Consider the following 72,089-nt stretch of genomic DNA (forward strand, 5'->3'; position numbering starts at 1 on the left):
TATATATAATAGCAAAAACAAGTTAAATAATAGAATAAGCTGACTTTAAACTCTAATCCCAAACGCAACCTTAATCCAAAGCACAACTTCATGCTTTTGGTCAATCAGCCAAAAAAAAAAAAACTTCATGCTTTTGGTGCCTTGGAAAAATATATGTATCCGTATCACTTGGAAAAATATATGTATCTGTGTCACTTTCACTGCAAGTCAATATTCAGTCCCTAGATTAGATTGAAATCTACTTACCCCTATTGTCGTATGACAAGCGTCGGACTAGGTACTTGTTAATTGTCATAGTGTACTTAGGGCTCCCTTATTGTTTGGGTACAAAGGAAAATTTTTATTTTCTATCTCATACAAATACATAACCTTAATGATTATTTTTTGGAAGTTTATTTGTATAATGCGTGACAAAAAGCTAAAACCTTGCTATTTTTAAAAAGTTGAAACATAAATTATTTGAAATAAAGTTTAGAAAAAAAGTATTATGGAACCCACAAATAGTACGTAAAATAAGCAATAAACTAACTTAAAATCAAATGAACCCAAGATTTTTCGGTTTTTAGAGATATAGGTGCAAGAATGTGACTATCCATATGTTTTAAGATTCTCCTGTTTTCGTGAGCACAACTCATGAAGGTTTCATGCAAGTGATCCTTCAAACCCAAACTTGTTGCTAGAGATTTTAAATGAGATATGAGTTGTGTAAATCGAACATCATTTGATTGAAGCCAAATTTCAGTCAAATATTTCAACAAGAGAATCTTCAGCATATGGAGTTTTCATATTTTTATGATATTTAACCATATTCAACTCTAAGTTCTTTAAATATCTATGTGGTGTTTCAACATTTTCTTATTGGATTATCAGATTTTTTTTCGTTAAACCTGATATTTTTCTTTAAGCAATTTGGGATTTACCAGTTTGGCTAATTCCATATTGAATCAAAGCAACTAACCCTGGCATATGCCTTTAATGAACTTTTTTTTTCCCCCAAATTCAGTTTTTCTTGATTTTCTTGTTAAAGAAAATGCTCTAATTAATTAAGTTGAAAGAAAGTATATTTAAGGGGGGAGAGAGAGAGAGAGAGATTCTATTATTAGAGAAAACAGTCGCATATCATTATTTAGATTTTATCTCCTCTTAACTACTATCCACCATGACACTCACAGAACTTTCCCTTGTAGCAATCAGCACTCATAAATTTTCCTTCAAGAATTGCCTTGCAAGCATTCTCACAACCACTCTGATCACATGGATCCATTGAAATGACAAATTCTCTCAGAGCTACATTGGGCCCGATCGCCATGAACATCAAGCCCATAACAAATAGCACCTTAGTCCAGTGCATATGTACTCTACCTTCCATTGAAATCAGAAAGTTCACTTCTTTTTGAAGAAATATGAATGACTTTGTTATGTTCTCCACTAGCTATATTTATAATGTGGTAATGCTTACAGGCCAAAAATGACAAGAAAGAAATTTGATATATTTGGAAGGAAATTTGAGCACAAGATACCTTGAACACAATTCAGTTGGATTTAGTTTTGTCAATAGTTATAGTGACCTCCAAAGCCTAATTCAGTCAATTGATAAATTCTGTTGAACTTGTCTTTTTATAGAAATATGAATGATTTCCAAAGGTGCCTGCTCATTGTATTTATAATGCATTAATTTTGTAAATTACAGGCCAAAAAAGTCAAAGAAAGCAAAATGATAATTTTGGATGGAAATTTGATCACATCAACCTTTTATTTCTTTCTTTTTTTTTCATTTTTTTTTTTTCTTTTTGAGAAGATGAGCATTGAGCTCGTCAACCTTGTGAGTGAGAATGCTATTCAATTGGAATTATTTTTTTAATAATTATAACTAGTTAGCAACACATGCAATATACAAGAACATTTAATAAAATTTGATTTTTTATCTAAAATTTTTTTTTCATAAAAATTCTCCCTCTTTTAGTTTTTGAATATATATAAATTTAATAATTATGATAATAACTAGTAGACATTAAATAAGATTTGTTTTTTTGGTATGTGAAATATTAAATATGAAGTTTGATAATTATGATAGTTATTAAGAAATATTTATTATAATTGTGCTTTTATATGAAACTAATAAATATTTAATTATGATAATTATGTATTTGATATAAATATGTAACTAATAAATATTATGATAGAAATAACTAATTGTGATAATTATGATAGAAATATTTAATTATGATAATTATGGAACTAATAAATATAACTAGTTACCAACCTTCTCTCTCTTTTATTTTGTATATAAATATGTATTTGATAGTTATTAATACACATTAATTATGATTGTTTTTGTATATGAAATAGTAAATATGAAGTTTGATAATTGAGTAATTCTATAATACCCCCAAAAAAATGGGGATACGGTACCTACTAGTAAGAAACTTGCTATATCAGGTTAATTTTTTCTCACATTTGACGGTTTCATTCTCACATTGTGCAGTTCCAACATCACATGTGACAATTCTTTTCTCACATTTGGTGGTTCCCTTACTTTTTTTTTCTCACATTTGACAATTTCATCCTCACATTATGCGGTTCCAACATCACATATAACAGTTCTTTTGTCACATTCGGTGGTTCACTTACTTTTTTCTCATACTTGATGGTTTCATCCTCATATTGTACAGTTCCAACATCACACATGACAGTTTCTTTTGTCACATTGGGTGGTTCCCTTAATTATTTTTTTCTCACATTTGACGATTTCATTCTTACATTGTGCAGTTCTAACATCACATATGACAATTCTTTTGTCACATTGGGTGGTTCCCTTACTTTTTTCTCACACTTGACAGTTCTATCATCACGTTATGCAGTTCCAACATCACATGTGATAGTTCTTTTCTCATATTTGGTGGTTCCCTTACTTTTTTCTAACATTGGACGGTTCCATCCTCACATTATGCAATTCCAACATCACTTGTGACAGTTTTTTTCTCACATTTGGTGGTTCCCTTACTTTTTTTCTCACATTTGATGGTTTCATCCTCACATTATGCGGTTCCAACATCACATGTGACAGCTCTTTTGTTACATTAGGTGGTTCCCTTACTTTTTTCTCATACTTGACTATTTCCTCCTCATTTTGTGCAGTTCCAACATTATATATGATAGTTCTTTTGTCACATTGGGTGGTTCCCTTACTTTTTTCTCACACTTGACGGTTCCATCTTCACATTGTGCAGTTCTAACATCACACGTGACAGTTCTTTTCTCATAATTTGTGGTTCTCTTACTTTTTTCTTATATTTGATGGTTTTATCCTCACATTGTGCAGTTCCAATATCACATGTGATAGTGTTTAGACCCCTTAAAAACACAATTGTATTAACCTAGGTAATCAACCAAGTTGTTACTTAGTTGAAATTCCAAATCTAGGTTATCACAATCAAACAATCATATCATGCAAAGCAGCGGAAAGATAAATAATACAATGATATGATCACCTAGGAAACCAAACTGGTAAAAACCTGAGGAGGATTTAACCTAACTATCCTTAGGGTAAACTTGAATCCACTATGAAAGAATCGAAGTTGTTCAACAGGACTTAGACCACTAACATTCTATTGCAACCCACTAGTAGAAACTTACTGACATGACCACGTGCAAGCTCTGAGACCACGGACTCCTTCTTTCTTGGGTTCTCTAGCAAGTACAAGCACACCTGCTTGTATTTCTTTAAGTTCTTATGGTAGCAACTGAATAATCATCAAGGCTACACCTAATGATCTTTTTGTGCATGTGCTACACTTTCTCGAGCACAAAATCTTACGATATGCACTAAGGTGTTCATGATTGGCTAGTGAACAGTGATGAGATGGTTATTTATTTCTTTCTCAAAAGGTTCAAGTCCGACAGTCAAAAACATGTGACTTCAAGATCAAGACAAAGTGATCAAAACCATAAACATCTTTCCCACACGACATGCACTACAAAACTTCAACTAGTAAAGTGCAATAAGTAAGCTCATCAAAGCTAAACAACGTACAAAAGACATGTTATGTGAAAATAAGTTGCCCAACCTTGTTTTCAAAAACCAATAAAATAGTGCAAAACACAATTTGCTTCCTTTTTTCTTCTTTTTTTTTTTTTTTTTTTTTTGAAAAAGATAAACAAAAACAACGTAGAATGAAATGCATGAATGTTATGCAATGCAAATTCTAGAAACAGAGAAAAAAAAAACCAAAAAACAATGGTCACAAAGAATAGCAATGAAACACAAGGACCATGTCAGAAGGACTCAATTCGATTGAGCCTTTTGCATCCAAAACTTTTTAGACGCACCACGAGCATTGAAGTTCTTATTCATATGAGAATGATTACCAACTCCAGGATTGAAATAAAGGTTTAGAACATTTACCAATTCACCAATGAGTACCATGGGATCCTGTGCTTGAGGCACAGTACTTTTGGTTTGTTTGCTCTCGTAGTAGCTTGCAGCTTATAACAGTTTGGACAAATGTGTCCAGTCTTTCCACAAAAATGACAAACCCATACAGGATTATCATGTGACTTGTCCTTAGAAAGGGTGAGCTGCTTAGATTTAGACTCTTTCAGTTCAACCCTAATCTTTCTAGGAGGTGTAACTTCTAAGGGTTTGACAACCTCACTCATAGGGGGTTCAGAAGAAGATGAAGGAACAAAGATAGTGGAATTGGGTGCAGACACATTGATGCTTTCTACAAAACCTAACCCAGTTTTGTCAGAATGAGACTTTTGAACACTAAGCATATGATTAAGTTTGGAACTAGTAGACCTATTAGATTGTTCTCTAGCAATAGAAAGCTTATGTTCCAAATTCTTAACTTTATCAAGTAAAAGCATGTTCTTAGTCTTCACATTATTCAAAAGTTTAGTAGCATCAATTAGTTTAACAAGCAAGTTTTTCTTATCAAGCTCAAGAGAAGCAATTTTCTTCAAGCCTAATTCAACATTCATAGCATCCTTTGTAGAAATTTTGCAAAGTTTATTGTAGGCTACTTGAAGATTTGTGTCCTCAAAGAGTTCCCCCATTAAAAGGGTTCTCTTTAGCATATACGCTTTCGTTGACTATAACAGTAGCAGTGAAGACAATGAAATTTTCATCCTCGTCATAACCAGACTCATCATTAGAAACTTCACCATCACCAATGGTTACAGCCATAGCTTTACCCTTAGACTTCAAGAAAGTAGGACATTTAGATTTCATGTGACCATACCCTTGACATCCAAAACATTGAGGACCCATAGAATTATTAGAAGATTAACCTACTTTTTCTCTAGGTTTATCAGTGTTGTTAACCTTAGTGGGATCATTTTTCCTAAAGTTTCTAGGTTCAACAGTGTTCTTATCTCTTGCCCTTCTATTGTTGTTTCTAAGGAAATTCCTAAAGTTCTTGGCAATGTAAGCAATCTCTGTAGCAGATAGCTCATCATCAAATCCACCAACATCAACATCATCAACTGACTTGAGAGTCATTGATTTGGATTTGCTAGTCTTAGGTAGGTCCAACTCATAGGATTGAAGAGATCTTACAAGTTCATCAACAGGGATGGAGTCCACATCCTTGCTCTTAGTGATGGCAGTCACCTTGGGTCTAAAATCTTCAGTCAAAGATCTAAGAATCTTCCTAACAATTTTAGGTTGATCATAGATTTTACCCAAGTTATATGCAGAATTAACAATATCATTAAGTTTAGCATAAAATTCATCAAAAGATTCATCAAAAGATTCATCATCAGACATCCTAATGCTTTTAAATTTAGAAGTTAACTGCTACAATTTGTTGATTTCGACAGCCTTTGTGCCTTCATGCACAGTCTAGAGAATATTCCAAGCAGTATGAGCAACCTCAACATTAGAGATTCTCTTAAATTCCTCCATAGAAACAGCGTTAAAGATAGCATTCATAGCTTTGCTATTGAACGCGACTGCTTCTTTTTGAGAATTTTACCACTCACTAACAGGAGTAGTGGGCTTCTCCCATCCGTATTCGGCGGAGTTCCAAACTCTCTCATCAATTGATTTCAGGAATGCTTTCATCCTTACTTTCCAATAAGCATATTTATTCTCATCAAAGTGAGGAGGAATAACAAGAGAATGTCCGTGTTCCATGACAACAGGGGTCAAGGATCAGCTCAATGATCAAAAGATCAACAACTAGAGAGCAACCCGCTTTGATACCACTTGATAGTTTTAGACCCCTTAAAAACACAATTGGATTAACCTAGGTAATTAGCCAAGTTGTTACTTAGTTGAAATTCCAAATCTAGGTTATCACAATCAAATAATCATATCATGCAAAGCAGCGGAAAGATAAATAACACAATGATATGATCACCCAGGAAAACAAACTGGTAAAACCTGGGGATAATTTAACCTAACTATCCTCAAGGTAAACCTAAATACACTATGAAAGAATCGACGTTGTTCAACAGGACTTAGACCACTAACATCCTATTACTACCCACTAGTAGAAACTTACTGACACGACCACGTGTAAACTCCGAAACCACATACTCCTTCTTTCTTGGATTCTCCAACAAGTACAAGCACACCCGCTTGTGTTTCTTTAAGTTCTTATGGCAGCAACTGAATGATCATCAAGCTCTTGAAGAAATCTCCTTTTTGATAATCCAAAACTTGTGTAAAGAAAAGCTCCTCTCAGATCTCACAAGAGATTTACACAAACAGCAATATGAGCAACACTAAAATGTGGCTAAGGTTTGCCTTATATACCTAGGGCAAAAATACAAAACCCTAAACGTTTTAAATAAACTAAGGCTGAGTTGGAATTCTGCAGAAAACGCATTCTGGCCGAATTTCGAGTGATTGAGCCTAAGCTTTGATCGATCTAACCAGGCCGAAATGATTTATTAAATCTGCATTAACTTAAATCCAACTTTACATAAATGAACCAACTTTGAGCAAGTTTAAATACGACTAAACATTGTTTTGATCATAGTTTGCCAATAATACATATTAGAGTTCTAAATACATAAGATCCTAAGTTTTTAGAACCTAACAACATGTAACAGTTTTTTTCTCATATTTGGTGGTTCCCTTACTTTTTTTCTCACATTTGATAGTTTTATCCTCACATTGTGCGGTTCCAATATCACATATGACAGTTCTTTTGTCACATTGGGTAGTTCCCTTACTTTTTTCTCATACTTGACAGTTTCATTCTCACATTGTGCAGTTCCAACATCACATGTTATAGTTCTTTTCTCACATTTGGTGGTTCCCTTAATTTTTTTTCTCACATTTGACGGTTTCATCCTTACATTGTGCAATTCCAACATCACATTTGACAATTCTTTTCTCACATTTGGTGGTTCTCTTTTTTTTTTCTCTCACATTGACGGTTCCATTATCACATTGTGTAGTTCTCCAATATCACATTTGACAGTTCTTTTGTCACATATAGTGGTTCCTTTATTATTTTTTTTCTCAAATTTGATGGTTCCATTATTATATTAAGCAGTACCAACATCGCATCTGTTCTATTTTTGTCACATGTGACAGTATTTTTCTCTCATTTAACGGTTCCATCCTCATATTGTGTAGTTCTAATATTACATGTGACAGTATTTTTCTCTCATTTGACGGTTCCATCCTCATATTGTGCAGTTCCAATATTACATGTGACAGTTTTTTTCTCACATTTGGTGGTTCCCTTACTTTTTTTTCTCACATTTGGTGGTTCCCTTACTTCTTTTTTTTCTCACATTTGACTGTTCCATCCTCACATTGTGTAGTTCTGACATCACATATGAGAGTTCTTTTCTCACATTTGGTGGTTCCCTTACTTTTTTTTTTTTCTTACATTTGACGATTTCATCCTCACATTATGTAATTCCAACATCACATATGACTCTATTTTTGTCACATTCAATGGTATTCTATTTTTTTATTCTCAAATTTGACCGTTCCATTATTACATTGGGCAATACCAACATTACTTATGACCGTACTTTTGTCACATTCGGTGGTACCCTATTTTTCTCCTTACAATTGACAGTTCAATTGTCACAGTAAGCACTACCAATATCACATCTAATCATAATTTTACATTTGGGCTTAACACTAAGGTCACTTTTTTACTTACTAATAACCGCTCATCACAATAGTAATTTTTTTAAAGTTATTAAAAAATTTAGATCTAAAATCGAAAACCAAAAAAAAAAAAAAAAAGCATCCCATGAAATTAGCCCAGCCACAATAATTACTCTTATTCATAAAAATAAAAAATAAAAAAATTCAGCTGGAATTATCTTGGTTTCTTCCACAAATATTTAAATATACACCATTGGTGGCTTCCATCACATTTAGGGGCATACCTCCCTATAAAATAACATAATTGAGGTCATTTTCTTGATGTTTATATTTTTATTATTTATATATGATGGTAAACCAAAAATTAGACTATCTTCAATTCATCCATAGTGTCATCCAAGATCAGAAAGGTCATCCAAGTGCAAGAAGGTCGTCTAGCGTGGAGTCACTTAGATGACCGCCAAACACTTAGAAATTTTCAGAGTAAATCTATATCCAAAAACTTATGATTCGGACCACATTCTACTATTCTAAAGTAGGAGCAAAACTCTTATTCATTGCTCTAACTTCTCACTAAGTTCTTAACTTCTGATGGTAGTTGTAGAAGTTAAGTCTGAACCTTCTAACTTCCATCCACATTGAGGAAGTTACTAAACAAGTAATCACTCCAAAACTCACTATAAAAGGACTCAGCCATATGAAATCAAAGTAAGTTTTTCACCACTTATAGAGTTGGAATTCTTGAGTTCAAGAGTGAAAACTAACTTAAGCATCAGAGGGTTCTTGGCCAGTTCACCCCGGTCACCTTTGATCTTGTGCTTCTTTCTTTTCAGGCCTTCCAAGCAATCTCAATCCCATTGAAGCCCGGAGCATTCAGCCTACTGATTTTCTGTGCATCATTAATATATACTATAAAACCGAAGATGTATAACCTTATGTGCTCTCTAATTGTTCTTATGCAATATCTGCAACTTAATCACAGTTGTATGTTTATTGTGGTGTCTAAGGTTGGAAATAGGATGACTATACAATTAGCAACTTATGCAAAAAATCCAATACAAAGATTGTTGACAATTTTAAAATTTTCAATAAACACTTGAATTGAAACTACAGATCCAGTATGAAATAGTCATCAATCAAGGCTACTACACCAAGTTTTATCACATTCGGTGATTTCCTTATTTTTTTTTATCACATTTGACGGTTCTATCTTCACATTGTGCAGTTCCAAAATCACATGTGACTATACTTTTGTCACATTCAGTGGTTCCATCTTCACATTGTGCAAATTTAACATCACATGTAACTATTCTTTTGTCACATTTGATAGTTCCCTTTTTTTCTCACATTTGACAATTTCATCCTCACATTATGCAGTGCCTACATCATATGTGATTGTACTTTTGTCACATTCGGTGGTTCCTTATTTTTTTTCTCACATTTGACAGTTTTATTGTCACATTGGGTAGTATCAATATCACATGTGACCATACTTTTGTCACATTCAATGGTTCTCTTCTTTTTTACTCACATTTGACAATTCCATGACCACATTAAGTAGAACCAACATTACATATAAGCGTAGCCAACCCAACCTAACCCCATTGAATTACCTAATAATTGATGAATATATATAACAAAAATACCTAAAAGTACGGTCACAATAGTTTCACATGTGACTGTACTTTTGTCACATTTGATAATACCCTAATTTTCTATAATTTGTTTCTCATATTTGACAGTTTTATCATCACATTGGGTAATACCAACATCACATATAATTGTATTTTTGTCGATTCATAACAATTTGGTAATAATTAAAATGTTAACAAGAAATTTTCCCAAAATGGTTATAAACTTGAAAATTAACAAAAATACCTTGGAAATTAAGGATTTCAAAAAATAGTTCTAAAAATATATAAAATTACTAAAATACCCTAATGCTTCAAATATTACCAAAATACCTTCATTAACCTATAAAATGACTAAAATACATTTTTTAACTTTCAAAATTAATATATAAAAAAAACACTGAAAATGAACAAAGTAGTGCTAAAAATACCTAGAATGACTAAACTACTAAATATTTTGAAACTTACCATAATAGCATTCAAACCACTCAATTTAGCCATGTTAGAGTGATATCCTGGATTTTTATTTTATTTTATTTTATAGTAATTGTAAAGATATTTTGGTCATGTTAGAGGTTTTCAAGACCACTCAGTGATTTTTGACATCTCATGGGTATTTTAATCAAACACATCTCAACTTTTTTGATACCTTTATGGTGTTAAATTTTCTCAATGAAAAAAAAAGGTCACCCAAAGCAAACGTTATTTGTTAGAGCATTCGCACTGGCACTGCCATATGCCATATGTTGGCAAATTTTACCATTTTCGCACAAAAACCAAGCTTCATTCGGGCTGCTAATTGTAAATTTTTTTTACAATACTACTACAGTACAAGATGGTACTGTAGCAGTATTGTAAAAAAAATTTACAATTAGCAGCCCGAATGAAGCTTGGTTTTTGTGCGAAAATGGTAAAGTAAGATGGTACTATAGCTAATTGTATGTATGGATAATAATTTTTTAATACCCCAAAATTTCTCTCTCCTCTCTCTCATTATTTCTCTTCTCTTCTCTCTCTTCCTTCTCTCTTTCTCATCTGCTCTCTCCTCTCTTCAGACCCAAACACCCAAACACCATCCTCCTTCCAAATCCAACATCACACATCAATGATCAAACCTAAAGAATAGCAAAACTTGATTCAAAGGAAAAACCACATCACAATGGTTCATTTTTTCTAGTAGGTTGCGATCCGATTTTTTTTTTTTTTTTTTTCCCCTGTTGTGACACTATGATTCTCGCCGATAATGGGTTGATCAACGATGGAGGAAACGTTGATCTAGCGGTGGCGGTAGTGCGATGTGGGTTGGGTCGGTGTCAATGGCAATGGTGGGTCTAGGTCAGTGGTTTTGGGGTGGTCTGTGATGGTGGGTTAATTTGGGTTTGCTTGTTCTAGGTTGATTTGGGTTGTGAGGTGATTTGTAATGGGATCCGGTGGTGTGGGTGTTTGATTTGTGTTGCAGTGGGTTTTGGGTCGTGGTGGTGCAGTGACTGGGTATTGATCTTGCGTGGGTTTGTTTGGTCTAGGTTGATTTGGGTTGTGAGGTGATTTGTAATGGAATCCAGTGGTGTGGGTGTTTGATTTGTGTGGCAGTGGGTTTTGGGTCATGGTGGTGCAGTGACTGGGTATTGATCTTGCGTGGGGCTGTAGTTATGGAGACAACGTTGGTGGAGGCGTGGAGATCAACTTCCAATGGGTTTTGATGGGGTTCTGATGGGTTTTCATGGTGGTGGGATTCTTGTGGCAGAGGTGGTGGTGATGGGTGGTTGAGAGAGGAACAATGAGGAAAACATAAACAGGAGGATGAGAGTGAGATTTGATTATATTATTTTATTGGGTAGTATATATATTATTTTAATGAGTTGAATAGGAAAATAAAAGTTGGGATGTTTGGTGTATTGTAAAATGGTATTATATAATTGATAAAATAGGTTTTTGAGATGGTAAAATAGAATAGGATATGAATTCTGGATGCGAATGCTCTTAGGAAACATTTGATCCTCTAAATGATTCCAAAGAAGCTATATATTTAGACCATACAATGCTGTAATTGTGAACTCTAAAAAAAAAAAAAAAAAAAAAACAATTTATGCCTTAATGTGTTTTCTTGAAGAACTTGAAATTGAAACATAAAACAAATTTAGGCCTCAGAGCATGTTCTTGAAGAACTTGATATCCCAAATATGAAGGGAAAGAGAGTGTAAAATTGAGAAGCAAATAAATTATGCATTCTAATGAAAATAGCTAATGATATTTTTGTTAGGAAATAACAAAATGAAGCAACCAAGCAAAAGCAAAAATACACCAAACTAGCAGCAAGCTATAACTACATTTCAAAATAATTTTAGATTTCAAAGTCTGCCAAAATGCAATGTTACCAATATCTAACAATTACATTCAATATTTCTGCAACTATTTTTTCGTCAAAGGTTCCATCCTCACATTGTAGCGCCATTTTTCCAACAACTAATACCTTATAACAACTAAAAGTAATTTGCTCTTTCACAAGTTGTATATGCTTAACAACCAAGTCCACAAATATCTTGTCGATGGATGGCATCTACCTTGTCCTTGAACGTTTCAACTTTGCCTGATGAATGATTGCACTGTCCATATACATGTGTAGAATATGTATTAGAAATCAATAAACGGTCAAGATTAAAACAATAAAAATATATGACTAAGATTTGAGTGGGTACCATACCCCATACCCACTATCTTAGATTCATCCATCAAGCTATCTTAGATTACATTCCATTCACTTTCAATACTTTGTTGTAGCTTTTTTTATGAAAAGAAACTTATAAAATTCACTATTTGTCTAACTATTTGGTATTTTATGTTATAATCATATCACACTCAAGTGGAATAACATCTAGTGAATGCTGATATATGGTAACATTTAGTGGTAAGGTATTAATATTAGTAGTGATGGCTCATGATGGTCTAGGTCACAATCAACACTTGTAGAATGTATTTTGAAAGCTTTAGGCCTTTTTTCTCCAGTTTAATTGATAGGACATCTCTTTTAAACTTTACAAAGTCTAGGCCATCAAACCTTACAAACAAACCATCAGCCTCTAAATCACAAAGGCCAACCTAAAAGCAAAATAAACCCCTGCACAAAAACAGGGGAGACCCGATACAAACTCAAAGCAGAAAATACCGACAAAAAAAAAAAAAGGTCATTAACCCCGCAAGCTAGCTAAGAACCAACAAGCACCATAGAGGGATAAATTCCCCAATTATAGGCTTATAGTATATTCGAACATATAAAATAGAGAGAGAGTAGTGATGTGCAATCAACAATAATCATTTGAAATAGAAAGTAGTAAATGAAAGCAGATTAACATTGTTCCACATGATCCAGTGCATAAGATGTACTTCTAATGTTTTTGGGATAATTCAGACATTATATTGAAGAGCAAACAAATTACAAACAGAACAACTAGCCCAACACAACCACTTTAGCACACACAGAGTCCTTCAAAGACCACCTAACTAAGATTGCTAACTTTAAAATTTATAAGACAAACAATACAATTCCAAAATATTAAATCCAAACTATAAACACAGATAGCATAGTTGATATGGCCTAATTCTATTTTGAATGTTCCAAGATTTAATAATCTTTAAGCATAACATCTATTCTTATATAACTCGTAGAGCAAAACAAGATCCAAAAAACTAACAAACAATTTGGGGAAACAAAACATATTTTACAACTTGCATGAGTTAGGGTTTTGTCGTTTTGATACTTACCTTCAACTATGTTAAAGCGATTTTGATTTTTTTGAGAAGCCTTCACCACACAGTAAATCTACAGGATGCCAAAAGAAATTCACCCATCACACCACTGAGTAAAGCCATGGGATGCCAAATGAGATTCACCCATCACACACAACACAAGAGAGAGAGAGCAAGAACTCGAGAGAAGCAGAGGAAGAACTGAAGAACAAGAGCGAGAGAGAAAGAACCCGAGAGATGCAGAGACATCTTTTTTTTTTTTTTTTTTTTTTTTCTTCCTGCATATTCACTTTACTTTTATATAGAACATGCTTGACTAGTAACAGGTTTTCATTAAAATTAAATAAACGACTAGGATTGAAACAAATGAAATCAACAGTTGAAAATTTTAAGTGGGTACCGTACCTCCCCTAGTACCAAAGAATGGAGTCCAAATCTTCAGTTCTACTTTTCCCGCTCCACTTTATATTTCATAAATAAAAAAAAGTCATATGTTCATCTAATTAATTAAATACTATCATTATTAACTTATTAATACTATCATTATTAATTAATGGTAGTATTAAATTAATTAGGTGAGCATGTGGCAAGTTTTTATTAGTGGAATATAGATTGGAGCAGGAAAAGTGGGGCAGAAGATTTGGACTCCCATAGAATGACCCTTGATAATTATGATAGTTATTAAAAGATATTTATTATGACTTTGTTTTTATATGAAACTATTAAATTTTTAATTATGGTAGTTATTAATAGGTATTTTATTGTGGTTGTGGTTGTAAATGCCTAATGGAACTATTTTTATTATATTATTTAAATAAAATATGATGTGTCAAAATTTTTATTTTTTTGACAATTTGAGAGAGAGAGAGAGAGATTTGAACCCTCTATCTTCGTTGGAATTACCAATAGGTGCTAGTGCTAGCTGAGATACAAGCCATAGGAGTGGCAATTCGTGTTCAGGTGTCAAGTTATTAATTTATTATTATGTCAACTTATGAGTATTCGATTATATAAGTCAATTTTAACACGACATGTTAATTAAATTAGTCAACCCTATCCATTTATCAGATTTTATCAAAGTGAAAAAAATACAAAATTTACTAATTGTGGGGCCCAAGTAATTTATGGGCCAAGCCCATTTACCCGTGGGGAATCCAAAGGTCCAAGCCGAGGAGGGTTACAGCCCAAACCTGATAATATAAAGCACAAGATAGCCTTGGGATACAGCCGAGGACAGTTCAGTCCTCGGCAGAACCTAAAATCCCACCGGAAGATAGGGCAAAAACAGTATAGGATTAAGCTTGAAAGAAAATCTAAAATATCCAGGGAAAGCTGCCCTTACTGCCATTCAATACTCTGCACCTGACAAAGCAGTATTCTTCGACTTTTACAACCACCCCCAACGATTTTGGGTATGGGCTGATGGGACAAGTATCAGTCTTGGAAAAGTTAAACCTATACGTGGACGAAGGACAGTGAACGCAGGCGAGTATAAAAGGAAAAATGAGCGCCAAGAAAGGGGACTGGGAAAAATAGCCAAAAACCAGAGCCTCCCAGCCCACCTCCAGGAGAAAGACTCCAAGGGTGAAGAAAACTTAGCCATGCATGAAAACCACGAAAAACCCACCGCTTGGGGACCAAGGTCTAGCCTTTCAAACCCACGCTTTACAAATGATATTGTTTGGGCCTTTTTACGTGCGAACCCAGCGCCGCTACGGTTCGTTACGAATCGTGCCCTTACAATTGGCGCCGTCTGTGGGAAAGGGCTTGTGTGTTGGTATAGCGGCAGGTTGAGAGAGTTTCTTCATCATTTCTAACAACTGGTTATAGAGTTTTAGTGTAAAGTTCCGCTAGGGGCTACGTTTCTTGACTAGGGGCTACGCCAGGTAGCGTTAGTCGCATGGATAACGCTAGGGGCTCGGTCGAGGAGCTAACTCCCCTAAAGCCAAGGTCCCACGCAATGAAAAACTAGGTTTTGGATAGAACCAAGGCATTGCATGGTCCTCGGACTCAAGCCTATGGGGAAACCAACTACTTGGATGAGGAAAACTAAGTTTTGGACAGAACCAAGACATTGCATGGTCCTCGGACTCAAGCCTATGGGGAAACCAACTACTTAGATGAGGAAAACTAGGTTTTGGACAGAACCAAGGCATTGCATGGTCCTCGGACTCAAGCCTATGGGGAAACCAACTACTTGGATGAGGAAAACTAGGTTTTGGACAGAACCAAGGCATTGCATGGTCCTCGGACTCAAGCCTGTGGGGAAACCAACTACTTGGATGAGGAAAACTAGGTTTTGGACAGAACCAAGGCATTGCATGGTCCTCGGACTCAAGCCTATGGGGAAACCAACTACTTAGTTGAGGAAAACTAGGTTTTGGATAGAACCAAGGCATTGCATGGTCCTCGGACTCAAGCCTATGGGGAAACCAACTACTTAGATGAGAAAACTGAGTTTTGGACAGAATCAAGGCATTGCATGGTCCTCAGACTCAAGCCTATGGGGAAACCAACTACTTGGATGAGAAAAAGATTGAGTTTTGTAAGGTTGGCTACTTAATAGCAATTCTAAGTTATTCAATCCTCGGCTCAAATGCTGTAAAAGGTCAATGCCAACGGGAGTGTTAAGAAGATGGTGAAGCGCGCCATTATTCAGTAGCCTAGAGGGGCTGTTCATTTTTCGGGTGATACGTCCTCGGATGGTTACTTCCTACACCACATCGAGCATTGAGCGGTCATCTCGGCTAGTTTTGAGGTAAGTATCGTTTTTTACAGGTCGGCATTGTTGTGCCAAACAACTCTATTAAAGTTATGGTGATATCTTTTTCTTAGCAAGCATTTTGGCATTAGGTGTCATTGATTCAAATGCTACATTATTGTGCCAAATAGCACTTGCAAATTCGTAATAGCGCCCTTATCTTTGATGAAGGATTAGGGCCCCAAGTATTGTACTCTAAGGTCGGCGGTATTGTGCCAGGCCGACTCGGTAAGCTCGTCATAATGTCCTTCCTTTTCCCGCCTAATGGGAGTTTCGGCCCTAAGTATTATTCGTTCGATTCAGTATTATTAAGCCGGACTGTTTTTATAAACACAGAGCAAGATCTTTTTATTTAACTGGGACTTTGGTCCTAGATGTCGGTCATGGTTTAAAAATAAAAAGAATTCACACGATTGTATGTCTTTGCATTGCGTTGTTATTTCTAAAAATATAGAGATAGAACATATCAAGTAAAGTGATAACAATTTTATTAATATAAAGATGTATTACAACGTACACAGAGGGGCTTAAACAAGCCTATATAAAAGATAGATTGCCAAAACCATAAAAAAAATAAATAAATAAATAAAAAAAGCAATACATTAAGTAAACAGCCAAATCTCTTTTTAAACTCGTCTCCGAAGTCCTTCCAAACTTTGCCTCAGTAGTGCCCATATCGAGAGAAGGACCTTCTTCAGAAGAAGATGGAGGAGATGAATGAAGAAGATGGAGGAGATGAATGAAAAGAAGGAGGAGAAGAAGAGGGAAGAGATGAAAAGAAAGAAAAATGAGTAAAAGAGGGAGAATGAAAAGTACCAGGATGGATCTGGTAGTGGAAAGAAGAAGAAAGAGAGGCAAAAGGAGGCACCAGTGAACAAAGAGAGGAAGAAGCAAGGACACTTAGTCCCTGCCTCAGTCCTGACTCCTAACACATTGGTGCCATGTTAGGTATGCTCATAAGAGAGCGGTTGGTGCTGATAATGGGTGTTCTCGACTTAATCACGCCGAAAGTTTGACGTGACGAGTCCCTGCTTCGGATTTTGGCTGAAAGGAAGGTGAGACAAATCTTGAGTCTCCGCCATCCTTGCCCTGACCGAGCCATTTCGAGCTTTATTAGAACATGGTGCTTTGGGGAGGGGCATGGTTCCTTCATTACTCGTTGTTATGGTGAACGTATTATGATTTGGTGTATAACTAGTGGGTAAAGTAAACGCTAATGGAGGCTAAGGATTTCAGATCTCAGAAGGATAAAAGGGTCTCTGTACGAAAGCGATAGCCTCCTACTTGTCTTCTTATAGGAAGGGCAAAACGGAAGGTATTAAATTCATCCAGGTTTCCAAAAGAATCTGTAAACGAAGATGTATCCGTTCCACTTCCCCACCTCATCAAACAAACCGTCGAATGTAGATGAGTCTCGTAAATAGAAGTCATTAAAAGCGCGTTTTGGATAACCAAACGGCGAGAACGCGTCGGGAGCAAAATCAAAAGAATGTCTCGTAGATCGGTACATTTCCTGGACAGATGGAAAACCACCAGCATTAATGAAAGGCCGAATTAAATGAGCCATAATAAAGACTCGGCATTACCAAAACCCCCTTTTCCAACCAAGAGGTTGGACAGCAGGGTTTTAAGGGGCTATTGTGGGGCCCAAGTAATTTATGGGCCAGGCCCATTTATCCATGGGGAATCCAAAGGTCCAAGCCGAGGAGGGCTACGGCCCAAGCCCGATAATATAAAGTACAAGATAGCCTTGGGATACAGCCGAGGACAGTTCAGTCCTCGGCAGAACCCAAAATCCTACCGGAAGATAGGGCAAAAACGGTATAGGATTAAGCTTGAAAAAAAATCTAAAATATTCAGGGAAAGCTGCCCTTACTGCCATTCAATACCCTGCACCTGACAGAACAGTATTTTTCGACTTTTACAACCACCCCCAACGACTTTGGGTATGGGCTAATGGGACAAGTATCAGTCTTGGAAAAGTTAAACCTATACGTGGACGAAGGACAGTGAACGCAGGCGAGTATAAAAGGAAAAATGAGCGCCAAGAAAGGGGACTGGGAAAAATAGCCAAAAACCAGAGCCTCCCAGCCCACCTCCAAGAGAAAGACTCCAAGGGTGAAGAAAACTTAGCCATGCATGAACACCACGAAAAACCCACCGCCTGGGGACCAAGGCCTAGCCTTTCAAACCCACGCTCTACAAATGATATTGTTTGGGCCTTTTTACGTGCGAACCCAACGCCGCTACGGTTCGTTACGAATCGTGCCCTTACAGTATTAATTCAATTAATATGAATTGTGAAAAATAAAAAATAAATAAATTTTTAAAATTTAAAATTTAAAACTAATAAAGTAACTGCATCACAAATAATCATTTTAAACTAAAAAATATCTCAATATCATAATTTGTCAAACAAAATAAATCACTAATGTTAGATCCAACAATCAATTTAAGGAAAATAAATAACAATAAAGGTAAAAGTAAATGACAACAGTTATTATGCAGTGGTGGCTCTAATTATACAATCTACTACTAGAGTGTATATATATATATATATGAGTGTATATATATATATATATATATATATATATTTCCCTCTTTTCTTAGTTAGGTAGTATTCTGGAAGTACTTAATAATTTTCCGTTAGTAATTTGGATCGATGTTGTAATTATGCCTTGCCATATATACTCTAATATGTTGTTGATAATATTTAGTTTATGAGTTAAAATAGTATTTTCATTGTTATTAAAACTCTCAATTTTTTAATAATGTCTTTGTGAGCTATTGAGCTTCATGATGTGTAGCTAAGAAAGTCTACATTTCCATAAACACAAACAATGTTTGCGCCCACTGAATAGTTTGATCCACACTAAATTATTTTCTCTCTTCTTGTTATTGACCAAGTAACTTCAATGAGTGCCCATAACTTTATACGACATGACATTTAATGTGGAAAATACATTCATGGCAATTCCCATGTTGATGAAATCCTAAACTCCTAACTGTGTTTTGGAAGAAAAGCAACCATGAAAAAGGAGAGCATGATTATATTTGCTTGTCACTAACTTCACTTTCCTAGTCTCCCCCGGACTTAATAAACAAAGCTTTCTCCGAACCAAGAAGCTTTATGCTCCCTAATATGACTAATAACGACGACCATTCCCAGTCATTGTTCTACACTAACATCACCCCATCGGACTTTGTATCTTGCTGCGAGATAGTGGGCTCCAACAGGACCCCGACTCCCATAAGGATAATACTCTGGGATAATCCTCTTCTCTTCAAGCTCTTTTAACACAGGTGTGAAGAGTGACCAAGCAGCATCCAATTCATCACTCCGGATAAACAACCTTCTTTCCCCTTCGATAGCATCCAGCAGAAGCCTCTCATAAGCATCTGGAATTTCCTTTGAATATCTAGAAATAACATGCAAAGGCATTCGATTTAAATATGAAAGATCACTCATGAAGTACCACCACAGTAAAACACTGATATCAGCTGACTTTTCAAGTTTTGTTAAATCAACAAAAATAATGCAAAAGTCAGATAATGAAATTATTACTTATAGTTCATTATTAACAAAGACTAAAATGATACCTAACACCTAGGTATACACTAAAATAAGGTAGTTTTGAGTTTGACATGTATAAAATAATATAAAAATATGTTTTACCTTGCTGCATAATGAAGATTCAGGTTACTTCGGTCCAATTTCATCCCCAAACCAGGGACCTTGTTATTGATCTTCAAATAAATAGCTTCGTCAGGCTGCACTCGGATAACAAGTTCATTTGTAGCTCGATCAAGATCTGTCCCAATGTTTCGGTTATATAAATTGCCAGGCACATGCCTAAACTGCACTCTTATCTCAGCCCTGCAGAGAAAAAAAAGGAACAAATTTAAATAAAATGATGCACCTCAAGACAAATAAAATATTACTTAGGAAGTTCTTCCTTAATTCTGCATACTTCTTATTATGTAATGCTTTCCCAGCCTTCATTAGAAAAGGCACCCCATCCCATCTTGCATTATCGATGAAGAGGGCAGCTGCTGCAAATGTTGGAGTTAAGCTGTCCTTGGGTACAGTCTTATCATCAGTGTAGGCTGGATAAGTTACACCTCCTTTTGTGTGGCTCTTGTATTGCCCTATGACCATGTTTTCTAGTTCTAATGGCCTCATTGAACGTAAAACTTTGACCTAGCAACCGGAAAACAATTTCTTTCTTAGTAAAAAAAGACATGGAAAAACATCTTAGAAATAGCCAGATTTCAGGGTTTTTTTTTTTTTTTTTTTTTTTGAGGGGGGTGCAGGGGAAACCTTTTCATTTCTGATATCTTCTGCATCCAAAGTAACTGGAGTTTCCATGGCAAATAGGGCTAGTATCTGAAGCAGATGGTTCTGCATAATGTCTCTTATTATTCCATAATTGTCGAAGTACCTACATTCAATGAAGTGAAAACTAAAATAAATCATATGTTCTCACATGAAATTAAATACAAATGTCAATTAGAAATAAAAATACCCTCCACGTCCTTCAGTTCCAAAATCTTCAGAGAATATAAACTGTACATTCCTTATATACTGTCTTGACCATAATGGCTCAAATATTAGGTTAGAGAACCGGAGAACAGATAGGTTTTCTACAAGCTCCTTTCCCAGATAGTGGTCTATCCTGTAAAATAAATTTGTCGATATAATCAGATTATAGTCAATATCTGTGCATAATATGAACCGACTTTTGTTAGAAAAACTTGACCTGAATATTTGATCCTCGTCTAGATACTGTTTAAGACCTTTTGTCAAAGCAGCTGAGGATTCTGAATCCCGACCAAAGGGTTTCTCAACAATGACCCTAGTCCAGCCATTACCAGCTGAGGCTGACAAGCTTGCACATCTTACAGCATCTATGAATACATTTGGAGGTACTGACAAATAGAAGAGGCGATTAGAAACCTTCCCACCCTGCATCATTGTCAAATAAATACATAAATACATGTTCAAGTTGTGGAAAGAGCAGTTAATTTAGTTTCTTTTGGAGACAAAAGCCTCCTTATCCTATCTTGACCTTGAAGAAACAAGACTGCTAGAAAATCCCCAAAATAACGAATGAAAATATTTACTGGAGTGCCATTACTAGAGTCCCTAACCATTAAACAAAGAACACAACAAAAACTGTTACAGGTGCAACTCAGGATATGTTTTTTTTTTTTTTTTTTTTTTTTTTTTTTTTTTTTTTAAATTATAAAATAATAATAAATAAGTTGCACAATCACCCAATGGGTGAGTTGTGCCACAAGTTGTGACACTAGCTTAATAAATAAGTTGCACAAATGAATCATTTCATATCCCCCTGGACACCAATTCCACCAAAAATTATATTGCAATTGATTCCAATGTGCACCAGCAATCACACTCATAGTCATCACATCTATCTCTAACAATCAACCAAATAACGGTAACACCAGCCCAACCATGCAAAAGAGGTGATTTCTCTTATATCTGATCTGTAGAAGGTATACAAATAACAAAGGGAATGCTGCATTGCAACTTGCAAGTACCAGCAAGGCAGAAACTCCAGAAAGACATTAATTCAGCAAGTCCAACATGCACAATATGTTGGTTTTCTTTTAACTACAATGGGATATTAAGTACAGGAATTGTTTTTATGCACATGAGAGCTTAAAAACTCCCATAAACATTTAGGAAGATTGAATGCATATATATAAGTTGGGTATAAGTTACACCTGGTATAATTTTAAGTTATCTTAAACCACTGTGATTTTTTTTTTTTATGCGAATTTTAATAATTGGATTATATTTTCTTCTTATATCTTCTATACTTGCAAAATTTCAAAACGATCAAAGTTCAATAACTATGTTATCTATTATATATTTAAAATTCAAGTTTCTGTACTTTAAAATTATGTAAAAAAAAAAAAAATTTATAGATCGAATAATAAATAACATATGTTGACAAATTTGGCATACTTGTTAGGAACATAGAAAACATGTAATTCAAAGGTGTAACTTGAACCCTATATATATACATAGAAAACATGTAACTAAATTTCATTAGAAAAGCACAAAAAAGGGGCAACTTTGGTACATGGAAAGTAAAAAAGGAAGGGCCAAAAGAGAAATAAAATACAAGAAACATTGTTATGATCTCAGCATACAAGATACACTCCAATTGATAAAAGATAAGAAAGATATGAAAGATAAGCCATAATCAGAAAGCCAGATTTTGTTTTAACTTCCATCTAGCATAAATAAGGAACCACTTGTTGGTAAAATGTGATGTAAAAGAAATTTAGGAAGTTCAATGAAAGAAAGATAAAATGGAGTAGAGAGAAAAAGTGGCAATAGAATGAGAGAGAAACTCTAATTTTAATTTCAAAGTGAATTTTCATGCAATGACTAAGTTGAGTTGACAATGGCCAATCTTGACTATTTATAATTTTATACACCAAGGAGTTGGTAATGTTGACCTAATGTTGACATCATTCAAAATAACAACACCTTAACAAACTATAATTAGCTCGTGTAAAATAATTAATGTGTTGAAATCATAATGAATTGCAACTAATCATCAACAACTAAGCCTTAGTCCTAAAACTTTTAGGGTCGACTATGGGTTCTCAATAGACTAGTCAGGGTAGGCCACATGTATTCATTTTTTCCATTCCATTCTATCTGAAATCATTTACTTCCTTAATTGACATGTCATTTTTTACTAACATTAATGTTACTTTTTCTTCCTCTACCCCTTTTTTCATTCCCTTAACTTTAATCGACTCACTATTTCTTACCAGTACATTAATGGCTCTTCTTTGAAAATAACCAACATATTTTCATCAATAGGGGTCAATCCTATCTTTAATTGAATTTCCTTATTTCAAGTCCTGTCTATTTCCACTTATCCACCTTACCATTTTCATTTAAGCTACAATCATTTTATGAATATATTGTTTCTTAGTAGAGCAACATATGGTACCATAGAGAATATGTAGTCTTATAGCAATCTTATAAAAAATTTCCTTTAACTTAAGGAAAAATCTAAAGCCACAAACTATTTTACAAACTAATGTGGTAAGTGGTTATTGTTAAGTAAAAAAGTGATGTTAGTGGTGGGCCCAAATGAGAACCAGTAAAAATTTGCCACATCAATAGTTTGTAAAAACGTTGTCAAATAGTTTGTGATTGTAGCATTACTCTTAACTATCAATAGTTTGTAAAAATGTCATAAAATTGTTTGTGGTTATAATATTACTCTTAACTTAATAAACATTTTACGATCAAACAATACTCTTGATGTGCTTCTTAGACTTCTCTACTTCATCCACCCTACTCTTATCCTATGATTCACATATTCTTCAATCTCTCCATCGTTATGAATTATTAATCCAAGATATTCTTGACCTCCAAGTCTTACAACCCCTTAATCTTTGTTTCTACTTTTATTGAATCTGCATTCTATGTACTTTGGTTTTAGTCCCACTTAATCAAAAGATTTTAGATTCTAAATTGTCTCGCCAAATTTGTAACCTAGCATTAACTCTATGTCTAATTTCATCCACTAAAACTATATCATCTACCAAAAGCACACACCAAGGGACTTCCTCTAGAACAATTTAGACTCAGGTCATCCATCACTTGATGCAAACCTATACCAATAGGAAACTCACATGTGATGCCTCTACTTGCTCTCACACTAGTTTCAACTTCATCTTAAACTTGATATACTTTAGAGGAACTTCTTTCTTTTCCAAAACTCACCTCATAATCTCTCTAAGGACCCTATCATATGCTTTCTCCATGTCAATAAAAGAAAATGTGCAAAAAAATTAATTACATGTTTAAAAATTAGAACCATAAACTGCACAAGTGTAAAAAGTAAAAACAATGATTCACATGTTTTAAAAAGGACCACGATCAAATTTCTAAAGAGGATTTTAATGTACTCAGACAAGTAATTCAAATCAGAAGGATGGGTAAATCTGAAGGTTCTTTAGCAGGTTGAAGCATTCATGGAAGCTTGATCAAAGCCTCAACTCTAATACCAAAACGATGAAGAAATTTAAAAACTTCAAAGAAAGAGAGAGAAAGTGGCAGCAGAATGGGAGAGAATTCTCAAATCTCAATTATGATTCAAATAAAATTTTCATATGACTAATGGTCCGTTTGGATTGAGAGGAAGGGAGGGGGAGTAGAGTAGATTTGGCCCAAAATTAGCCTATTTTTAGCCAACTCTACTCTACTCCCCTCCACTCCCCCTCCTTTCCCCCTCCATCCAAATGGGCCCTAAGTTGAATTTAGGATGGACAATCTTGGTTATTTATACAACAAAGGATTTGGCTATGCTAAACTCATGTTGACATCATCCCTAATAACAACCCTTAACAAACTATAGCTAGAACATGTGTAGAATCAAAATCAAATGTTTTAAAATCAAAACAAACCATAGCTAGCATGTGTAAAACAATTAATCACATGTTTAAAATCATAACAAACTATAACTAGCATAAGTGTAAAAACAATTAGATATGTTATAAAAGAAGGTCCTTCGCCATGTAAATTATTCAGACATGTCAGCAACCCATGTGGAATAGTCAACCACCACATCATACCCATGTAGATTATTCAGCCATGTCAACATGCCAAGTGGAATAGTCATTTTGAAATGCCTTACATCAGAATTACTATGTAAATTTCTATCACATGCAGCCAACACACAAAGTACCTCATGTTCCTTCAGCTTCTTGTCTAGCTCTGCAAAGTTTTCCTGTGAATCATATTGACCAGAATGGTAGAAACATCTTTCAAGAAATTGCTCCATCTTTTCACCACAGTTCTCCCTGATAATCCAGCAGAAAGAATACATCACAACCTGAACAACTCAAAGCATTCCATAATCAACCAAACACACGCACACACGCGCGTGCACAATGTGTAATATGCAATACTATATAACTAACTTCCACGGTTGAAACTACAGATATGTACACCAAGCTTCAAGTCAAGCAAACGACAGGATTTTTCTTTTTCAAATTTTCACCTCTTATCAATTCTGCAAGTAAGGGTCTGGCTGACCATGGTTCTAAGTTCAGCATCGGTCATCTTACTCCGAGCATAACCATACACAGTAAAGTGCTGCAAAGAAATAACTTCATACTTTAAAAGTATTGAAAATAAACTCATTTTAAGCTGACCCGTCAATAAAGGAATCTTCTTAGTTATGAAAAAAATGCAAAACCTTAGGGAGACAACCCTCATAATAGAGTGCAAAAAGTGCAGGAAATATCTTCTTCTTGGCAAGGTCCCCTGAGGCTCCAACCACAGTAATACTAACTGTAGACTCATTTCCATTGATATCGAATCCGACTGCATCTTTACATTCATCCGTAGATGGAACTGACAACAACCCACCTTTCAATTTCTTGAAAGGGTAATCATTTTCAATTGGGGTTACTGCAGTGGCTACCGCACCTACACGCCCAGTTGCCATTCAAGTGAGACGAACATGTTTATCATATTTAAAAATTGCAGAAACTGAGACAATAAAATTGACAATTCCCCTTCTTGATTACTCAGAAAACTAACATAATTAAGGATATGAATTCATTACCCTGACTTGCTAATACTATCCATGCAATCTATAATCATGTTTAACTGATTGAAGGTCATACTAGAAGCCACAATATCTAAGTCCCAGATTATTAAAGAAAGAAAAAAAACTAAAAATTCAAAATTTTTATTCAATGGTTTTGTGAACAAACACCAACCCATTTGAAAAAAGAACAAAAGGAATCATTCAGATTCTTGAAATGAAGAAAGAAACAAACCGTCTTGCATGCGGGCCACATTTTGGCTCTGGGATAGTACAGATAACTTAGCTGCAAGAAAACGCTTTGGAGCCGAAGAAGATACCGCTACATGACCGAGTTTTGAAGACGATGATGAAGAAGAACAGTACGAAGAATAAGAAGATGATGATGATGATGATTGTGTTAATGGCGAATATGAACGGCAATGAGTTGAATAAAGGGTCGCCATCGCTCTCTCTTTCTCTCTCTCTGTCTGTGTCTTTTCTTTGTCTGAGTTTTGTTGGGTTTGGAGTTAGGAGGAGTCGATGTTTAACTAGTGTGTGTTAAAGGGAAAAGAGGGGGCAACAAGAACAACTTCGGGGACATCGAGGGTTGAAGTTGAAGAAGGCCCCTTGAGATCTCCGAAAGGCTGCTTTGTCCTCCCTAACAATGGAATTAGAGAAAAGCCAAATTGGTATTATTAATTGATTACTTTTATAGTTAGGTCTATAGTTTCTTAAACAATTGTACTAGTGTTTCTTAGACGATAACTCTTTGATAATGACTTTTTTGTGTTTAGGCCGGACTCAATAACTTTGTAAGGATCCAACCTAGTTTTCTTTTTCGTTCTCACGTTTAGGAAAAAGTTTCTTTAATAAGATAAAATCCATCCAAAAAATTAATATGGTTACATATTTTAAAATTTTAATCATTAAATTTTATATTGTTTATGTTTTTAACACACATGTTAAATATTATGTTAATCTAATATTATTTACTATTTGAACTATAAACTTATATTTTTATACATAATTTTAGAATACACAAATTTGAAATTTAAAAATTTTGATTGATTACATAGCTAGTGATATTTAATTTTTCTAAATTATTTGTAAATATGAAAAATATAAGAAAAAAATGTAATTTAATGATGAATTTATCAAAATTCAAATCCAATAAAAAAAATATTGTTGTTAATATTTTTATAAATATTATGGAGTGACTAAGAAATAGACTCATAATATGTCTACTTGAACATTAGTTACAATTAAATTTATTGTTGTTTCTCAAAAAAAAAAAAAAAAAAAAAAAAAAAAAAAAAAAAAAAAAAAAAACAAAAAACCTAAGTTTGTTGTCAAGTTTGAGTAGTTAACATAATTTCTTTTCAGTAAAATTTTCCCAGCTTTGGTATGTGAATAAAAAAAAATCATAGAATTTTTTTTTGAAAAGATTTTGGTCTATTTTTGCTTATTAGTTATCAGTCGTTTTGAACTTTATGGGAGAAGAGAACACCTTTTGAAGTAGAGAATACATTGACCAAACCATAATAAAGTTCTAAACATTGTAAACATCTTTTGGCCGCAATCAGATGTAAGCCTCCAGTCCTCCACGCATCAATAAGTATATATGTACACCATAAATTTTACTTTTTTTTTTTTTTTCACAATTATTAGTAACACGTTGTGACTAGTGTATGAAAAAAGTAATGTCAATAATAGTTCCATATGAAAATAATGTTACATTAATCACAATTTAATACATGAACCAATTATAAAATTTATTGTGTATGTAATATTGCTGCACAATTTCACTGCTAAATCAACGAGTTGGGCTCATATCTTCTTGTATAAGAATGAGTAGGTCGATGGATTTTTATCTCTTTTACTCCATTGGTAGATTGGGTGGGGGAGAGTTGGTTAGCTGGCATAAGTGTACTAATAGTCTAATTCAAAGGAAAAATGCAAGCATCAAGAAGACTGAAATTATATAGAAAAATAATTTCTGCCCAGAGCTTATAACATGAAAAGACAAGAGAAATTGTCATGATAACAATGATATTGACATGTAACGTGTATATAGCACAAGTTGGGTTAAGGTATAACAAACTCAAGTTCTCTTATACAACGACTAAGTACTTCATAATTTTTTTAATACACTACAATATTTTATCATTTTTTTTAGGGTGAATATTTTATCAACTTGAACTAATTAGAACACACAAATTTATTTAAAATTGCTATTTTACTAAGATATTGACCAATGAATACTTTGAATAGGCCATTTGCAAAATAAAATCCAATTTCATTACAAACAGTTCATAATCTGTTACATTTTTTTTTTCAATCACGTATTGATGATGGTTTTTTATTTTTATTTTTTTTAGAGAGTTTCAATCTATGATTACTACTCTTGATGATAACTCTTTATTATTAAACCAAGATACCAATTGGTTTTTTGTGTAGGTAGAAATTGAACCCCAAATCTCTTATTCAACCATCAAAGACTTTACCAGTCAAGTTAACTGAAATTCACCGTTGATAATGGGTTTTAGTATAAGGAAAGTAACAATAATTTGTCAATAGTATGGTCCATAAGATAAGGCTAGCAAAAACAATGTTGGGCCCAAGGAAGAACTTAGAAGGATATGACTTATTAGAAGAACTAGGCCTGGACTAGATTGGGCTGTCAGTTGTGGAAAGACTACTTGACTTCTGTCCCTCACTTAACTGAGTCTATGACCCAACAAACTGTGTCTGGACCCTTTTTCAGACTCGGCCCAATCGTGTAACTAGGCTAATGAATGTCATATCTGCAGACATTACACTCTTCCAAAGAATCCAAACTTTGTCGGCAAATTAAAAAATAAAAAGCAAAAAAAATTCTAAAAGACCTTTCGCAGTTTTGGCTATGCTATACCACAAAAATTGTATACGGCAACTTGTTCAATAATTCAAGAAGTTGTTGGAAAGGAAAACCCAGCCTCCCACCCAAAAAAGGAAAAAAGAAAAGAAAAAGAAGATGTTTTGGTTGCTTAATATACCACTTTTCTCCTTTTTATAGTAATTGGTACTATTTCTATTTCTTTTTTAAATGGTAAGTAATACTTGATATTTTGATAAGTCTCATGTACACCAATCGTCGAAGACTAGCATATTTGCATACGGACATAATGGACTTGCTGGCTTGTTGCTGGCACTCACATTAAACTTTTCTCTTTTGTTTTTAATGCCTTCAAATACGTTAATATTTTTATTATTTTAAAAGATAAGATAAAATTTTAACTTATAGTGTCGGTTCTTAAATGATTTTTTTTTTTTATCATTAAGTTAAAAAATTAATTAACTTATTTTATTTGACAATAAAAGATTACCATTGAATTAATTGAAGTCCACAAATACGTGAATAAAAATTTTAAGAAATAAACAATTCGGGTAAAGAAATAAAGGAATTTGTTACTAATCAAAGTTAGTTAGCTAATTCTTTCTTAAAAAAAATTAAAAAAAAAAGGTTAGTTCGCTAATACGTAGTAGGATGTTAGCCATTAGCCACCATTTCAACTGTGAAAGCCACTTCCTTCTTCTTCTTCTTTTCCGATTCTTCGGTGCTAAGAAAGGAATTTCAGGAACATATATCAAAAGTCAATACAGGCAAGCTGGCCGATCACACTTCCAAGCTGCCGCATCTCAGGGAATATTACTCGTTCCTAACCCACCAACCACACAATTACACAAAGGCCTTACCAAGCTAAGGAAAGAATATACGGCCCACAAAATAGTATCTAAGGAAGGAACCCACTATCAATGAGTAATTTTCCATGTCAGTTCAGATGTCGTTGTTGAGAAAAGTGAAAACCTTTGAGATCGACTTTAGAGTCAGCACGGTTTTGAGTTATTCAATCCCACAATCCGGCAAATTGTGACCGATTTCATGTCACTTTTATCGGCTTCTATAATTTTTTCTTCACCTTCACCGTTAACAATCTGATACTTCAGAATTGTGGCAAAGTTATTGTTAGCATTTGAATTCAGCATTTCTGCTGAATCCCGTGTCTCATGTTTTCCTTTTCCTTTTTTTTTTTTTTTTTTTTTTTGCTTTCACGCATTTAAGGGAGCAAAATTTAATGTTCATAGACAAATTTTATTGTTCAAGCACTGTTCCATCATTGTTCACATACTGTTCATCACTGTAGCAGCACTGTTCATACATTAAAAAATATTAAAAATGGGTCCTACAGCACTATTCACACATTTAAAAGTTATTTTGCTATAGTGTTTTCAGTTTTCAGTTTCAGCAACAATAAGTTCAATCCAAACGGACCCATTATATCACAAAATGGTGTAATCTTAGAATTTTGACTAGGGTTTTAGTAACTAACATTAGTTTGTAATTTTTTATTTTTTTTTTTATAATGTCAAGTTGGCAGTGGATTAAAATCCCGTGCAATATTACTTCTCCTTTCTCTCACAAATATTTTTTACTTCTTCACTCTCATTTTTTTTACATTTATCATTTATTTATTTATTTAAGATTTGAGATTGAAAGTTACTTTTTTTTTTCTTTTTTTTTTAATTGTCAATCTCCACCATTAAAAACAATCGCACATTATAGATATTTTAATCTCAATTTCAATGTGTTAGAGGATATTTTAACTCTTATTCTCAATCCCATACTGTTGGTGGATATTTTAAATGAACTACCATTGTATTTTAATAATTTTAAACTCTCCCAGTAGCCGAAATGATCAATTTATATTTAAGTAAACCTTTATTAGATTATTGGCGAAAACAATGAATCTTAAATTAAAGGCTAAAATATTATTTTGGTCTATTTACTTTACTAAATTTTTTTTCATCCCTAAACTTTAAAAATTTTATTTTTTAGTCCCTAAACTATTAAAAATGTTTCACCTTTTTTCTTTAAATTCAAAAAAGATACATTTTTTTAATCCCTAAACTATTGAAAAAAATGTTCTTTTTTCATCCCTATTTTTACCTTTAAACTATTAAGAAAAAAAAAAACTCTTTACAAATTTTAGGAGCGAAAAAATAACTTTTTATTATTTAGAAAGGAAAAACAAGCTTTTGTTATAATTTAGGGGCTAAAATAATATTTTAAATAAAAATCATTTATTTCTTTTGTAGTGTTCCACTTAAAGAAAATGAATTTAAAAGAAGTTTGGTTCATCATAATATTACATTATACCATAATATTATATTATTGTAATCTTACATTAATGTAATCTCAATACAAGAATACAATATTATATTGTTTATAAAGGTAATGAAATTAAGGTGATGTAATATATTTTGTAATTTTAGATTATGAAATATTAGAAAAAATATATATAAATAAAAAACTTTAATGTCACATTATCATAATATACATCATATTAATGGCACATCATAGTGAACCAAATGCCCCCTTAATAAAATATTTCTTAGCAGTAGGGTGTAATTAATGTGCTAATTTCCAATACTTCAAGGTTGGCATGGATTGATTTCAAAGTTTAGGGGGCGGATTGAAGTGTACCCCATAAATAGGGGAAAAAGAGCAATTATGCCTTTCTAAAATTTATTTTTATATCTAGTTTGAAAATGTACTTGAGCTTCGCCATCTATCATAATCTGATATTCATTAGAAGTGAAAAAAAGAATCATTATATTGATCTCTATATATTAATTACTTATTGTTATATATATGTATATGCATATGGAATATTTCCATTAATTTTTGTGATCAATCAATTCGTTAAGAGTTAGTCGGTTTTAATTGGCTGTTGATTTATCAAATGGTGCTCTAAGGAGAAGAAGGTGAAGGGCTACTAATTGGATTGAAGGGAATTATGGGAAGGACGGTGTTTGTTATACCTAGTGTGTTTTACCCATACTGTTTTTTTATAACTGAAAACATGACTAAAAGTCACATTTTCATGTTACTAACAACACAATGTGTATAACAAGATTTTTTCTTAAGAGCAGACGAGCTGCAGTGTTTAATCTGAGAGATTTATAGAAAATTTTACTTTGGGTCTCAATAAAGAAATCTCTCTCTCTCTCTCTCATGAAGATGCCATTGCGAATTTTTTAAAAGAACCACATCTTAATTATTAAAATAATCACATCTTTACCCAAATTTGGACCAAAGTAGCACTTAAGAGTTAGCTTACAAGCTTGAATACTTACCTTTTCCTCAAAAAGAGAAAAAGAAAGAAAAGAAAACAAAAAGCTGGTGGTCCAAATGTCGCGTGATTGCAATTTCTACCAATCACACCCCAAATTACAAATTATTAGCATCTAAAGATGTTAGGCATGCATGTGTCACGTACAAACGAGTACTTATTTAATATCCTGGGAGTAATACTACTTTCAACGAGATTATAGGTTTCACAAATAATGTATATGGTGCGAGTGAGAATTTTCTCATAATATTATATCATTCTTGTTTATTTTTTAGTACATGAACATCCACAGTCTCTTCTCTTTGTATTTGTCTAGCTTTAAAAGGATGCCCATATTTTTGGATAGGAATTTTGATAACAATAAATAATTATTATGTCATAACTACAATCTGTTCTTTTTTTTTTCTTTTTTCTTTTTTTGAGAATCAACTACAAACTGTTCTAAGTACATAAATTGAACGTCATGTCTAGATTCCTATCACTCAGAGAAATATTAATCCATAAGGGTTTTTTCTTGGTCTAATCTTCTCTTCTTTTTGGTAGCTAGGATACCCAATATTATACCAATCATGCTTCAGTACAAACTGATAATTTGGCTTCAAGCCACATTTGTTTGTTGACCCTAGCAATAAACTCTTCAGCTTTTTTATTTAGCTCCTCAACAGGCAATCCTGCTTCTTCCTCAGCCTCTCCATCATCACCATCATCATCTTCTACTTCAACAACTTCTTTCACTTCTTCTTTTTTCACTTCTTTAGTTTCAATTCTATTCACTTTGTCCTCCACCAAGTTCATCTCCAATTTCCTCTCTTCTTTTTTCTCCAGAAGAGTGGAGTCTCCCTTGAGACTTTGGTCCCCCTTATTGTATCCCTCATGAGTATCAGAAATAATCGTCTCCACTGTCCTCTCTTCTCTCTCTTCAAAAGTGGAGTGTGAGCGTCCCCTAAGACTTTGACTCCTCTCAACATATTCATCATAAATTTCATTGGATGGTGATGAGTTTGAGCTCACAAGCTTTGATTCTCCCATAAGGAACACGACTATGACATTGAATATTATGAACACGCACTTGGGGTTCACGAGGAAAGAAGAAAGATTTGGAAGAGAGGTAAACAAAAAATGCTTCATTGAATAGCGTAGAGAAGGAAACCAGTTGGGATAGGAACATAGTAAACTACATGATAGTGCTACAAGAGCATGAAGAATGAGACTGTAAAGAAATTGACCCTTATTGTAACTATTCATGGCTCGGAGCTTTTCTGCTTTGATTGGAGCCATGGTTGAAGTGTGAATAAAGAATTCAGTAGGGATTTTCTAAGCAGGTTTAAATGAAATTTTGGAAATATTTGGGAGCCAGGGAGAGAGTAATGAAAGAGTTAAAGAAAAAAAATGCTGGGAAGTATTCACATCTGACTGAACAAAAAGCAGTGAAAACAAGGACTTATATATAGTGAAGGAAAGAGGAGGATATTTTGGTGGATTCCAGACGGGTCGGCTACTTTATTAATTATTGTAAATTTGTAATAAGTGAGTTGCTTTTTGAAAAGACATGGCATGCAGGTTGTGAATGTGTTTGTTTAGGTGATTCCTGTTTTCAGTCTCTGTTTGCTTTCTACTGCTTTCGTTGATGGTTTTAAATTCTGCCTTCAAATTATATCGCAGAAACATATATATTTGTATTAGCAACATGCAACGGCCCCTAGTTTCCCACTTCGTAGTGGTTCGACAATGAACCATGCACTATGTGACACCAAAGACATTAATTTAGGTAGTGGAAATTAAAGAGAATTTAGTAAGATAAATTGGAAACATAGAGTAAAGAAACTTCATATGTCAATTTAACATTCTGTGTGTGTGTGTGAAGAAGTTTCTTTTTACTACATTAAGATTGGGGGGAGGGGTTTGATCCTGTGTATCCTTATTGAGGACGTTAGGAGGTGTCATTAAGCTGAGATTACTGACAAAAAATTACTCATACACTAATATATGAATAGCATAACTTTGAAAAGGATAAATGCGCAAATCCAGAACTTCTTCATGCATATCAACCATCCTTATTGACTAATTCTTAAATTAAAGGTAGCCATATTATACACACACTCAAATTGCAAATAAATCATATCTTGAGCCCACAAGTTTCAAGTTGAAAACTTTGAAAATTGTGACTTCAGATCACGATTTATGTGTTGTTTGAGTAGATATATAAGAACGCATATAACAGTATATGACCTAAGTTTTACCCAAATCTTAAACTAAAACATAATTTATCCTTTTTTTTTTCAACCAACTAAAACATAAAATTAAAGTAAAAGTAAAAGTAAATACGTATTTTCTCACTTCATGTGGGTTTGGTTATATAACTAGTGCCGCAATACATGTAAATTAATTTTTCCTATTCAAATTTCACTTACACCACTTCAAAATAAGTCTATTACATTAAGTGCTAATAAAAAAAAATTGGTATAGCAGCATTAAATACAATATTGCATTTACAAGTTAAAAGTTGTTGCAATAATAATTTAAAATTTGTAAATTATTGCATCAGCAATAATTAATTACAATAACTTATAATTTACGATTATAATATAGGCTTTAATACCCTATTGCGCTAGAAAAATTTGTTATAATAACTTAAAATAAAGAAATTGTTGCAATAACCAAAGACGTTTGATTTTTGGTTGACCTTAGATCAAATTATTGCAATGATATTTTTATTGAAATAAATAATTATTCAACATTTTTTTTTTAAAGAATCAAAGTAACAACATTAAACACCCAACAAAGACCAATATCATTTTTAAGACAATAACTAAGACAAAGATCAATATTATTTTCTTAAGACAATAACTAAAAATATAAAAAACCTCATTGTTAATGTGTATAGACTTAGGCTTTAGGCCCACTTTAGTTGTCTTGCTTATCACACATAGCCTTGCCTCCGTGTAACTCTTTCTATTCTTCTTCACATTCCCATCAATTAATTTTTTTGGTATTTTTACTCAAACTTGGAAATAAAGGCATTGCTTTAAGTGATGTTTGGACCAACTTCAATCTGGTAGGATCATTAATCATATATATTATCATCTCCACGGTGTACATAAAAACTTGGGGTTTGAAATTTCTACCTAGTGTTCAAAGGTTAGCCACTCCAAGCTGCATTTCAGTTTGCTTAGAATGGTGGTGGTACGAAATCATGATTTTACTATGTGGGTTGTTACTCAATCATTGAGTAACCGTTGCTTTCATGGATGTTCTGATTCAAACCACGGCTTTGATCTACATTTTCCCACCTTCTTTAAGCTTTGGCGTGTCAAGTGTCAACAAGGGTTGGAAATGAACTTGGTGCTAACAATCCAAAGAATAAGGCAAAATTTGCTGCAATTGTAGGCCTTTATTTGAGCTTCATATTGGGGTTTTTAGCATTGGTTGTTGCTGTAATGGTTACAAAGATATGGGCAAGTATGTTCACACACATTGAAATTATTGCTTTGACATCTATCATTTTGCCCATTATTAGACTCTTTGAGCTCAGAAACTGTCCACAATTAAACAATCAATTGTGGTGTTTTGAGAGGAACAACTTGGCGTAAATTGGTTGCTAACATAAACTTGAGTTGTTTTTCCTTGTGGGAATCACTACACCAAAATAAAGTCTATCATATCAAGTTCTAATACAATAAAATTGGTACAATGATATTAAACTTAATATCGCACCTACAAGTTAAAAGTTGTTGCAGTAATAACTTATAGTTGGTAAATTATTATATTAACAATAATTAGTTGCAATAAATTATAATTTTCAATTGCAATATAGGTTTTAATACCTTACTACACTAGAAAAGTTTTTTGTCATAACTTAAAATGAAAAAATTACTGCAATAACTTGATACCAAATATTTTTGCAATCTATTGCAACAAAAATTTTGAAATGATAACTTATTGCAACGAAGTTACCATTGTAATAACTTTACAATCTATTACAATAACAAGTATTAAGATATCATTGTAATAATCCGATATCAATTATTTTAAAATCTATTGTAATGATAAACATGAAATAATTATCTATCACAACGAATATATTGTTACAATAATTTGATATGAATTATTTTTGTCAATTATTTTAATTTATTGCAATAAAATTTGTGAAGTGATAGTTTATTTTTACAAAATATTTGAAACAATAAATTGTTTATTGTAACACCATATACATTATTGCATTAAAATTGTCATTAAAATATTTGGAGTTTATTGCAATGGAATTTGTAACAATTCATATCAACTATTACGATAACATAGATGTTATTGCAACGATTTTTTTTTTTTTTTTTTTTTTTTTTTTGTAATAAGCATTTTTTGTTTTAGTGTTGCTTGTATCACTAATTTGAGTCATTTATGTTAAAGAAAGTAACAATGAGAAAGTGTCATGCAATTCCTTCTTTTCTTGGGTGCTCAAGTCCCGTTAATTAAATATATGCCCATCTTATTTGCATGCTTTTTCTATGGTTTGGTATGCTTTTCAGTTATAATTGAAGTGGCACGTTTGTTAAAGCATCTTGTAAAGGTAATACATAAATCAGTTCCAAATATAAAGTTGATGGAACACCAAGATACTTAAATCAGTTCAAAATATAAAGTTGATGGAAACATCAAGAAAAACGAGAAAACTTTCATGCTAAAATAATATTTAATTTTGTTAAAAGACATATTACGTATGACGATGTATATATATAATTTATGATGTCAAATTCAATTCTAAACATGCCCATGATATATATAGATAGACGGTTGGATTCAAGTTATACCTAATGTAACTCTAAGTAATATTATACCACTTAATATTTTTTTAATTAGATGTAAATTTTGACAAATCCACCGTTAGATTATATTATCTTTGTACATTTTCTATGTTTACAAAATTTCAATATGTTCAAAGATTAATAGTAATGTCATCAATAAATTGTTTAAATTCAAGTTTTTGTAGTTTAAAATAATGCATAAAAAATGAGTTTATGGATTGAATGGTAAATAATATCCACTTGACATAAAAATTAGCATGAATGTTAAGTATATATAGAACACGTAATTTAACGGTGGGATTTTCAAAATATGAATTCTATAACAAGTTATTGGGTGGTGTAACATTACTTAGAGTTACACCAAGTGTAACTTTAAGTAATATTACACCACTTAATATTTTTTAATTAGATGCGAATTTTGAGAAATCTACCGTTGGATTACATTATCTTCATATATTCTCCATGCAAAATTTTGAGGTAATTAAAGATTAATAGTTATGTCATTAGTTAACTGTTTAAATTTAAATTTTTGTAGTTTAAAATAATGCATAAAAGATGAGTTTATAAATTAAATGGTAAATAACATCCAATTGGCATAAATATTAAGAACATATAGAACATGTAATTTAACGATGAGATTTTCAAAATATGAATTCTATAACAAATTATTAGGTGGTGTAACTTGAACTTAATTATATATATAATTTGTACTCACAATAATTCCAAGGTGATTAAAGATAAATAGTAATGTCATCAGTCAACTGTTTAAATTCAAATTTTTGTAGTTTAAAATAATGCATAAAAGATGAGTTTATATATTTAATGGTAAGTAACATCCAATTGGCATGAATATTAAGAACATATAGAACATGTAATTCAACGGTAAAATTTTCAAAATATGAATTCTATAACAAGTTATTGGATAGTGTAACTTAAACTTAAATATATATATTTATTTATTTATTGTACTCCCAATATGGAGTGCGGAAAGTTTAAAATAGAACAAAACAAAACTAAATAATATATATATATATATATATATATATGTATTGTACTCCCAATATGGAGTGCGGAAAGTTTAAAATAGAACAAAACAAAACTAAATAATAGCATCCCAACCCAAACTACCAAAATGATCTAGAGCCTAGAGGTGAATTGTTTTAGACTCACTAGTAAGGGTTGTACGTGCAAGGCACGTGCTGTCTCTTGAATGAGAAAATTGAGCAATGCTGGTGCCACAACTTGTGGCATATGGCGAGTTGTGGTTGGTAAGGGGTAATGGTGGGTCCATGTGAGGACACCCTTCACCAACCACAACTCGCCATATGGACAAGTTGTGTCACAAGTTATGGAACCAGATTAATTCGAAAAAATTTAAGACAGAAATTTTTTTTAAAGTAGTATGAAATCATATGACTATTTATTTACTATAATAATTTCTTAGAACCTATTTATTAAAGATAGTATCTACTCATGAAAAAATTCTCTTAAGAATGATAACAAATGTTGTTGTCTTCCAACAATAAAAAACTAAGTTTTGATAAGACATTGTTACAATATTTAAATTTTTGCAATAAATGATGACATATGCTATAATTGAAACTTTTCATCAAATTAAATACCTATAACCACTTGCAACGAATATTTTGTTATTCATACTTCCATCTTTATCATCTTATTTTATGAGTCTAACTACGATGTTTAGCTTATTTAATTTTTAATGAATACATTTTGAAGAAAGAAGGCAAATAAAAAAAGAACAAGATAACAAAGACATATGTCATTGAAGTTTTTATTAGATAAAATTATAAATCTAGAAAATTTAAACCTCTAATAAATTAATATTCTTTAGGTAACAAATAGAATACCATACATCATCATTTTTTACGAAAAGTATGACTAACACATAAAACTCAAAATACATGAATAAATTTTTTGGGACATTAAAATTTAGTGAGGCATTTTAGATATTGCACAATGAAATATTCTAGGAACCATAATATTTTGTTAGAGTTTAACTAAGAGAGTAATAGCAGAGACTATATGCTTGTCTACAAAATATAAATGAGAAAATTATTCAACTTTAAAGTTAGGGGGGAGGGAGGGAGGGAGGGGTGGGGGGAGGAGGGAATGAAACTACCCCAAACATAGAGGGGAAAAGTACTTTTTTCCTTCTTCTTTTTTGGCCGGTAAAACTATGTTTTTTTGCTTTAAACAATATGTAAAAAAAAAAAATGTCCGTAAAACTATAAATTTTGGCTCAACAAAATTAGCTAAAAAAAGGGTTAGGAACACAAGAAATGTCACAATATTTTCTCAATACCTTTATTTTAGCTATGGTGGGACTTAGTATGATATTTTATTATTTTATTTTTGAGTAATTCTACGTCCATAACATTTTCACAACAAATCTTAAGTGGTAAACTATTATTGGTTTTTTATTGGGACAACCACTTTAAACTATGCATTAAAAAAAAGAATTTAAAAAAAAAAAAAAAAACAACAACAAACAAAAAACCAACAGACGAAAATTGTGTGTAGACCAGTGAATTTTGGCTCACCAAATTTGACTAAACCAAAAAAGAAGTTTAAGAACACAACAAAATGTTACAATATTTTTACAATATTTTTATTTTCAACTGTGGTAAGTTTCAGTCAAATATTTTATTATTTATTTTATAAAAATACTATCATCATAATATTTTCATAACAAATTCTAGTTGGCAAGTTGTTACTGATTTTAAAATGGATCCACGACTGATAGCATTTTTTTATTTATCAATAGTAACTTACCACCTATGATTTATTGTGAAATTAATATGAAAATGTTGTGGACTTAGCATTTTTTTTATTGGATCTATAAGAAACTGAGACCTCAACAATTGTGAAAATATTGTGATAACAACAAGCGTTACAAACTTTTCATAAAAATAAATATTTTCAGTTGTGGTTAGTCATAATCTCATATTTTATTATTTATTTCAACCAATAAAAAATTGACACCTAAATAATTATAAAAATATTATAAAATTTATTGTATCAGTATAACAATATATATATATATATATATATATTTAAAAAGCACAAACCGAAATGACGTGACTGAAAAGAAAAAAAAATACAAAACAGTGAGTTTTGTTCACCAATTGACTAAACCAAGTTTGCTGTTGAAAAAGCTATTGCCTCTTTTTATATGGTCAGTAGAAATAGTAATTAATTAGGGCCTAGAGGTGGGATTTGCAAGCATAGCTATATTTGACTAAAGTGATAGTAGCATATACAAAATTTAATACATAAATCTTACAAATTAACATTCCTTCAATTACAAAAAAGTAATTCAAAATATTTATTTATCATGCCGTTTCAAACTTTTAGCTACATCAATCATATTTTTGACATATAAGAGCATTCACATTAAAGTATTTAAAAAATTTAGGTTTTTAACAATTCAAAACACTACTTTATTTATTTTAACAACTTATTTTATAATACACCCTACAGTAAATGTTTTATAATAACATTCAATACATTAAAATAATATAAATAGTACAATAAAATAATATATCTATAGCAATAACCAACCACCACAATCATCACTACATTAAAAAAAAAAAATTAACACTCTACATTAAAATATTATTTTTTATTTTTAGTTTGGACTCTTTTGAGCTACAGTGGGCTGCTATAGATAGCAGCCCAGTGTAGCTCAAATTTAAATTTTTTTAACTTTAGCTGCTTTGTTGCAGCCACAGTTTTGGAGAGTTGGTTGCCAACCTCACTGGGTATGCTCATAGTTAAACCCTTTTTTTTTTATTTTTTTGGGGGGTTGAAAGGGGCATTATTATTAACAAAAAGGAAAGTTAAGCAGATACAGATGCCACACTGGCAGCAACAAGTCTAGAATAATACAAGATTTTGATATCCTTAGCTACTAAAGTCTCAAGTTCAGCAGTAAAAGGAAAATCAAACACAACAATGTCTTCCCTCATGGAGCTGCCCCATTTTGCCAGCCAATCCGCGCATTTGTTGGCTTCTCTAAACGTGTGGATAACCCTTACTTGAGAAGCTTGTCCAGGAGAAACCTGCAGTCAGATAACAGGGGAGCAAAAGCTGAATTAGGATTCTTTTTTGAGTTAAACCTTTTTTTAATTAGATTTATAGTAGCTTTTACGTTTTTCATTTAACTAAGATAATTAATCCTTCTGTATTTGTTTTGGCATGAGTGATTTTCAAGCTCACTGTCCAGTTACACCTTCCCCCTCTTTGCCTTGAGTACAATATTTCATTGTTGACATGTAGGTATACAGGGGCAGCTCCACATTGAATCCAGGTTGCCACAAAAACTACCTTGACTTGAAAAAAATATAATTATTATACATAAATTTTAAAAATTTTATGATTTTTTAACCTTTAAAAATAAAGTCGTGTCTGCTCTAAATTTTTTTAGGCACAACATAATAAAACTTTAAATATTGTAAGACTTTATCTATTTGTATATATATAAATACATATTTTGTCAGTATATAAAGTTTTTTTTATTAAATTTTGTATAATTCCAATTTGATAATGACCACTTTGAAAAAAAAAAATCATAGAGCGATCATTGTAGGTATATATATAAATGTACAACAAACGCTACAGCCAACCACACAACCAAAAGAAAAATGTATAAAGAAAGGCTAAATGAACTAGACTTCTTCGAGATTACATATATATAATAATTGTCGCCCCTTTGGAATTTTTGGAATACAAAGGTTCAACGAACTGAGATATGCTTTTGCAAAATGGACGGTAGTTTAGAATCTTTCCAAAAGCTCACGTCTTACCAGAGAGAGTGAGAGAGAAATTCCAAGTGTTTATAACTTTATAAAGAATGAAGGTTCAAAGAAGGACCCCTTTAAAGGAAATGGTGACATGAAAAAGCAGTACTTTCTTTTCCATGCAAGTATAGCTTCGCTGTATGTTTTGGGTGCCTTTTTTTTTGAAAAAAAAAACGCTTATGAGAAGGATGGAAAAATAAGAATGGTGTATAATAAAGAGCCATGCTTCTAGGTGCTACTCAAAAGGAGATGTACAGTGATTTAATTACTATTTTAATACTAGATATTTTTCTCCATATGATTCATGTTGGGTTTCCTTCTACTTTTAGTTATTTATTGGCTTAATAGGTAATATGATACTCCCTTCGTGAGGTTTGTGATGAACACGACCTATAGTAATGATTGTACAGATACTTTAGATACATCTGTCATCTCTCAAACTGTTAAGTTTCTAACAGAAGTTTATCAAAAAAAAAAAGTTTCTAACAGAATATTCTAATTTCTGAAAAAATGATTCCTACTCAAACTAACTATCTTCTTAGCTTCCCTAGGGTTTTAGAAAAACAATACTCATCATTAAATATAGACAAAATGACACCTTATTCGTTATTCCTAAGGTTTGTAATGGTTGAGAATATTATGTTCCAAGCTTATTACAAGTCCACATACTATGATCAAGCCAGATTTTTTTTTTTTTCTTTTTATAAAACTAATTCTCGAGAGACGGAGAGGAGGGAAATATATATATATATATATATATATATATATATATATTATAATTTTATATTTGGGCCCCTCTTTCAAAAAATTTGGGTCCCCTCCCCTACCATTTAAATTTTACATTAATTTCATTGTAATAACATTTGCATCAATGGTAAAATAGCATAAAGCCCAAATTGGTCCAAAAAACCCCAAAATATACCCACATCAATCTATATATCATTGTGCAAAAATATATTTATGCTACAACAATTATGTAAATATACACAATTATTATAGCATAAATGTATTTTTACAAATTTACACAATTACTATAGTACAAATTTATTTTTGTATAATAATACATAGATTGATATGAATGTATTTTGGGGTTGATATGACAAATTTACAGAATTACTGTAGTTATACAAATGAATACTTTAGAGGTTATTTAAATTGAAGGCAGTGGTTTTTGGTTGAGGAAGAGAGATGAATAGAGACAATAATAAAAAATTGACAATGAAATAATATTATGATGAAATGTAGTGTAAAATCATATAATTGGGTTTGGGCTGTGACAAGAAATGTCTATCAACCACACATATTTCATTCCTTCGCCAAAAGAATCAGGAAGGTATGAAAACACTATTCCCTCAAACAATGAGGAAGTTATCCCCGTTTAGAAAGTACGTTTGTTTGTTGTTCGCAGATAGCCAGCACAAAACCTAGGAGCCGAACACTCTTCCCCCATTCAGCCGGAGTCCTTGTGATTTCTTCTCTTCCCCCTTCACTTCCGAACATCCCCCACCAAAGGTATCATTGGGTCACTACCATTCTTACTAAAGCCGACACCTTGTAGAGATTATGAAATTTTTGCTTCGAGTCTAGCGATCGAAGACCAAGAGCTGCAAATAATGAAATTAAGCAAAAAAAAAAAAGTTGACTTGCTTTCCAGTTGTATAATCACGACCAAACTCTTTTTCATAAGGATTTCATTATACGAGCTAAACCTGTGGAACTGTTAGGCAAAATTCTGTAGTGCAAGCCAAGCACTCCTAAAAATTAAGGTCAGGATACATACATAGTCCATTGACTTACTAAAGGATTTTCCATGCTTAGAATTAGAACGCTAGAAATTCTTCTTTTTTTTTTTTTTTTTTTTTTTTTTTTTTTGAAGTCAAACTCAATAATGAATACTTTCATTCAAACATCAGTACATCAGACTTTAGAAGATAACTGTTGCTTGTCTTCAAGCCATATCTTGTCTTGGTCTCCAAACTGAGCATGCTTAGCCACCAAATAGGCTGCTCATTTGCATCTCTGAAAGCCTTTGAGAAAACGACCTCTGAGAGAGATTGTGCTCCTGCCAGAATCCCTTGCATCAAGTGACCGAACTCGGACCTATGATTCTCACCCTCCATTACAGCTTTTTAAATGACACTTGAATCTCCGGACCTATGATTCTCACCCTCCATTACAGCTTTTTAAATGACACTTGAATCTCCAGAATCCCTTGCATCAAGTGACGAACCCAGACCTTTGATTCCCACTCTCCATTACAGCTTAGTAGATGACACTTGAATCTCCAGAATCCCTTGCATCAAGTGACGAACTTGGACCTATGATTCTCACCCTCCATTACAGCTTTTTAAATGACACTTGAATCTCCAGAATCCCTTGCATCAAGTGACGAACCTGGACCTTTGATTCTCACTCTCCATTACAGCTTAGTAGATGACACTTGAATCTCCAGAATCCCTTGCATCAAGTGACGAACCCGGACCTTTGATTCTCACCCTCCATCAGAGCTTTGTAAATTACACTTGAACCTCCTTCTGCTATTTATACAGCCAAATCCTGCATCGCTTGCAAAAAGACCAACCCTGCTTCCATAGCAAAAGCTTCAATTTCCACCACTTGAAAAATGCCCTCTACCCAGTCAGAGTTTATATAAATATATATATATATATATATTTATATATTCAAATCTCCATTAGAAACACCCAAAAATGTTATTTGACCTATAACACCACCACAAAAACACTAATAAATGAAGGGCGTAGTGCAATGCAATGCTAATCAGGTGACTGTGCCACAACACTGCATCGAGTATGGACCATTCAGTCTTGTAAACCGAGTCAAAATATGTTTTACTATGGTTCTGTTGATTGCATCAGTCAATATAGAAGAAGCCACAACACCAAGATTTAAAAAATAAAAATAAAAAATCACTTCTATCATTGCAGTAACAAACTCCAGCATAAGATACAACAGAAAGGCACTATTCTATCTTGGACAAAATAGACCCTAGACGTACAATGCACACCCCCCCCCCCCCCCCCCAAAAGAGGAAAAATACTCAACCACAACAATAAAAGAAGCCGGTGAAGAATACTACTACAGGTTGCTCAATTGCAGACATAAGACCTACTAGTTAGAGTCAAAGCCGATTCTAGCTATTGCTAACAAAAAAATGAATTCTATGCAATGAAACTCTCCTTGTCACCCAGAAAGGAATCAGAAGAACTTGATTGCATCTGAAACATTACAGGAAAAAATAAATGGAACAACTACTTCTACTCAAACTCTAAGCCACAAAACTGCAGGACAAGTATCCTCAAAGTACCATTGCAACCTTCTCCTGGGAAACATAAGAAGAAGGATGGGCAATCAGGGGCTCATAGTGATCAGCTCCAGCGCCACACCAACCTGCAAGTAAAACTGCAATGCTTAGCCAAACTAAAAGATAAAAAGGAATGAACAATGGTTGTGCAGTTGAACCCAAAGGATTCATGGGAGATTGAGATTCATAAATGATTGAATGAGAATCAATCACTACACAAATGCTTGTACATAGGCAACAATGGAGTGTAACACAATGAGATGGCTCCATTACCTGTTCCTTTCATGAAAAGGAAAAAGGGAAGTTCACAAATTTGACTCCTAGGGCGATGTGGGAGGAAGAAAACACAATTTTCTTCGTCAACCATTGCATCTGCTCCATGTGCTTGCACCTGCATGAAATTAATTAATACAAGGACACTTAAGGATAACCAAATGCACCTACATAGAGCAGATTTAAAATAGAAATGAGTTTGCCAAGATGACCAACACCAGATACTCAAAATGAGATGTTAATAAGATAAACTGAACCAAACACACCCTTTTACTTGCCATCAATGTTTATTATCAAAGGCAGGGGTTGGTCATCTTTAGCAATGAGAACCATATGCACCCATATAGAGCAGGTTTAAAATAAAACGCATTCACCTAGATCAAGATGACCTACACCAGATACTCTGATACTCAAGAATACACTTCTGTAAGACAAGTTGAACTAGATACACACTTGACATCAATGTCCATTCTCAAAGGCTATCTACGTCTCAAGGCAAGCACCCCTAACAGGTTACTGCTTTTCACAGCAACACTCAAAATCACAATATGAGCCGATGCATGAAAACAAGTGCAAGACATTAGTAACTATGAAAACTGGTGCATAAACATACTATTACTTTTTTAAAAATTGCAAATATCACATGACAATCAAATCACAAACATAATAAGATTTTCATACTGTTGGAGCTTACAAAGAACAAGATTATTGATCATACACACGCTTTATACATTCCAAATGCAACATTAAAGATATGAGACATAATATGAAAACTTAGTATTATCAGATATACCATGTTATAATTATAATGTACAGCTGAAACAGGTCCAAAGCAAGATTTATAATCAATTACCAAATATCAATATCCCAATCATGCAATGAAGCTGTAAGAACGAAAAATAGAATCAATCTAAGAACCAAATGTTCTCCTTACCACATAAATCTCCCTCTTGAACTCTGTTGCAAGACACTCTATTGCTATATCATCTCCAAAAGCTGCAGCATGACCTTCCCTATTCTCATCTACAGTTAATAAACCCTCCTCAGTATACTGCAAAGTGATGATATCATATTCATCATCAGATGAACCAGAGATCGACATGTATTTCGCCCAACTCGGACCATCATTCACCGGAACACATCTCTCTTTGTAAATAGACTCCGCCGCCATTTCTCTACAATCAGTAGTAAAAAAAATCATTACAATAAAGAACACAAGCAAACTACATGCTACCAAATCTTCAAGCAACAACATTCCCACTTCAAGAACAAGAATTTACTCTCTACAACGCAAAAAGGAACCCCAAATGTGACAAATTGATAACAATCCCACTAATTTGTTCATTGAGACTTAATTTAAAAAAAAGTTAAACCTTAAATAATCTTCTTCTTTTTTTTAAACAATTTTTATTTGAGAAAAATCTTAAAATTTGAAAAAAAAAAAAAAATCATTTGAGAAAATCTTAACTTTTTTTTTAAAAAAAAAAAAGATCTTTTATTTGAGAATATCTTAAAATTTAAAAATAAAAATAAAACTTTTATTTGGGGGGGGAAAAAAAGAACTTTTTCAGTTTACTGCGTTGAATTTTTTTTTTTTTTTTTGAAAAATGAAAAATCAAAGATTGATAAATGTTAGATTTGATTTCTTATCCAAGAATTGGAACTAGCAGATCCAAGAAATGTTATCCAGACAAACAGATCTAAGACTTGAAAAAAAGAAAAAGAAGAAAAAGAGATCTATACCTTTGCATGCCGAGTTGAACGAGCTCGTCAATGGCGGAATCCAAAGACAAGCGATCTTGTTTGTCAGCCAACAACTTGACCTCCTGAACCACATGGATCCCCCACCCGCTTTTCAGATCCGGCGCGTACATATGCTTTATCGCCTCCTCTATTCTCTCCTTCTCCTCCGCCTTCGCCGATCCGAAATCCTCCATGAACCTCCTCACCGTCCGCCTCCTCAGCTCCCGCGCGTCCTCCCCACGCGCCTCGTCCTCCTCCACCACCTCCGCCTCCGCCAAGCCCATCGCCTTCTGCGACGCCGTGAACAGGCAGTTCCCGTCGGACGAAACCTCTCCTCCGTGCGACAGCCGGAAGACCACCGACGCGGAGGAGCCGTCCTGCGGGTGCTTCCACAGGACGCCCTTCGCGTGCAGCCTCTGCAAGTGGCGGCGCTGCTGGTCCTCCAGGCCGTGGACCGAATCCCATTGGTCCACGAGATCTACGGCCTGGATTGCATCAAGAGCAGTAGTAGGTGGAGGTGGCGGCGGTGATGGCGGCGTTGACTTTTGGTCCTTCCATGGTGACGATGAATTTTGAAATGCCTCTGCAACGGTCGAAGAATCACAGAGCAATTTCCCCATTTCCCCCAACTTTTTCTTTTTCTTTTTTAAAATTTTTTTTGCAAAATTTATTTTCTTTTTTATTGTTCTTTATTTTTCTCTTCTTTCTTTTCTTCCTCTTGAATGTGGAGGAGAGAAGAGTTGCAGAGAGGAGAGAGAGAGAGAATGGGGTTAACGGATAGATGTACGAAGCGGGAGAATTAAGCCACGTGGATAAATCATAACGTTTATATGACTATTCTGGCCGCGTGTTTGTTTGCGTGTGAGAGAGATGCTTACGTAAGCCTGTGGACCATCACCGGCAAATCTGAGCCAGGTAGATATATGTGTATAATATTGTCCGAAACATAAAATAAAATAAAAATACGAATTATACCTTCTTCTTTTTTCTTTTTTTGTTGAGAGGAATTATACCTTCCTTTAAAAGTTTGGTTTTTTGTTATTATATTTCATTTTGATTCTATAAATTCATATTTGTTATCGCAATTAATTTTTACTCCATTTCATTTTTTTTTTTTTAAGGTTTTAATTGAGGAGGACAATTAATTGTGACAACTAAATTTGAGACCAAATTAAACAAAAATGAAATTTGCCTTGCTAAAAATATGACAATTAACCAAACACTAAAGTGTATAATTTGTATTTTTTATTTTATTAAAAAAGTTTAATAATTCTTAGTACTAAAAATTTTAATTTTAATAGTTAATAGGAGTTATAAACTAACAATAAAAACAACTCTTAAGACCAAAATAAACCTTATAAAATCAAAATATTATATTTTTAATAAACCTAGAGAAGCATACAAGAATTCACACCCCAAAAAAACCTATTTAGATAGCAAATTGTTATGATAAATAAATAAAAAAATATATTAATAATTAAATATAGGGAAATGTTAACAAATATTATGTCGTGCTTGTTAAGGTTTCCCTAGTATGAGTCCTATATAATAATAAAAAATGAGATGAATGAAAGAAAAAGATATAAAACTACTTATAAAACTGAAAAAAAAAAAAATGACATAAAGCTGCAAAAAAGACAAAAACAATTGTCAGAAAAAATTCAAAAAAAAAAGTTGAAAATTGCTAATAAGACAATAAAATTTACCCTTAAGTATAAACTAATAAAAACCTAACAATTCAAATTATTATAAAAATATTAGAAAAGTAACATTATATTCTCTTTTTGTTGAAAATAGCTAATAAGATAGTAAAATTTATCATTTTTTTACAACTCTCGCGCATGTTGCATAGAATAGATTGTGAGTCTACTTTTACAACTCATAACATGGCATGTTGGCAACCAAAATAATAATAATAATAATAATAATGCTAGAAACATATAAAATAATTCACAGGGTTTACCTAACACCTTAACTACTCACAGCTTAAAACATGACACATTATAACACAAAATTACGTCATTTTATGTCTTCCTACTATTAATGGACAAAATAATTGTACAAAAAAATTAATGGACAAAATAATTACGTAAATAGTTGTTGTCCTTGTATTGTTCTTTTTTGCCTAGTACCGTTTTATTTAGTATTTTATTAAATTCTCCACTAAACGCTGGTGTTGGTGATGGCATTGCCAAATGGAAACCCTTGTGCCTCCCAAAAAAGAAAAAGGGTTTGGTGAGAGTCTGGTCCTCGATAATGTCCCCTCTACAGTTCGTACAGTAACCAATCAGGTGCTGACAGCTCAGTCCAGACAACGTGAGGTTTGTCATGCGTGCGGCTACACTTGGGCAAGAGCCGGCGCTGGTCAAATCTCACGCAACATAAACCACTATAGTATATTTTATTTAATTATATATTATTATTAATTATTAATTACTATAACGGTAACACGATTTTTAAAACCCAAAAGACGTTAGAATATTTTATTTATTTAATGCTACAAGGATTCTTTTACCTTTGGGTGAAACGGTTTTAATTTCTTTCTTTTAATTTTTAAGAGCATAAACAATTAATAAGTAGCTTAAAAAAGAGAGAAGCTGAGAAGCATAGTCATTTTTGGGGAAAATTTATCCTTACCAAATAATCGTAAATTTCCCCCCTCTTTTTGGTCTTACATGAGGATTCTTTTTTAGTTATTATTTTTACAAAAAGTAAATTATAAATTATACATTTAAAGTTTAAGATTTAAGAGTGTTTAGATTTTATATTATAAAATTTTAGAATTTGAAATTTTTTTTTCCTGAAAATCTACTTTCTACTCTTTTTACATCAGTAATTTCTTCGTCCATATTTTCTATTAAATATCACATAAACTTATCACATTATTTTTATTATGTCGTGTCATTTTATTTTTATTTTTATTTTTTAAAGCTATAAAAATAATGTGGCATCTATTTATTTGAACAAACTAAACAAAGAAACAAGTTTACGTGGCACTTATCGAAAATTATAAACAAATGACGATTGATATAAATGAAATAAAACTTCAAATTATAAAATATAAATGTTAAAGTTTGAAGGCATAAAATCTAATACCCACAATTTTAAGGATGAAGTTTATAATTTCACGTTTCCCCTTTTTTTTTTTTTTTTTTGAGAAACGTTTCACAAATAAAGAAACATGACCTAAACTCCAAACTATGAATTGATGGCCTTGTGGTTGTGAAAGAAGATGAAAACTAACCGATTGGGAAATCAATATTTTGATAGAAAGATATTAAAGTCCTTTCTTGTGTTTTATATAGCAAATTTAGTTGGATAAGGAGAAATACGAATGATGTGGCTCATAATTTATGTAAATGGCGTTATTTACTCAAAATAAACGGGCTATTAAATATACTACCGTAGGATGTTTATTGCCTCATCAGTTTTCCACAAAGGCTAGTCCTTAGAAAAGGATCATTGTAATTTTAAGTTTTTCTTAATTAAATTGTCCTACAATTGAAGACAAAAATTACAGGATGGTTTGAAAAATATGAATAAAGAGACAATCACTTCATAAAAAATTTTTGCTAAGCCCCAGGATTAATCTTATGAGTGCAAAATTGGTTTTTTTTTTTTATTATTATTATTTTTTAATAATTATAATCAGAAATTGGTTATTCTTAACATATGAGCCTTGCTCATGTCCCTCTCAATTGAAGGATTTGAATGTATAACATAAGATCTGCAAAATTTTATATATATGCTTTGGATATGATTGCAATAGCTCTATTTTTTTCATTTTTAACTAAAGTGGACTTTCTATTTCAAAGAACTGTATAATTAGGGTCAATGAAAATGAAGTTGAGATAATAGGATGTCAAAGATGTGATTAATCATTGCAATGTCCAATCCACGATTGATGTCACATTGAAGGTTCATATGCTGTATTGGTGAGCTTCACAATATTTCTACTCAGAAAATTCTATCAGAATGTGATATAATTCTTCAAGCACAGCACAGTAGTTGTTATTATGATTTAAAATAAAAATAATCCTATAATCCTTGCAACATGTGGGGGTGGGGGGGAATAAGATTAAATATAAGAGAAGAAAAAATTTGAGTCTATCTCTACCAAAAAAAGAGAGATAAAGATGTGATGGAAGAGATTTCCTTTTCTTTTCATATATTCATTCCAGTGATATAATTAAAAGATTTTTACATGATTGAACATGAATAAACATTTTCATCACTAAACATTTGATTAGGATAAATATGTTGAGCTGAGTATTGGGGAGGATAATAGAAAACATTAATTCCCCCTTCTGTGCCTTTCTTATTGTCATTGCCCTTGCCTTGTGATCCTACTTTCTCTCCTTGTTCTTGCTTCACAATCTCTACATGCTTCCTCAGTCGCTTCTTGATGGATTCAACAAGCTTTGGTGGATCAAATGCGCCTTTCACAATCACTCTTGACGTTTCCTTATTTGTTTCCACATTTAGAATTCCTATTATGCAAATTTTCAAAGAAAAAAGAAATACATTAACTTAATGTTTCACCCCAAAAAAAAAAAAAAAAATTCTCAGTTTGGTTTTAGAATTTCACTTAAAAAAGGAACTAAATAGAGATATTTACTTACCTTTCATTCTCTCTATACATTTCTTGATATCATTTGCACAACCTTCACAATGCATGTACATTTTGAGCACTACAACCTTCACTTGAACCTGTACAAAGAAAAGTAAAAATAAGAGAGAAAGCACACATAACCTATTGACAAATGGAGAAATATAATAGATTTTTGAAAGAGGAAATTTGGTGCAATTGTAATAGACCTCTTGCTTCTTTTCTGGTTCTTTTTTCTTATTTTTATCCTCTGGTTTTAGTTTGGGAGAGATAAGCTCAACATTTCTACTGTATTTCTTCTGAAGTGTTTGTAGGGCTTTCAGTGGATCAGCATTTTTCCCCTTCACAACCACCTTGCGATTTGCACTATCTATCACAACATCTTCCACTCCTAATCATTCATATATGCACAAATTTAATTATCAAAATAAATAAAAGAACAAAAGACACACACACACATGCACACATATGAAGTGAATCATTCAAACATTACCATCAAGTCTTTTCAAGCATCTAGAAACTTTTTGACAGCATCCTTCACAATGCATGAACACTTTCAACACAATTTCTTTATTGGAATTTCCTGTATTTTTCTCTTCCTTTTTTTCCTCACTTTTCATCTCCTCCTTCTCCACTGGCTGCTTATTTTTTCCCTAGTGAAAAACAAGAAATTTCATTGCCATAGAATAAAAGTATTGACAAGTATAGAGATTGACCAAAAGTGAAATGGTTTCCTACCTTTACCATTTCTTCTCTTCTTAGTTAGGTTGTGTTGGTGCCAATTGCCACGTTTTACATGGAGTGTCTTCAAACGAAATATAAATAATACTCTATAGTACTGCTCTCTCTTTCTCCTCTCTCTTTTAGGCAATTCTCACTAATATTTTTCAATTAACTGTCTTTCCACAAAGAGAGATTACAAGACAAAATGCCATTCACCAAAAATGGACGTCATCAACTACAGATATGGAAGCTATCAATTGGTTTTTATAATAATAATTGTTATCAATGAATCATAATAGTTTTCAATGTCTTTTCATTTACCTTTAACCAAATGGGTGAAATAGCATAAACATGTCTAGTTGTTTCCTACATATATAATTGATAAAGTTTCCATTAAAATAGGTTGAGAATAGAGAAACTAATAACAAATTAAGAGCTCTCTCAAAAAAAAAAAAAAAACAAAAAAAAATTAAGAGAGATTTACATGCCTTCTTCATAGTTGACAAATGCTTCTAATGATTTGAAAATGTGGTAAAATAATTTAAATCTATATATTTGTCTGCAAAACAAGTTCTAAAAATTACAACTTTTCAATCTAGCTTAACATATAACACTCAATTTAGCAGCAGATAATATTCCCATGGCTTAAACAAGATCCCATATTCCTTAGGTTAATAATAATTATAAACAATGGATCATAATTTTTTTGATTGATAAGTGGATCATAATTATTATTGGGAAGGGTCCAATTAACCTTTTCAAAAGACTAGCTTCTTCAAGGTCATTTTTTTATTCCACTTTAATGAAATGGTTGAGTGGCATATGAACGCCTCTTTGTTTGCTTAGGCATATGAACGCCACTTTAATGTAATGTTCATGTATGAGTATATGATATCTTGATTGCTTTAATTACTTTAAATGTTAATAAGTTGGCTCCTCCTTCATCAGATTAAATAAAAAACCGTTTTCGGTTTTAATTACTTGTTATTAAGTTAATATAAAATCATCTCAATAATCATTCGAACAGTAGTTGTCATCCTCACAGTAGCAAATCATAATAGGGACTCTATATATATTAGAGTAATATCCAATTGTATATAAATTTACATGAAGGTTTGCCATTTTTTTCTTATTCTTTTATTTTTATTTCTTTTTTGTAGCAAAATAGTAAAATACATACTTATATTTAATTATTTTTGGTTCTGAAATCCATAAGGTATGTCCAATAATTAATAGCTAACTTGAACAATTTATTGACAAATTTTTGTATGAATAATTGTACAAATTATCTTATTTATTCTATGATTACTTCTCTTAGTTAAGTTATTTAATTAGTAAGATTATTGTAGGTTCCAATTAGTTCAACTGGTAAAGTCTCTGATGTTTGAATAAGAAATCTGGGGTTCAATCCCTACCTACACCAAAAACTGATTGGTGTCTTGGTCTTGTGATAAAGAGCTATTTATCATCATAAGCGAACGCCATAAGTTAAAACTCTCTCTCAAAGAAAAAAAAAATAGTAAGATTATTTTATTGGAATTCCACAAAATGATCCTTAATCAATTATAATTGTAAATTTTGACTTACAAATAAATTATATAAAAATAATAATTACTTTGAACATTGGCCCCAAATACTTCTTTCCTATCACATTTTTATCTCTCTAAATCTTCCATATTCACTTGTTTATTAATTTAAATCATGTTCATTATACATTGATAAAAACTCCATATAATATTGTAGACACCTCATTTCGCCCTTAATTAATTTAACCTTGGAGGTAAAATTTTCCTTTCCCACACAAAGGGCACAATTGTAATTAAGCCGTTAAATCTTCGATCATTCTTCATAAATCTTAAGGATTTCACAATCATAGTTGTGCGCACCGGAAGTGGGACTGTTGGGCTCACAACTTATTTGTAATGTGGGTTTAGGATTTTCTACTTCGGGTTGTTCTCGACATAGAGACTCAACAAAACTGCTCCTCTCTCTCTCTCTCTCTCTTCTTCAATCACTCTTTTTCTCTACTCTCTATTTTCTTGAGAACCTTTCAACAACCATTTCCTTTCCCCAACTTCTCATATTTATAGCTTTCGATTAGTGGAGGGATCATTATTACTGCCATAGTTAGTGCAATCAATATCATCAATTGTAAGTGGATGGTTAGGTGGGAGTGGAATGTGGTGAAAGTGGCCTCGGAACTTGATTCCAGCTCCAGCAGGCATGCCTGGCAACGGTGTTTCCTGGGCACTGCCGGGCACACTACAGATGGTGTATCTGGACGTTATTCTTTCTTTAGTGTTTGGGAATTATTTGTCGAGCAAGAATCAGGTGGCAAAACTTGGGCCTACAGTTGGTGTGGGTTCAGACTAGAGTTTTAGGTAGAGAGGGATTGGGGCCATGGCTGCTGGGCCAGAATTCAAGGCCCAAATGGATCTGGGTACCTTGGTGCCATACGTTAGCCCCCCCCCCCCCTTGATTCATGCCCGGCTATTGGGAAGAATCAAGGAGTCCAAAAGGCACTTACGTTTAATTAGGTTAACAAGTGGAAACATGGGCGGTCTCAAAAATCCATTAATGCGCTCTCAAAAGGCGTGTCGTTAGGAGCCGTTTTGGTTTAACCGTCATCATTGTCTAACGGTTCGTGAACTAAGGCAGCACGCATGTCAGTTGGTATAGGCATCTGTAAAGTTTCTTCGCTAACTGAGCCCCATTATGGTTGATTGGACGCTGCTCGTTCTCCTTCGGCCTTTATAAATAACCCATCACAAATCATTTTTTCACTTTTTCACTCTCCATCCTCTGAATTTTCTCTCTGCCGAGCATTCATTTGTGCGCTTATTCATCAGTCCAGAGCCCTCTTCTTCCTTAGAGCCCAAAGTAAGTTTTCTACCTTTCCCTTTTACTTAAGCTTTCTTCTAGTTTCTTCCTTCAATCCCAAACTTTAAGATGGGTTATGCTTTCCTTTTGAACTCTGTGGCATCTTTAGCCATATTTAGGCAGAAGTTTGAAATTCCTGATGAGGTGGAAGTGGCGTATTTCCACGAGAGCGAGATTGCTCTCCACAGAGGGGAACAAACTGCTTTCTTTCCCTTGATGGCGATTCTAGAGGGCGGGGTTAGGTTTCCCATGGACCCTCTCTTACTCAATACACTTAGATATTACAGACTTTGCCCCGACCAATGTCTCCCCAATTTTTACTGGGTAGTTAGTTGTGTCAATAGGTTAAACTACACATTCGGTTTGCAATTAAACCACCATGATATAAACCACATGTACAGTCTGTGTGGGAATAAAAGTACAAACTATTACTTAAAGGTTAGAGATACGCGGGTACGGCTGATATTATGCCTGCCTGATTCTAATAGGAATTCAGCAGGGGAGTTCGTCCGGGTGCGTGGCAATTGGTTTGCCGGAGACATCCCTTGCCCCCTTTCACGGCGTGAAATGGGTTTGTATTAATTTCTAACTTAATTGTCTTTCCACTTATGGTTGTTTTATTTATCTGAATACTGACACCATGCTTCATCTTATTATACATATATTTATTATTATTTTCTTTTTGTAGACGACAAAGTGTTTATCCCAGACATCAGGGTAGTTCACGTCAGGGACCTGAACTTTGTTCTTCGGTCTGAGATTTTTGTTCATTGGGACAGGCAGCTCCGAGTATCCCATCTGATTCTCGAAGTCGAACCTGTCTACTCTACCTGGCAACCTTTCAAGCAAGCGTTTTTGGTTGACAGCCCCCTCTTATCATACATTGACGTTCGACATGCAAATTTTCTTCCGCCGAAGTTTATAGTGGGAGAAGCTCGGGAGTTGGGTAGGCGATATACTTGTTCGGACGAGCTCGTGCTGTTGTGGGACGAGTGAGCAGAGCGCGTGTCCCAACATCTTCGAGAACTTGCTCACGCACCTGTTGAGGAAAAAGCTCTTATCCAAGAGGAACCCACACAACCCGAAGAACTTGCTGAACCCGAGGCTCCTGCCCAGGCAACTGATCAACTTGCTGTTGATATTACTAACCTTTTTGATACCGAGTTTGATTATACTGGAGATATGGTGACCCGGAAGACCATGACTATAGACCGTTTTGTGCCTAGTGCAAGGCAGGCCATGCAACAACAACCATCTCAGGTCCAAGGTCAAACGCCTCCCCCTCCACCTCCTCCCCTGACCGGACGAACCCGAAAGAGGCAACACATTGCCGATCATACTTCTACCGGTCTGGGAGATACAGTGACCCGAACTCCTCCCCAGCCATCCGACGGTATTGTCATTCAAGAGCTGCAGATCCAGGTCAGGGCGAGCGTGGCGTCCTCTTCCCAAGCAGCGCAGGCGTGGCAGCCCAAGTTTCAGTTGGACGGCAAGCCGCTCCCCGTGAGCACTTGTGTACAGGTTTGGGATAAAGGTGAAGGGGGTCGTGTTGCCCAAAGTTTGGTGCACGACCTCCTTCTACCTGAGAACGTGCACGCCTTTGAAGAGGGGACGGAGGAATCCATGGGAAGAATGCTGCAGTGACACACTATTGCGGTAATCCTTCATTTACTGATTCCCTACTAACCCTTAAACGTATTTATTATTTTTCATTTATCTTTTCCTTCACTGCCGTACTAATCCTTGTCATTTCATTAAGCTACTCAACTGGCCCACATCTTGGATAGGCGTGTAAAGGAACTTTCTGAGGATGTTGACCGGGAGAGGGCTGCTAGGGAAATAGCTGTTAAAACAGCAAAGGAGAAAATAAAGGTTGCTGATACTGCCAAGAAGAAAGCTGCTACCGCGGAGAAGGCTAGGGTGCAGGCGGAGAAAAGGTCCGCGGAACTCTTGGTGAAGCAAAATGAGACGGATCTTAAGTTAGCTGAGGCAGTAAGTCTGAACACTGCTCAAGCTGAGGAACTTGCCGACTTGAGAGCGGCTTTGGAGGCTTGTGAGGAAAAATGGTACAACGAAGGATTCGCAGACGCTGAGAATTCCGCGAAGCCGGTTGTGAATCAGGCTAGGAGGTTGGGTTTTGAGGCCAGTTGGTTTGCTGCTTTGCAAGCCTTGGGGGTCCCTGAAGATTCTCCTCTAAGGGATCCCAGCCAAATACCTTTCCCAAGCTCAAATCCAGCCGCGCAAAACCCCCCGGTGCCTATTAACGAGGAAGAAACGGCTAGCATGAGAGAACTGGTGGAACAAATTGATGCCCATGTGGAGTTGGATGACATGGAAGCCACCAGTATTCCCCGTGCTGGTGATCAGCCTGGTGGGGACCTCCTTCCTCCAGCAGCAGATCGAGACAGCCGTCCAGACAGGACCTGCCGACCCAAGGACTTGATTGCTAAACCAATTCCCCATTGCTTATATTTATTTTGCTTGTCTTTTAATATTCTATCCTTTTTAGTTAATTTACCTATGTCACCGGGTTGTGGTGACTAAACAATTGCTTTGTTTTCCAGGTATAACTCATATGCGGTCACCGAGTTTGGTGACGAAACGTTGGTTTTATTTTTCTGTTGACTTTGTTGGAATAATGATTTGTTTGCCGAATATTTGCTTTGATTAAACTCATGAATGCTTAGCTACTGCTTTGTTTTGAGTTGTCTTTTTATTTTTATTTTTATTTTTTTTTATTGTTACCCCTTTTCTTTTTGCATGTATGACCGAGGATGGTTTGTAAGGTAGAATAAGTCAAGCCCCCAAATATTAGAAATCTTACTCAACACATATTTGCCTTCTTAGGAAGATGTACGGAAGGCCTCCACCTTCCCGGGAAGTAAGTTTCTGTCCTTAGGATATTTTTTAATATAAGGTTTCCACTTGCTCGGTGATAGTGATCGAACCTAGAATCAAGTTGTTGTCCTTAGGATATTTTTTAGTATAAGGTTTCCACCTGCTCGGTGATAATGATCGAACCGGGAATCAAGCTTCTGTCCTTAGGATATTTTTTAGTATAAGGTTTCTACCTGCTCGGTGATAATGATCGAACTGGGAATCAGGCTTTTGTCCTCAGGATATTTTTTTAGTATAAGGTTTCCACTTGCTCGGTGATAGTGATCGAATCAGGAATCAGGCTTCTGTCCTTAAGATATTTTTTAGTATAAGGTTTCCACTTACATGGTGATAGTGATTGAACCAGGAATCAGGCTTCTGTCCTTAGGATTTTCTAATAGAAAGATTCCACCTGCTTGGTGATAGTGATCGAACCGGGAATCAGGCTTCTGTCCTTAGGATTTTTTTTTTTAATATAAGGTTTCCACCTGCTTGGTGATGGTAATCGAATCGTGAATCAGACTTTTGTCCTTAGGATTTTCTAATAAAGGATTCTACCTGCTCGGTGATAGTGATCGTACCGAGAATCAGGCTTCTGTCCTTAGGATTTTTTTTTTTTTTTTTATACACATTATCCGGCAATACTAAATAAGTGATAATAAAATTGAATACAATTGCAATGAGAAACCTCATCATCATATTAGCCAATGCGATGTACAAATTCGGACTTACACTTCCACACACGGATAGTCAGTGATAAAACTTCTTAAAATTGTGGACATTCCATGGCCAGGGAAGTGGCCTCTCGTTAAGGTCTTCTAAATAGTATGCTCTTGCGCCCGCTATGGCAAAAACTCTGTACGGTCCCTCCCAAGCTTGAGCTAACTTCCCGGCACTTGCATCTCGCATATTCCCCACAGCTTTTCTCAACACCAAGTCTTTTGCACTGAATTCCCTAGCCTTTACATCTCGATTGTATCGTTGGGCAAGTTTCTGCTAGTACTCCGCCAGTCATATAGTTGCTGCTTCTCGACACTCTTCCAACCAATCCAAGCGTTCCACCATTAACTCATTGTTTTGGACGGGGTCAAATCTTGCAACTCGTGCACTGCAGAAGTTCACCTCGGCCGGTATCACGACTTCTACTCCATACATTAAGGAGAACGGAGTCTCCCTTGTGGACCTTCTAGGGGTTGTACGGTAAGCCTACAAAACGTTAGGTAGCTCTTCTGCCCACCTTCCCTTTTCCCCATCCAATCTTCTCTTCAACCCGTTCAGGATTGCCTTGTTGGTCTCTTCAGCTTAGCCATTGCTCTGTGGATACGTTGCAGTGAAATACCTGTTCTTGATGCCAAGATCGCCACAAAAGGCGCGAAAAGCTTTGCTGTCAAACTGTAGCCCGTTGTCTGATATTAGTGAGTTCGGCACTCCAAATCTTGTGACTATGTTTTTCCACACAAACTTCTTGACGTCTACATCTCGGATATTAGCTAAAGCCTCGGCTTCTACCCATTTCGTGAAGTAGTCAACTGCTATTAACACAAACCTACGATTGCCTTTTGCCCGGGGAAATGGACCAAGAATATCTAGCTCCCATTGTGCGAATGGCCATAGACTACTGACGGGATTCAAATGACCTGCTGGCTGGTGAATCAGGGGAGCGTGTTTTTGGAATTTCTCACATTTAAGCACATATTCAGCTGCATCTTTCAGCATCTGCGGCCACCAAAATTCCTGTGTCATCGCTCGGTGTGCCAATGAGCACCCCCCTACATAACTGCCACACACCCCGTCATGCAACTCGGATAGAAACTCGTTTACTTTCTCGGGGTGTAAGAATGAAAGGTATGGTCCTCCAAAAGACCTCCGGTATAACTTGCGATCTGCTGACAGCCAATACTGGAAAGCCACTCGACGGATCTTTTTGGCCTCTTTTTCATCGTTCGGAACTCGATCCTTGGCCAAGAAGTCAATGATCAGGTCCATCCAACATGGCTTGGTTGCTGAAATCATGGCGACATCGACCCCGGCCATAATGGCGTTATCTGCTATACTAATACTTGGCTCTAAGCCGAGGCACCTCCTTGGTCATTGACAAGGCTAATGTGGCTAGGGAGTCGGCGTGTCTGTTCTGTGCCCGGCCAACTTGGGTCACCTTCACCATATAGGACTTGTTAATGGTTTGTTTTACTATCTGCAAATAGGCTTTCATCCGAGAATCCTAAGCTTCAAAGCTGCCTTGGACTTGATAAACAACCAGCCGAGAATCAGAGTAAATTTCTACATCCCGGGCACCCATGCATAAAACAGTCCTCAATTCGGCAAGAAAGGCCTCATACTCGGCCTCGTTATTAGAGGCTTTAAATCCCAATCTAAAGGAATGCTCCAACTGTATTCCCTCCGGAGTAATTATGATGATTCCGACATAAGACCCCATAGCACTCGAACCACCGTCCACAAACACTCTCCATGGGCAATTCTCTACCTGACAGATCACCTTCCCATCATTTTTTGGAGAAAACTCTGCAATGAAATTAGCAAGGACCTGGCCTTTTATCGAGCTTTGTGGTCTGCACTGTATGTCAAAGGAACCTAGCCAGGTCCCCCATTTGGCTATTCGACCCGTGAAGTCCGACCTCTTTAACAATGACTGTAAAGGATATTCAGTCAAGACGAATATAGTATGAGTGCCCGGGATGTAGAAATTTACTTTGATTCTCGGCTAGTTATTTATCAATCACCCTTAATGGCGGCGAGAGAGGGTTCCCTTTTTGTTGGGCGCCATGACTGGCATCCCGGTTTCTAGAGTCTACTACGAACTCTTTCAAATATCCTGCCTTCACCGGTTGCTCTAGGTGATCTTTTAATACCCAGCACTGCTCGGTGGTGTGCCCCTTATCTTTTTGATATGTGCAATACAAATTTTGATTCCTTCGAGATAGGTCACCCCCCATCTTGTTCGACCACTTGAAGAACAGTTTGTTCTTGATCTGATCTATGATCTTGTATACTTGCTCCTTGAATGCCACGTTCACCCCCCCCCACCACCCCCATTTGTGCTTCCAGTTCCTGCATCCTGAAATCCTTCCTTGGTCTTGGGGGAAAAAGGCCCTGCCAGGAATGATTCAGCAATGGGGTCTTGCCCTTATTCAGTTATTCTGCAACTGATCGTCTTCGAGGCATTTATACTTCTCAATACGCCTCATAAGTAGTCTCATATCCTCAGGAGGTCTTTTCATCAACGACTCCCGTAGTTCAGAGTCCTCGGGCAACCCCATTCTGAAAGTGCTTGCTGCAATCTTCTCGTTACCCTACCAATTTCGTTATATAGCTCCCAATACTAGCCAGCATAACTCCGAAGGGTTTCACCGACCCTCATCTTTATGGATAGCAATGCATCCACCGGTTGTGGCACCCAGCTGCATGTCACAAACTGAGCATCGAATTCCTGGATTAGCTCGGCAAAACTGTGAATGGAACATTTTCCCAACCCATTAAATCATCTCAATGCCGTAGGGCTGAGACTTGAGGGAAACACCTTACACGTTAGCACATTGTTGTGTGTGTGCAAAGACATCATATGGATATAATGATTGATGTGCTCTACCGAGTCCGTTTTCCCATCGTAGGAGTTAAATGATGGCCATGTAAATCTGCTTGGCATAAAGGCCTGTTCAATTTCGTTTGGGAACGGCGACCAAGCTACTCTTCGTAAGGCTTGGCTCATAGCGACCATAGCAGCGTTGTAGGGCTGTTGCTCCTCCGGGGAATCCGAACCTTGGTCGGCATATCCGCGTGAACGTGAATGGGCCCGACGTTGATGCAACTCTCGAGAATGGGAGCGGTTCCTGCGTTGACGTGATTCTCGGGAAAGGGAACGATCCCGGCATTGACGGGAACCAGACCGGCTGGATCCCTCCTCACCTCAATTTCCCATGCTACCATCCCTCCTTTTTCGGTTATCACGGTCCCTTCTCTGGCGCTAACCTCTTGCCTCCAACTCCAAATCCCTCACTCGTTTGCGCAACCGCTCCAACTCCTAGTCTTTCTCGTCAAATTGCCCGTACCTTGAGGCACCTGACATTGTTCAGTGAGTTTGGTCCGACCCCTCCCTAAGGCTAGACTCTTCCTCTCTTCGCTCGCGCTCCTTATCCTCATGTCTTTTCTGTCTTCTCTCCTGCCATGTGGAGTCCCGAGAAGACCCCACAGATTCACTCTTGATGTGGCCTCCTAAACGTCCTTTAGACATTTTCCCGTGCGTGAGTCTTAGTCGAACCACAACTTCGTAGGATAGCCCCACGGTGGGCGCCAATTGTGTGCGCCAGAAGTGAGACTGTTGGGCCTAACCTCACTTGGGCTTACAACTTATTTGTAATGTGGGTTTAGGATTTCCTACTTCGGGTTGTTCTCGGCACAGAGACTTAACGAAGCTGCTCCTTCTCTCTCTCTCTCTCTTCCTGAATCACTCTTTTTCTCTACTCTCTATTTTCTTGAGAACCTTTTAACAACCATTTCCTTTCCCCAATTTCTCATATTTATAGCTCTAGATTAATGGAGGGATCATTATTACTGCCATAGTTAGTGCAATCAATATCATCAGTTGTAAGTGGATGGTTAGGTGGGAGTGGAATGTGGTGAAAGTGACCTTGGAACTTGGTTCCAACTCTAGCAGGCATGCCTGGCAACGGTGTTTCTTGGGCATTGCCGGGCATGCTATGGATGGTGTATCTAGATGTTATTCTTTCTTTAGTGTTCGAGAATGATTTGCCGAGCAAGAATCAAGTGGCAAAACTTAGGCCTGCAGTTGGTATGGGTTTAGACTGGAGTTTTGGGTAGAAAGGGATTGGGGCCATGGGCCACGTTGCTGGGCTAGAATTCAAGACCCAAACGGATCTGGGTACCTTGGTGCCATACAACAGTGATATGTAATGTGCCTTAATCGGACAATTGGATTGGAAAATATAGGAAAATCAAGTTTCAACAGCTAATATGCATTTACCTGATTGAGACTAAGCTGTGTGGATTTTTGCTAATTAATTTTGATTGGAAACTAAAATGGCTAATTAAAATTAATTGAGTGAAAATTTGTGATTAGTTGAGTCCATATTTATTTATGTGACTTAGTGCATTGAATCAAAATTGGTTATCAAACACTAAGTGATAATGTGATTTTTTTTTTAATCAATTATCTCAAGAAAAATCATTTTTAAACATCATAATTATCATTCCAAGATATCCAACATCATGAACATCACAATTGTTTAAAACAGTTTTCTATTTTAATTCTAGTATGTCTTTTTGATCTAAAAACCTCAACATCATTTGCAAGAGCCAAATATGTTGCAACATCAAAACTTTCGTTCAAAATTAAATCTTGTTGCAAATCTCAAAACCTTTTTAAAATCTTATTTAAATTCGGATCTATAGATTAACCTTAATAATCTCCAATTTAATGTTAGATCTAGGAATTCATTTGTTGACGTAAACTCAAAGTGTTGCTTTCATATGCTCAATTACAACTTTAATTTCAAAATAAAATAAATTTCAATTTCCAATATTCCAGTTTCAATTTGATGCAATGCATTATATGTCTCAAGTGCTATGCCATGTTTGTTTGAAGGGAAATGTAATGGGCTGTAATATTCTAGAACACCAATTTTTACCAAATAGGATAGATGCCTAACCCATTTTCACCTTGTAATTTAGTCCCTGAATCTAGTTCTAGGGTTTTAGATTAGTGCTAATTCAATGCAACTTTTTTACTTTGATATATAGAATGTAACTAGGACTCAAAGTCTCGTACTTTCTTTAAAATGTAACTAGGGCCCAAAGCTTTAAAATTTCTATCAAATGTAAAAAATTTCAATTATTCAATGAAATCCAAATATTCAATTCAATTTATTAAACAAGTCTAAAATTAAAGTTCAAGCCTAACGTTATTTATAAACAAACAAATATTAATGAGTTTTTTATCAAGTCAAATCCAAGCTATTTATGAATGACTTGGTTTATTTTATTTATTGTTTCACTTCAAAGTTACTCCTAAAGACATTAGGAAGTGCCAACTTAACCGATGAGTTATCAACTTCTAGTAAAAAATTTCTCAAAAAAAAAAAAAAAAAAAAAAAAAACTTCTAGTAAATAATTGTCTTCTCGTATTTTGATAGTTGTAGATTTAACCGGGTTAGAAGAAATAACAATGATGTGGATTATAATTTATGTATATGGGTTTATTTATTATCAACGTATATGTTGGGTGTCTATTGTCTCAGTATTTTCCATATCGCTAGATCTTGGGAAAGGATCTCTCTAATTTTATGTTAATTCTTAATGAAATTGTATTATTATTGAAAAAAAAAAATGACAAAGCTTGAACATAAGCAATGAGTTATGTGGATGTCGATTATGGATTACGGGCTTATGTTTGTTGGTGGCCGAATATGCTGGAACTCTTACAGGATATTGTTGTTCGATGCTTCTATCTAGCACAAGGCCATTCGTCTTAGAGGACTCATTACTGTCCATTTTGGTTCAGCTTTTTGGGCCCAAAATGCACGTTAGCCAACCCATAAAGCCATTTGTCTTTGAGGCCTTGTTAACTATCCATTCTTCAGCTTTTTGGGCCCATAAAGCACATTAGCCAACCCAAAAAGGTTAAATTGTGTGTTTTGGTGAAAAATTTTAAATAAGTGTCCCTAAACGTGTTTTCTTACATTTTTGCGTGGCACCTGCCAAGCGGCAATTGCAAAAAGCAACAATCGCTTTAGTTGAAACTAAAATATTGCCATTGAAAAACTGTCCACTTCTCCTAAATTTACCCTCAGTTTTTCTGTAAAACCCAACTTCACCCTTTATTATTCTAAAGATAAAACACACTTTAATTTCAGCTAATCTCGCGTCTCACTCCTCTATGCTTGTCAAAGGCAACGACAGAGCACACCTGGTGACACAAAAAAAAAAAAAAAAAAGAGAATAACACTCAGCTTTTTTAATTATACTATCTTTATCAAATACTTTATTTTTATTTTTTTTTAGCCCAATTTCATACCCCACTTTTTAAAATTGCAACTTTTTTTTAATCAACTTGCATGATGTTACATTCAGAATGCAATTCACTTGGCAGAAAATCACCGTGCAAGAATAAAACCTACTGATATGGATATCACAATATCAAAGAAATCCTTTATTTGATGGATATATCTTTGTAGAAAATTCACACTACTGCAAATGCCTCTAATATGTTAACAAAACCCATGTTTTAGATAACTTTATAAGGGGTATGTGAAAGCATTAGAGGAGGGAGTGGCAATGGTATTAACTATTGAGCCTCTACCAAACAAATAGCTCCTTTGCTTGCCTAAATCCACTTTCGGAATCCAGTCACGTTCCAAATGCTAGCTGGTATTAACTAGGCCATGCATTGCATATTAAGAAACATGCAATCTTGTGTTTTCTTTTTCTTTTTTTGCTGAATAAGAAACATGCAATCTTGATCAAGAAAAGAATGGATCACTAATAAGCTTGGCAATGATCACGAGTCTTGCTGTCATAATCATACATACAAGTAGCACAGATATATATTGTCGTGTTATTTGATAAGAAAATAAATACTGATTTTGCATTGCTGAGAAATTCTTGAACCTTACTAGGAAGTGGAAAAGCACTAATCTGCCTTCTAGAATATAGTTTTGTTCCTTCCCAAAACTATATTCATACTACATGGGACCAAGCAAGAAAAGCACTAATCTGCCTTCTTATTATCTGTTGGCTGGGATTTGTTAATAACTGCAGAACGCTTGTCTTCCGCAGTCTTGGCATGAATCTCATCCCTTTCCCTAAAATACCTCTCAAAGGCCCTTGGAAGGAATCGTGGAATCAAAAACCCGAACAGGTTGATTGAGAAATACACTAGATTGGCAACTGCAAGGCTCCTCCCGAACCAAAACCAAGCAATGTTCTACACCACCAACACAAAATCAATCAGATCATTAACTCATAAAAGAGTAAATAAATTTAATGAGAAGTAGTTCCTCTTGAAAAAAAAGTTGGAATTTGGTTTTAAGGAGTAAGCTTTGAGGTTGGAGTTGAAATTGGGAGCTTTTAGGGGAAAAAAAAATATACAATTCATTGTTCACACTTCATGAATCCATAATTTTGAAACACTATTTAATATAATTTTTCATGAATCCATAATTTTGAAACACTATTTAATATAATTTACAAAAACTCAAGCTTTACAAGTACAAAAACTTTCTGCTGACCATTGGTATGGTTTATTGGCACTTAGTACCTAGTGGCTGAAGAGGAGGGGAGGGGTTTAAGTAGTAGCTAGTGTAGACAATTCTAAGCAATAAGCTCCAAAAAAAATAATAATAATAAATCAATTAATTAAAGTACTAATATATTCTACTTCCTAGAGCAACGCCAAAATGCCAACTGGCACAAATTTACAATATAGGATAGAGAGAATTGATTTCATAGTTAAAATTTTATCTCTTAGAATATCTCAATAGAACCATTTCAAATAAGGAGTATTGAGAAACAAAAATTACCTTAAGTTGGGCGTTTGCAGGCAGTGTTTTGTTCACCCACACGTCCTTTATCCAATCAGCGATTACAAAGACCCTCCGAACGGTATAGAGCAATGGAACCAATGCTCTCACTGGTGGTGAAAACAAAGACAACCCACTAATTATGTTCTCAGTGAGTATCTGAAAAGAGAGTAAGAACAAGTGAGGTGTTGCTGATCGAACTGCATGTTCATCTCCTCTAGCAAACCCACCCAAAACGTATGCCAGGGGCAAGAAAAGCCCTATTGTGGTTCCCACAACCACATAGAACCTAAAGAATCTGCTTCCCTGGAAAATTTCCTGTGATCCAGAGCTGACACTACCATGGGCAGGGAAGACCAAGCGAGAGAGAACTAGAAGATAGGCTGAGGCAAAGGCAGGAAAGACTAAATCAAGAAGTGGGACAAGACCACTAGCTGAGAAAACCATGATAAAGGCTACGAGCTGGAGCTCTATTACACGCAGTGATCCCATTACACCACCCATCACAGACTGTTGCTGCTGCTGAGAAATTGGCTTTTGTTGGGGTTTTGTTGTTTCAGAAGTGGTGGTTTTGTCAGGCTCCGATCGAGGAGCCATAGAGAGAGTTACACCCGACATTTTCTAATTCCTTGGCTTAAGTGTATTGTTGTTGTTTCTTGCTTAATTGATTTGGCTGCTTTCTGGGATTCAAGACTTAGAATCTTCTTGTTGTTATTGAAACCTGAGAATAAAATTTTGCTTGCAATATTATTATGCTACTGATGTACATGGATGATAATAAGATTAAAAACAAGAGTTGGTACAAGCACAATATGGGATTGAAAAAGAAAATGTCCTAATTGTTTAAAACAAGGATATTATTTCAACAGGCAAAAATTAGGGTTGATTTATGACTCATAAAAATGGAAGCCACCATGAATGGGTCAAGTTGGAGACACAATTAAAGGTGCCAACCAATCGTTTCTAAAAATTGACTAACCCCACGTAAGAATTGGCATCTATTACTGATACTAGACAAAATTTAAAAAGAAGGAATGTGATCCAAACAATAGTTTTTTTTTTTTTTTTGAGAAGGATGATCCAATCAATAGTTGTTAACAAAAGGGTACAACACTTACATCAAGAATGCTACATCAACATCATACTAATCAAGCAAGAAATTCTTATAAAAAAAAAATCAAGCAAGAAATTTAGTGACTGTAAAAACAAAAGGCAACCGGAAGAATGAACATATATATATGTATCAAAATTATACCCACTAGCTTTAACAAAAAGAAATTATTACCTTTTTTTAGGGGCAAATAGATAGAAATTTAGAAATAGAAAGAAATTTAGACCCAATAGAACCAAAAACGAAAAAATAGATCTTACAGATGCAGTGTAAGAACACATATGATTCATTCAACATCGAAAGCCCCGAAAGAAAAGATAAGAAACAGTCATGGGGGAGGATTTGCGTTAAAAATAACACAGCGGGTGGTGACTACTGCTTTGGATATTTCAACGTGGGGCTATAGTGGGGTGACACGTGGGTGACACTCTACGTGGGGAAATTATGGTCCCACACGTGCAACTTCTACGGCTATGTGCCACGTTGGGCATTTCACGTTCTCTTTTGGTCTCTGCTATAGATTGTACAACAATAATGCATTAACACAATTAAAAAAAAAATCACAACTTTTAAAGCAATTGATAGATAAAAAAATAAAAGGGCGAATGAGTAATAGTTATGTCCACCGCAAACAATCAACGACTCCAAAATTCAAATAATTATAATATGAATTTGTTATTAGAATCAAAATCACAATTATTGAAGTGGTCGACTATGGACATATGACTAATATAAAATGGATATGATTAATAAACTATTTTATGAAAATTTTAATATCACTTTATAGAAAAGAAAAAAAAAACTATTAAAGAATCAATTACTTCTTTTTTCTGTAATTTTTTTTTTTTTAAAATACTTCTTAAACCAATGTTTTAGAGTATCTATTAACTTTTCTCATATAAAAAACATGAGTCCATGAGTATTAATTATGTCCATCTCTAATAATCAACTACATCATACATCTTCTCCAAAAAATAAAAATAAAAATAAAAATTACTACATTAAATAATTATGAAATTTGTTATGAGAAAAAAGGTTGTGACCGTAAATGTATAATTACTCATTTTTTTAATGAAAATAATTACTCCTAATTCTAGAGTATGCATGAAAAGTATTAATGCCCAATTAAACGATAAGCATTTCCATCAACTAAGAGACACGAGGCCTGAATATTGTGACCCGCCCTCAAAAAAAAAAAAAAAAACAATAATAGTGACCTAATCCTCGGCTATAGGAGTAGACTAGTCCCAAAGCTCATTTATACTATTATTTAAAGGGCTTCCCCTGTTTGGTATAGACATTTCCTTAGTTAAAAAATATCCATATTCCCTTAAATTAAGTAGAGACAAAATTAAAGGATAATTTGTAAAAATACATCTTTTAGCTCTTGCAAAAATATTGCCTATAAAATAGGATTGAAATGCCCCAACTACCCACGGTCATAGTTGTCAAAATGTGAATCGATTTTTAATTTTTTCGTATTGTGTATTGTAAGATACACAAACACTTAATAAAATTTATAAAAAATTATAAATATACATATATAAAGGGAATATTCATTATAAATTTTGAATATATTCAACTAATGACTAATTTATTTATCACTTATGTAATAATATTTGTTGAGGACAAATTTTTCATACCACATGGTTTTATTTCATTGGCAACTCGCACTACATCAATATTATCATGGATTTTGGAAAATCTACTTTAAAGCCCAAAAGAGCCTATATTTACACAAAATGATACCAAAGCCCACAGTCCAAAACCCATGGCGAAATTATCTCATCAAAGCCCATGGTTCAAGCTCATGACACATCATTTCATTTTCGGCTCATGATTCAAGCTCATGAGTCTCATCGAGGGGATTTTGGGAGTCATGGTTTGGAGAGCCAAGAAGTATGTTCAGTAAAACTCTAGCGGTTCAAAGTTGATAAAGGAAAACATGTTGCTTGGCATGTCTTCCCTAATTCCTTGAACTCTAACAGACCAGTGTGCAAAAATACTTAAAATGATAAAATTCTTCATGCTCTTTACATAAAAATTAATGTTCATCGTATAATATAAGTTTAAAAATATAATTATATTATTTCATATAAATTATATTATTATTTTCATTTAAATCAATCACAAGCACATGGCTAAATCTATATTAATATCTCATATTTAGCATTAAATGCTCTCCAAGATTTGGTTAAAACATAAAGAGACCATAATTACATCTCTAAAACTTCATCAAATATCAACCAACTAGTTTATTACTTACCAAAATTATATTGTAATAAAGCCATAGACTAAACATGTAACCTTCCAAAAGAGGAAACTTAGTCAAAAATACTAGCAACAGTTCTAGCAGAAACTACCTTAACTCTAGCAGAAGCTGCAATAGCTCCTGTAGAAACTACAACAGCTCCAGTAGAAGCTGCAGTAACTCTAACAGCAACTGCAATAGCTCTAGCAGCAACTGTAATAGCTCTAGTAACAACTTAGGTAGTTGACACATATCCTAAAATGACATCACTTGCCCATTAATGGTCAATCCCAGCAACTACCTGCTATACCAAAAGAAGTAAGGATCCCATAAAAGAAATCCTACCATTTTAAGCCAAATCTTTAGCCTCTAGCTACAATACTAGAAATAGAAGGATCCCATAAAAGATATCATACCATTTTCAGCCAACACCATGAATTTAATGCTAAATATTTTCCTCTAGCAGAAGATGTCATTTAGATGACATCATCCAGCAATGTTAGCTACTGCAGCAGCTACTATTGTAGAACTGACAGTTGTAACAGCAACTCCAGCAGCATTAAAGGCTCAGAATTTCTTCTTTTAGCTAAAACAAAAAAAAAACAACTAAGTAAGTCACTTGTTTTGCCAAAAACCTTTCCTTATTTGCTAATTTTCCCTTCAACTAATTCAAACTTAGTTACATACTTGGCTCTATATAAAGAGGACTAAGCAACACACAACTCACCGGACCATTATACACCATCCATTTCTCTCTCACACTCTTGTTCTGAAACTTCATCATCTTGCTACCCATATCTCTAAACATTTCCTTACTCCTCCATCTCTCTTACAAAATCTCTCTTCTTAGATAAAAACACAACACACATATTACAACACTACTACCCATCTCTCCCACACTTAATAATCTGAAATATCATCATTTTGATGCCCATAAATACATCTCCATCTCTTTCTCTATTTCTCTTACAATACCTCTCTTCTTAGAAAGCAACATAACCCATGACATAACACAAAAAACCACTCCAGCAGCAACTATAAGCTCATATATTTATTATATTTAACCTTCATATTATCTATCTCACACTTCCATATATTTTATAAACACATTCCTCACAAACTATCCATACATACTTCTCACATATATTTATTTCTTATATATTTTACAAACACCATATCTCACAAAACATATATATTTCTTATAATCTCCATACATCTTAAAAGATACAAAATGCCCTTCCAAGAACATAATATTAAAAGCCCTTCTCATAGAAGGCAATATCACTTATATCTTACTAAAAACTAAAAGAGCATCATCAAGGGGAATTTCATTTAAGTGCATGATAATGGGGAAAAATTTAATCAACCTTTGCACATGGCTGAACATATTCTCTCTCCCTCCAGTTGCACCCATTTTTCCCCTTTAATCATGAAGTCACCATGAAAGGACTCACAATACCATACCACATCGCTAGACTCATTTTACCATGCTGCTGAAATGTTATAAGTCCACTGATGTTATATAGCTGGAGACAAAATCTATGAAGATAAGTTATTATATCTTTATTGAATATATTTACATTATTGAATATATTTTATTTTATTATCATTATACCGTTGTACTCATATTATTATGCTGCTGGAATGTTATCAGCTCACCAATGTTATACGGTTGGAGCCACAAATCATATAAAGAATAAAGTGATGCTATATGACTAGAGTTAGAAACATACAAGATAAGTCAATACTTCTCTATCTCCAAGATTACATTATTAAGTATACGTTAACTCATCATTATTGCACCGCTGGATGCAAGCTACTTTAATATTATCTCGTTATTTAATAAACATGGATTCACTAGTGCTTCATTAATAAATATGTATATTAATAAATTGAATTCATCTCACTACCAGACTTATATCATTTGGACATAAACCACCGTTGGACAATTATCATTTGGACATGAACCACCGTTGGACATATATTATTCAAACATATACTGATCGACATATATTATTTGGACATGAACCATAACTGGATATAAACTACATGACATATATTATTTGGACATGAACCACTGCTGGATATATATTATTTGGACATAAACTATTTGATATACATTATTTGGACATAGACCATTGCTG

General features: G+C 34.2%; 5 protein-coding genes and 1 long non-coding RNA gene across 7 annotated transcripts; all 6 read right to left on the bottom strand.

Moving 5' to 3' along the window:
* Positions 1 to 12,011: 12,011 nt before the first annotated feature.
* LOC115981898 lies at positions 12,012 to 13,714 on the bottom strand. Its single transcript, XR_004089466.1, has 2 exons — positions 13,474 to 13,714; positions 12,012 to 12,317 (listed from the first exon to the last, which is right to left on the bottom strand). It is a non-coding gene; the product is annotated as an uncharacterized LOC115981898 (long non-coding RNA).
* A 5,363-nt stretch (positions 13,715 to 19,077) lies between these two features.
* On the bottom strand, positions 19,078 to 26,517 carry LOC115982131 (glucose-6-phosphate 1-dehydrogenase, chloroplastic). The gene is made up of 10 exons (XM_031104649.1): positions 26,066 to 26,517; positions 25,477 to 25,709; positions 25,279 to 25,373; positions 24,964 to 25,078; positions 20,980 to 21,185; positions 20,746 to 20,895; positions 20,541 to 20,661; positions 20,191 to 20,420; positions 19,896 to 20,096; positions 19,078 to 19,638 (listed from the first exon to the last, which is right to left on the bottom strand). The coding sequence occupies exons 1-10, from the start codon at positions 26,274 to 26,276 to the stop codon at positions 19,389 to 19,391; spliced, it is 1,812 nt and encodes a 603-aa protein (XP_030960509.1). The 5' UTR covers positions 26,277 to 26,517; the 3' UTR covers positions 19,078 to 19,388.
* A 5,836-nt stretch (positions 26,518 to 32,353) lies between these two features.
* LOC115982649 lies at positions 32,354 to 33,386 on the bottom strand. The gene has a single exon (XM_031105301.1). It carries the CDS (start codon positions 33,261 to 33,263, stop codon positions 32,553 to 32,555), a length of 711 nt encoding a protein of 236 aa, XP_030961161.1. The 5' UTR covers positions 33,264 to 33,386; the 3' UTR covers positions 32,354 to 32,552.
* An 11,046-nt stretch (positions 33,387 to 44,432) lies between these two features.
* Positions 44,433 to 47,691, bottom strand: LOC115982132. Its single transcript, XM_031104650.1, has 4 exons — positions 46,943 to 47,691; positions 46,134 to 46,374; positions 45,200 to 45,317; positions 44,433 to 45,012 (listed from the first exon to the last, which is right to left on the bottom strand). Exons 1-4 carry the CDS (start codon positions 47,560 to 47,562, stop codon positions 44,921 to 44,923), a joined length of 1,071 nt encoding a protein of 356 aa, XP_030960510.1. The 5' UTR covers positions 47,563 to 47,691; the 3' UTR covers positions 44,433 to 44,920.
* Positions 47,692 to 51,142: 3,451 nt separating this feature from the next.
* Positions 51,143 to 52,298, bottom strand: LOC115981031 (heavy metal-associated isoprenylated plant protein 8). Its single transcript, XM_031103221.1, has 5 exons — positions 52,290 to 52,298; positions 52,045 to 52,204; positions 51,761 to 51,942; positions 51,565 to 51,652; positions 51,143 to 51,432 (listed from the first exon to the last, which is right to left on the bottom strand). The coding sequence occupies exons 1-5, from the start codon at positions 52,296 to 52,298 to the stop codon at positions 51,143 to 51,145; spliced, it is 729 nt and encodes a 242-aa protein (XP_030959081.1).
* Positions 52,299 to 65,520: 13,222 nt separating this feature from the next.
* On the bottom strand, positions 65,521 to 68,029 carry LOC115981835. 2 transcript variants are annotated; one of them, XM_031104218.1, is made up of 3 exons: positions 67,955 to 68,029; positions 66,584 to 67,304; positions 65,521 to 65,988 (listed from the first exon to the last, which is right to left on the bottom strand). In XM_031104218.1, exons 2-3 carry the CDS (start codon positions 67,199 to 67,201, stop codon positions 65,773 to 65,775), a joined length of 834 nt encoding a protein of 277 aa, XP_030960078.1. In that variant the 5' UTR covers positions 67,202 to 67,304; positions 67,955 to 68,029; the 3' UTR covers positions 65,521 to 65,772. The 2 variants fall into 2 exon arrangements, with proteins under 2 accessions (XP_030960078.1, XP_030960079.1); XM_031104219.1 differs by having other exon boundaries at positions 67,869 to 67,988.
* Positions 68,030 to 72,089: the final 4,060 nt, after the last annotated feature.

The sequence above is a fragment of the Quercus lobata genome, chromosome 3 (assembly GCF_001633185.2).
Source record: "Quercus lobata isolate SW786 chromosome 3, ValleyOak3.0 Primary Assembly, whole genome shotgun sequence".
Lineage (NCBI taxonomy): Eukaryota > Viridiplantae > Streptophyta > Magnoliopsida > Fagales > Fagaceae > Quercus > Quercus lobata.

What these genes read in the sequence shown, in the direction of transcription:
- LOC115982131 (XM_031104649.1), bottom strand. Translation starts at nt 26,276, where the DNA reads ATGGCGACCCTTTATTCAACTCATTGCCGTTCATATTCGCCATTAACA. An exon ending in AGAAGCTGAAGGAACATGAG is followed by an intron (nt 21,186 to 24,963) that starts GTACTTTGTGTG and finishes ACAATGATGCAG; the next exon opens with GGTGGGAAGGTTTCTAATCG. An exon ending in AATCTTCATTATGCAGCAAG is followed by an intron (nt 19,639 to 19,895) that starts GTAAAACATATT and finishes TGTTATTTCTAG; the next exon opens with ATATTCAAAGGAAATTCCAG.
- LOC115982649 (XM_031105301.1), bottom strand. Translation starts at nt 33,263, where the DNA reads ATGGCTCCAATCAAAGCAGAAAAGCTCCGAGCCATGAATAGTTACAAT.
- LOC115982132 (XM_031104650.1), bottom strand. Translation starts at nt 47,562, where the DNA reads ATGGGGAAATTGCTCTGTGATTCTTCGACCGTTGCAGAGGCATTTCAA. An exon ending in GTTCAACTCGGCATGCAAAG is followed by an intron (nt 46,375 to 46,942) that starts GTATAGATCTCT and finishes TACTGATTGTAG; the next exon opens with AGAAATGGCGGCGGAGTCTA. An exon ending in CCTTTTCATGAAAGGAACAG is followed by an intron (nt 45,013 to 45,199) that starts GTAATGGAGCCA and finishes TTTTACTTGCAG; the next exon opens with GTTGGTGTGGCGCTGGAGCT.
- LOC115981031 (XM_031103221.1), bottom strand. An exon ending in ATGCTTGAAAAGACTTGATG is followed by an intron (nt 51,943 to 52,044) that starts GTAATGTTTGAA and finishes ATGAATGATTAG; the next exon opens with GAGTGGAAGATGTTGTGATA. An exon ending in ATGTATAGAGAGAATGAAAG is followed by an intron (nt 51,433 to 51,564) that starts GTAAGTAAATAT and finishes TTTGCATAATAG; the next exon opens with GAATTCTAAATGTGGAAACA.
- LOC115981835 (XM_031104218.1), bottom strand. Translation starts at nt 67,201, where the DNA reads ATGTCGGGTGTAACTCTCTCTATGGCTCCTCGATCGGAGCCTGACAAA. An exon ending in CTGCAAACGCCCAACTTAAG is followed by an intron (nt 65,989 to 66,583) that starts GTAATTTTTGTT and finishes TTGGTGGTGTAG; the next exon opens with AACATTGCTTGGTTTTGGTT.